The sequence below is a fragment of the Salvia hispanica genome, chromosome 3 (genome assembly GCF_023119035.1).
Source record: "Salvia hispanica cultivar TCC Black 2014 chromosome 3, UniMelb_Shisp_WGS_1.0, whole genome shotgun sequence".
In the NCBI taxonomy this organism is placed as follows: Eukaryota; Viridiplantae; Streptophyta; class Magnoliopsida; order Lamiales; family Lamiaceae; genus Salvia; species Salvia hispanica.
Window position 1 is genome coordinate 54,186,071 of NC_062967.1, and position 72,089 is coordinate 54,258,159.

Genomic DNA, 72,089 nt, shown 5'->3' on the forward strand with positions numbered 1-72,089 from the left:
AAATCTAAAATGGATGGGGTTTCCAAGGGTCCCCCATGCCCCTTGGTAGGTCCGCCTCTGTGTGATGGGTATTTCTAGAAGTGACCAGATTGCGGCGGGACTCTCAACGATGAAGAAGTGTACAATGACGAGTCATCAATTCACAATTCGAAGAGTATTTGCACATCGTAGACAAAATGGGTTGGGAGCGTCTTAAACAATATTGTCGAAAGGCTCATCGAGTATTCTGTGATACACATTTGAGAAGGCATGTCGAACACCATTGATTGATGAATATGAATGAGAGACATCACAACCATTTCGGGATGTCAATTAACATCGACTGTATGTACTGGCTATTAAAAAATTATCTTTCGGCGTGGAGAGACGCCTTCACCAACAGTCAACAGATAGAAGGTCATACATTCAATGATCATCCTTGAAGTAGTTGTTGACCAACGCTTATGAATCTGACATGTATATTTTGGTGTTACAGGATTGAACAATGACATCAACTTTCCAAACCAATCATCTATCATCAATAAAAACATGCAATGGCATGGCACCGACTATCGAATTCAAGGTTGTTCGCCAATTTTATTGTACAAGGTACTATCCTATGACATCTATTTGAAGTGGTCAGTGTTCGTAAATTTATTGTATGTTTGACTGAACGAAATTAATCACTGTTAATATCTATCCGGTGGCCAGTGCATCAATTATGAGAATTTCAAAGTCGATGAGCTTCTCTTCGTGAAGAACAAATGCACGGCCAAAAATTTGACTGTTTTTTTAAATTTAAATAATGTAAATTTAACTTTTCACTATGTGATTTTTTATATTTTAATTATGTGAAATCCTGAATTTTATCATTTAGTTTCTATTTAAATATTTATCAATTTAAATACATGTATAGAACTAAATATTAATAAAACTAATAAATTAAAAAGTATCGTTATGACTGCCACTTTATGGTTTAACTAGTGTCACACCCGTGCGTTGCACGACTTAGTTTATTTCTAACATTGTAATTCTATGTTGTGAATTAATCTATTGATAAAATGACAAAAATCACAAACACATTTACTATTAGACAATTAAAAGTAAATAAATTTTGAATTAAATCAAATTTGATTAAATACGTTTACATTTCTATTATAAATGACCACACACACAGTAACACATTATTAAAAGTTAAAACCATATACAATAAAATACTAAAATACTACTACTATTAATGTTAAAACCACACACAATAACACATTTAATTTTAAATTAATTCAAATTTTGAGTCTCTTTATTCGTATACTTGTAGCATATGAATATGATGTACTAACAAAGTCTTTCTCAACAAATCTTCAATAAAAATGTGAAAACCATAACCATTACATAATAATTCTTGTACTCTATGAAATAAGATAGTGAAAAATTATTATCAGATCCAAAAAAAAATACTACTGTATCAACAATCTTTAATCTTGTGGTAGTACATAGAAAATAGCTATATTCGGCCGAAAAGAAACTATCACATATATTTAAATTTTATTTCCAAAAAAAGAAAAGAAAATAGACTATAATCTAGCCTTAAAAACGGCCTCCTAGATTACACCTGTGACGCCCCAACTTTTTCTATTCCTTTAAGTTAATTTTTTTAAGATGACCATCGAACTAGTAGTCAAAAATCGTTTCATTTTATTTTGAGAGTTTGAGAGTTTGTGGAATTTTTTTTTAGAGCTCGTGTTTCCTTACGCCTTACTTACTTGATTCGAAGAAAAGAGTATTCAAAATGCCATAGAGTTAAAATTTACGAGTGCTTGAATCTAAGCATAAAAAGAATAGCGAATAAATAAATTTTTGGGCCTAGCTTCTATTAGGAGGATTTCTTTTTCTATTTCCTAGCCCAATTCTTTTCTACGTTACTTAGGAGAAGCCAATATGAGACCAACCGAGATCTGCTCAAATCTTTTGTCAAATCTCTTCCCTGAGCATTAGGATACAATCAGATCAGTTTTCAACCATTATATATACACCTTCTACCACCATCACACGTTTTCCACCTTTCATAAATCTGAGATAGAAATAGAGAAAGAACTGAGTTAGAGAAGAGAGTTTTTGGCGTCTAAGAAGGTAATCACCGATAGATGCTCTGCGTTTAATTCCTTGCATTCATTTAGGATAATTTTGAATCATCATGCCTCAGTACACAGTTTCAATCTTTAAGTTGAGCCCTTTGCCTCTTTTGAAAATTCAATCTCGAAATCGATTAAAAGAAATAGAAGTAGAATTAGAATGAATTGGGGGGAATTACTTACCTGCCCGGAGAAAAGAGTAGAGGCGGAGGAAGGACAGCGGCCGCTCGGCCGGAGGCGGCGGCAGCGCCTGGAGTTCCGTGGTGACGACAGCGGGCTGCAGCGGCTGGATCGAGATCAATGGCGACACGTGAGAGCAACGGCGGACGCAGGATTTTGACGTTGAGGGTCCAATATATTGATAACAATTGTGGGTTTTTTTTTTCCCGAAAATTACGATAAAGATGCGCATGAGATGAGTAATGAAATAGAAATAACTAAATGATAGTATAAAAATTTGAGATAGGTATATGTTAATTTTTTAAATTTATGAGTAAATTTTAAAATAAGTTAAGTAATAAAGTATACAATATGACTTTTTTTTTTACAGTTAGTTGTAGAAAAATAGAAAAAACATCACAAAAAATAGCAGAAAAATAAATAAATAATCAATTATGAATAAATTTTGAAATAAGTTAACTAATGAATTACTCCCTATCAATAATAGTTGTAAGAACATAAAAAAATTGGTAAAAATAGTAGTTTAAAAACAAAGGAATAGATTATGATTTCATGGGAATCAAACACAGGTTGTTAACTTGGCAGGCCTTGAGGGTTTCCACTTGGGCTACTAAGTCAATACACGAAAGGAATGAATACAAAATATATAGAGGTATTTTAAATTGTTGGGGGTTCCATTGATCCCCTAAGACCCTTAATAGGTCCGCCACTGCGTGAGAGGGGGAGGAAGAAGATGGAGTTGCTGATTTGGGTTTCTAATTTCTGTTTTAGAGAGTGCAGGAGAGAGGAAAAGAGACCGTATGGGGGGAGAGAAAGAAGAGAGTTTTGGGCTGATTTTGTTAAGTACTTGGGCCCCTCTAGTTCTTTTAGTTAGTTTGATGAATTATAGTTGGACTTTTAATTACTTTGTCTTGGATGCGATTGTATAGGATGAGTGGCCGAGAGTTTTAATAAATGTTTTGGGTTGATTAGTTTAAATGATGGAACTGACTTTTAAGTGCTTCGACCGATTTAAGCAGACTAGATTTTTATAGAACCATGGGAAAGAAACGGCTAAGTCAGAAATTTGATTAAGGAAAAGATGAAGAACAAAATGAGCTTTCACGTAGGACGGATGCATTCTTTTAATTAGATATTTTCTCGATTTTTGACGAGTTTATTATTTTATTTTCAAAAGGATTTTCTTTCGCAAGCGAGTTAAGGTAGAGTGAGAAATTTTCAAGTTAAGAATTGTAAGAGAACGAGGTGGGCTTTCGATCCTACATCTTTGTGTAGGCTACTTTTAAATTTTTATGAGCTTAAATTCCAAATATGTTGTGTCATGCCGTATTTTATTTTTATGGATGTGCCTATCTGATCGCCCTAGTGGGGAGTGAGTCCCTACTAGAAGTTATGAGTTTAATCGAATTCGGGTTTGTCTAGGGAGTGAGTCCCTATTCAAGCTAGTGTACACAGAGGGGATCGTGCGCTATCTCTTCGAGTTGGCCGGTCCAGTTAGCGAGAATGTGGCCACGTTCTCGTTTCACATTTGAGGTTCAGATACGGTGCGAAAAGAGAGAAAAATGGCCATACTTTTGAGTGAGAAAATGTTTTGGTGACTTGGTCTTTTGTAAAACCCCGAGTTCACTTTTAAATGTTGACACAATATTTTATGAAAATTATTTTGGCACGTGTTCACTGGGTACATCAAGTACTCAGCCCTGCATATGTTTTAAAAATGTGCAGGTTTAGCTGTGACTAGTGCGGTGGGTGTTGAGCAAGACCGTTGAAGAAATTTAAGTGTTCAAAATGTGTCATGTCTTCACACGTGGCATATTCCTCCTCTCGAATGCTTCCGCTGAGTAGTTGTCTTTCTTTTGAGTTCTTGTATTGTTGAGATAATATTCTTTTCAAGTTGTTGATTGTTGAGCCACTCTGATTTTATTCGAGCTATTCCCATTTATTTTGAGCTATTGTCGAGTATTCGTTGTTGTTCCCCTTTCTTCCCCGCTTCTTTAATCCTCCCCTAGTCGCGATCAACCGTGTTTTCTATCCTTAGAAAATTCGGGCGTGACAACACATAAATAAAGTTTTACTATTTCCAAAAAGAAAAATAATCCTATAATCAGCCCATACACAACTATACTCATTTATAACAGTAACTCATTTTTGCATATTTGGATATTTGAGAAATTTATATGCCAAATATACACACAATTAAACACTACATGTTAGCCTAGCTAAAAAATTGTTCGATCTCATCTTCTTCTCCAAATATTTATGTGCTATCTTCTTTTTTCACGATGACAAACTTATTCCTACCCAAGTTCTGCTGGTTAACCAGTTCAATCAGGCACATGGATAGTTAGAGCATCCACAATGGCGGCTAGCGCACCGGCTAGCTGAACCATTGGAATCGGCCAACGCCTTTTCGGCGAGAAAATAGGCGAGCGCACGCCGATTTGCGAGCGCTGGCCGCCATTGCAGGCTCGCGATTGGAGAGCGATCGGCCAACGCAAATTTTAATTTTTATTTTTTGGAAAATTTTTGAAACACTATATATACGCGATTTTAGTTTCATTTTCATTTGCACCACTTGTTTTAACGAGTTTCTCTCTCTCTAAATTTCTGCACAAGAGCAACATCGAGCGATGAGTAACGCGGGTGGTAGCAGTGGTGGTAGTGGTGGGAATGCTGAGGAGTACGAACGGCGGATGAACGAGGCCATGGAGGCCTACATGAACCGCGAGATAAAGCGGTACATGCAAAAGGTCGAACAACAAGCGTACCTTGCCCTCGACCCGTTGTCCACCACCGAACAGTGATTGATCGGATCACGTAGCTGCACATCGGCGGCTATATGACGACTACTTCGCACTGCACCCGCGGTTTAACGCAAACATGTTCAGGCGGCGTTTTAGAATGCGTTGTGGAGTTGTTTATGCGTATCGTTGACGCTTTGTAGCTGGCGATATCCGTATTTCCGCTTCGTGCACGATGCGGCCGGTGCACCCGGCCACACCCCGCTCAAAAGTGCACGACGGCAATCGGGCAGCTTGGCCTACAGAGGCGCGGCGTACATGTGGGATGAGTACCTCCACATCGTTGAGACGACATCTGCTCTGGAATGTCTGAAGTTTTTCTGTCAGGGCGTGATTCAAATTTTCGGTGATCAGCACCTTCGAAGCCCTACCCCCCAAGATTGTCAGGATCTGATGCAGATGCACGGGGAGCAGCATGGGTTTCCCGGGATGTTAGGCATCATAGATTGTATGCATTGGGAGTGGAAGAACTGTCCAACCTGCCTGGAAGGGGGCCTACACGACCGGCTACAAGGGAAAGAATCCCACGAAGATCCTCGAGGTCGTAGGCTGATTACCGGTTGTGGATCTGGAATGCGTATTTTGGGGTAGCCGGGTTGAACAACGACCTCAACGTCCTCAACTCGTCGTCCCTCTTCAACGAGAAGTGTCGGGAATCGGTCCGGTCGCCTCATTTGTGGCCAACTGCAACCGACATGATATGGGCTACTATTTGGCGGATGGGATATACCCTAGGTGGCCTGTCTTTGTGAAGACGATCAGGCACGCAAATGATGACAGGAAGACCTACTTTGCGGAACGGCAGGAGTCGCGCGCAAGGATGTGGAGCGCGCATTTGGTGTGCTCCAGTCTCGATGGGCGGCAATTAAGGGTCCAACGCGTTTGTGGGATGTCAAATGCATTGCTGATATAATGTACGCCTGCATTATCATGTACAACATGATCGTCGAAGACGAAGGCGTACAACTGACTAATTGGGCCAATGACGATACGATGCAGTCGGTCCAAGCCACGGCGTGGCCACCCCCAACGTACGAAGGGGGTACCTCACCATGAAGCCGGCCGTCTCCAGTGCACATGCCGACATGCGCCAAGTTGATGCTCAAATTAATGAATTTTCCCGAATACGTCTCGTAAATTTAATTTCGTAATTTATCGTAAATTTAATTCCGTAAATGTAGTTGTTTTTGAATTATTTTTATTGCGGCTAGCCTGTGGCTGGCCTTAGGCTAGCCTATTTGATTAAAATAATGATGTGGCAGGTGGATTTTTAGTGCCGATGACGTGGCAGGGAGAGAGAGTGGCTAGCCTATTGCCATTGTGGATGCTCTTAGTCATAGCTAACCCCTTATGACTAAAATAATCTCACAACTCAATCTTAAACTGTATCTTGGTATTATTTTATCTTGGAAACCGAACGACACCTAAATGTCAAAAAAAACTAAACACGGACATGCAAATTGGACATGAATTGTTTCTCCTAAAATTTCAACATGTGAGAAGTATTTATAGAGATTTTGCTTTGTTGCATTATATATTTTAACTTCCCTCAATCATCTTTCAAAACATTATTTTAATTGCAATACAGTGATCCTAAACACTAAAAACCCAAACCTTAAAACCTAAATCCTATACCCTTAACTTTAAAATATACTCATCATGATCAACAAATGAGCCAAATATCAATAAAATTCTCCCTCCGTCCCAGTTTAATTATACTTTGCTGATCACTTATTCTATTTTGGGGTTTTAGATCTGTATTCGATATCTTACACTGGGTGAGCCTACTTGATAATCGTTGGACTATAACTAATGTTGTGATTGGGATCTCTGTCAGTGAAAGGGCTTTTTAAATGTCAGGTTTTTTAAAAATTAGAAGAAAAAATATACAAGTAGTATTGATCCGTGTAGTTAGTCACTTAAAAGTCTTAATGAGAAAAAAGAATCTAGACACCAAATATGTTGACTTCTCAAAGGAATGTAACGACTAAAACTTCAGTAAAATTGAGCAAACACCCATGCGATGCTCGGAAATTAATTTATTTTATATTAATTTAAATTTTAAAAATTAAGTAATATCTATATATTATAAAATAATATAAATAAATATATGTGCAATAACAATTTAGCCTTATACATAATAATGATAAAATAAATATATTCACAGATAATATGACACACTATAAAAGTGAATTTATCAATATAATAATTGGTCACACGCCATTATTCCCACATTTAATTGCTTTCTTAATTTCTTTGCATACTTGGTTAGATGTATTTTGACGTGGAAAATTGATCTATATAAATTATAATTGTAACGTAATATTACTATATTAGTGATGGATACGGAATATTATTATAGTGTCGGCTTGTATTTTCATTTATTTGTATAAATGAAAACTTTTGGGAAATTGATCTATATAATTGTAACGTAATATTAGTGATGGATACTAATATTTATTATAGTGTCGGCTTGTATTTTCATTTATTTGTATAAATGAAAACTTTTGGTCTCTCTAATTATACATAAATAAACAAAAACCTTTTCATTTTTCTAATTTTATTAAAAAAAATTTATAATGGCAATTTTGTTATTTTCTCCAAAACTCCCCAAAACTCCCCTTTCATATATGTATAGATTTTAGTGTCTTAGTTCAAAATTTTAAAATATTAATGCGAGGAACAATAGAATTTCCCAAAAAATGGGCTTCGTTTTGGAGTTATTAATATGAATAAGGAGTAGGGTCTTCAGAAAGACATGACGAGTGAAGTAGGACAATTTTATGGTAGTAATAATAACTACGTCTATGAAATATATTTTATCAAATCTCTTTTTTATTTATTCAATTTTATGTTAAAACTCATTTTACTTACTACTATGAGATTTTTTTTGTTGATGCACTACTAGTACTACTATATCCTTTTCAAATTCCAAGTACATGGTGTTACCATGTGCGGAAACATAAAGGTGAATATATGTTTTCTTTTTAGTTAGTAGTACTCCTATTACTTTTGGAACTGTAAATTGCACACAGCCTCGAGTAGTTGCCACAAAAGTAAATTTTTGCAGTTACAATCAATACCAAAACCTTGAAACCTCCGTATTTATTTGTAGGTATATAACTTATACCGTGCCCTATGTTTATGAGGAGTTGGATGCAGCTGCGTCCAACCCATTTTATCATTTATTTATTCATTAAATTCTAGTAATAATATCTCTCCATATACCTTCTAAGTTTCAAAACGTTTAAAAAAATCTTTAGATTAGGACCGTGAAATGATATGCTTAATCAAAGTTGGAAAATATCACAATTTCCAAATTAGTGTGGGGTGTTATTTTAAAATCAAACAATAAACCATAAATAATTAGTCATGGTCATAACATTAAACAAGATAAGTATAGATGTGAGAGCAAAGTTTTGTGTCCCCACTCAACTTTGACTACATGTTGCTGATAATATATTTATAATCTTAAAATTATTAAAATTAATACAAATATCAAATAGTAATAACTGGTTCATTGGATGCATGTTAAATCAGACGCAACACTGGACAAAATAGTTGTATAATTGTCCCCATAATTAAATAAGAGTAGTACTCCATATTGGTCGAAATCAACTTTATAAAAAGATAGATCAAAACATCATTTCAACGCTATTATTTTTAAAAACTACAGCATCATCATATTTAAAAATCTCATTTCCTTTTCCAAAATCTTTTCGCAATATACCTAAAGTTACTATTATAGGAGTATTATCATTTCTATAAATAAAAGCTGTAGCTTTCAGCAAAATCCAAATACATAAAACAAAGAGTATAAATGACGAAAGCAGAGAAACTTGACACCAAATCAAATCAGACATACTTCCATTATTTATAGCCATAAATATTTATACCAACGCTCTTTAAAAACTCAACAGAAATAGTACAAATTAAAAAAGCAACAAAACATCAAATCAGCATATAAATGCAGCAGCAGTAATAATCAAATTAAGAATAAAATTGGTCAAAAAAAAATAAAGAAGTGATTATGATGAAGCAGAAGTAGAAAAAGCCATTCCCAGCAAGAATCCAAACTTTTGCAGCAGCCAATAAACCAACTCTCTTCTACCTAGTACACTTATATTCTCTCTCTTTCTCTCTCCTTCCAACAATTTTTTTTTTTTTTTTAAAAAGAAAAAAAAGCAGTAGCTGCAGTAGTTGCAGTGAGAAAAGAAGATGTATTCATATCTTGGTGATGGATTCCAAAGGAGTGATCAACAAAAGAGGAAAAGGGCCCTCCAGTGAAAAATCCATTCTACTCATATCAAGAGACATTATAGAAAATTAATTAATATTAGTACTGAGTTCCCACCAGTTTTCTTGAACCAAAAAAAAAAAAAAAAAAAAAAAAAAAAAAAAAAAAAAAAAAAAAAAAAGTTAAAAATTCAAAATGGAGCAGTGGATGTTCTATGGAGAGGCTTCCTTTTCTGGTGCTCAGCAGCTGCTTCTCTATAAAACTGACATGAAATGGAAACAAACAAATGAATAAATGATTGAATTGAATCATCTGTCTTTCCCTCTATGGAAGGACAGTTGAAAGTGTAAAAATAGCAAAGACTCCTTCAATTTCTTGTTTAAATGGTGTCATAAAACAAGAGTGTACCAAAACAGGGCAGTAGGATTTTGTGGCAAAACATGCCATTTTGAGAAGAAAATATCTAACCTTTTCATGTACACACATCTAAATCACCAATAATTTTAGAGTAAAAAACATCCCTTCTTTCATAATTTTGGCAAAAGAGAAGAAAGAAACACAGAGGGGTGGGGCTTGGTTGCATTGCATTGTAAGTATAAAACTAAATTACTACTCCTACTACTAATATGTAGAAATTCACACACCTTTTCTTGCTGTTTTCTGAGTTTGGCATTCTCTTCAAGCAAATGGGCAACTTCCAACTCTAACTCATTTGTATAAGCCTGCAAATTTTTCCTTGCAAGATTCAATTTTTTGTTCATGAAAGGGTGCAAGATTCAATTTTTAGTTGATGAAAGGGTGCAAGATTCAATTTTTAAGATAAAAAGAAGAGAAAGAGAGAGAGGGGTTTCCTGCTTTCTAGCTCTGGAGCGAGCAGCAGACTCGCGGTTCTTGATCATACGCTTATGGCGGCGGTCGCCGGAGCTCCTGTCGAAATCAGGGAACCTCTTCTTTCCGGCGGCGGCGGTGTCATCGGGGACGACGGCGTCGAAGGCGGCGGGGTGGCGGTGGTGGGGCTGGAAGAGGAGGGTGCCGAAGTGATCGGAGCTGAGAGTGAGCATTGTGGGAGGAGGAGGCGGAGGAGAGGCGTGGGAAGGGGCGGAGGAGGGCGGAGGAGCTTTGGAGAAGAAGTCTTGGAGGATGACGCCGCGAGGGGAGGAGGGGTTGAGGTGGAGATCGGAGGCAGCGAAGGTTATGTCTTTCCAAACTTCCTCCATGGTTTTGGGATGGCGAAGATAGGGAGAGGAAGAGGAGGAGGCAGAGGTGGAAGTGGAGGCGGAGGCGGAGGAAGAAGCTGTCCACATTTGAAGAAGCACTTCACTCAGACATGGAAGAGTATGTCTGGATATTTGGGGTTACCAAACTATGTCTTGGAGTGGGGTACTATTTTTTTCTTATCCCTTTTTCTCAATTTATAATTGTACATCTATTTTGACTCTTTTACTCAGACATCATTTTCTTTGCTTAAAATTTTAGTAGTACATCGGAAATGTTAAAATGAAATAGGTAATGTATTTGATGTTAAAATGAATGGATGAGAATAAATATCATGAATTTTAATCAATAAAAGATAAAATATAATAAAAATGTAAGGAGACTAATAATGAACATCATCGTAAGCCATGCGTACATTGGAAAAGAGAAGTTGTTGGTGCGTACCAATAGGTAATGCCAGATTATTTCTTTGAAAAACCTGCATAAGGCATGATTTATTCTTCCGCATGGCAAATGTGGTGGCAACGAGGGAAAAATGCTTCCAACAAAGACACGACAACACTGGTCACCCAAGTCTCTCAATGCTGTAAAAATGCACGTCAACAATCAAATAACTCGCAACTCGTGGAGTCGAAGCTACTTACCCTAGGATCGACGATGGCTCCAAAAATTGAATTCCGGCACTCATGGGCTAACAATGAGGTCGACCTATCCGACGCAACTCCAACTACATCTGTCAATGATCAAAATGGAAGTTGCACTCTAGCTTAAGACAATGATTTAATGTGTCGAAGATAGGTATCCAAATAACTAAAGGAGAAAGAGTTAAATATGATGAGATCACCAGCCTATACTACTTCCTCCATTCGCCGTTACTTGTCACTAATTTTCTTCTTGGTTCGTCCGCTAATACTTGTCACATCTATTTTTAGTAATGGACCCTACATTTCCTTAACTTTAGATCACTCATATTTTATTATTTCCTCCGTCCCTGAAAAATATGAATATTTGATTCGGCATTAGTTTTAATGTATAAATGGTACAGTAGGTAGTGTTAATGGAGACTGAGCTTCTTATCATTAATAGTTTATTGTAATGGTATAAGTTGTAAATAAAATAATGTGTAGGGGTAATGTGGAGTTTTTAATTATTCCAAAATTAAAAAGTTCATAGTACTACTTTTCAGGGACGGACTAATAAGGAAATTGCTCATACTTTTCAGGGAGGGAGAGAATACTATAAAAGTAATACTCCCTCCGTCCCACATTTATAGTCACAATTAGTTAGAGCACGAGTTTTAAGGAATTGGTGGAGTGTGTAATAAATGAAGTGAGATGGAAGAGTGAGATGGTGGAGTGTGTAATAAATGAAGTGAGATGAAGGAGTGTGTAATAAATTAAGTGAGTTGGTTGAAGGTGGGTCCCTTGTTGACTTTTTGGTTTTTTATTTTTGTTTTGATTTATTTTTGTGTTGATAATGACATTTGGGTGTAATTTTAGTGAATAATGGGGTAAGATTTTATGTCCAAATATGGAAAATTCTAAATGTGACTATAAATGTGGGACGGACTTTTATGGCAAAATGTGACTATAAAACTGGGACGGAGGGAGTACTATTTTTACTCCAATAAAAATGAAATGTGTTCCTTTTTGAGTTGTCACATTAAAAATGAAACATTTCCTAAAATATAAATAACATCATCTCTATTTTTTCGCATCTTTTACTATATTCGCTCTTTATTAGCTCATTAAATAATACTTATTATATAAAATCATATGCTAAAAAACAAATGGGACGGAAGAAGTATACAAAAATATGACTCGCATTTCACTTAAAAAAAAATTAACTTTTTTTTATATTTCTTAAAATTTGCTCCTTAGACGACTTAATGATATTTTATGGGAAACAGAAGGAATAATAAGTATAACGTTATGTTACCGTGTGCAGTATTTAGTTTGGGAAATTTAAACCCACAGTTTAGCACAATTTATAGATGCCCTGCTCCCTATGCAAATTTTATGTGATTATATATTTTGATGTGACCACAAAATCCATACAACTGTCATCTAGCCATTTTGCTGATTTTGACAATAGTTTTTTCACCAAATTCATTTAGTTGAAAATTAATACTCCCTCCGTTCTAATAAATATGAAACGTTTGCTTTTCGGCACATGATTTTATATAGTGTTGTTTTGTGAGATAAAGATGAGAGAGTAAAGTAAGAGAAAGGGAAAAGTAGAGATAAAGTTATTTTTATTTTAAGAAACGTTTCATTTTTAATGGGACAATCCGAAAATGAAAACGTTTCATTTCTAGTGGGACAGAGGGAGTACTTCCATCTTATAAAAATAATATTAATATTTTTCTTTTTCGCCCGTTCCATAAAATTATCTCACTTTCATTTATAAAAAATTCCTCCAACCTTATTATCAATATACATTAATTTATTTACAACTTATACTACTATAATCTATCATTAAACACTAACAATAATATGGGTCACACTATGCACTAACATTATTTTAATTACTATTCTCCTCATCTCTCTTACTTCACCAATTATGCATTAATTCAAGTGTCGTCCCAAATGTCCTTATTTTTTTGGGACGGATGGAGTACTACTCTCAAATTATCACTAATTTCATAAATAATACTCCCTCCGTCCCATTTTAGCAGTCCTGATTTTTCATTTTAGTTTATTCCACAATAGGGGGGTCCCGTTAAAATCTTCCATAAATGATAATAGACCCCTATTCTACTCACCCTATTCTACTCAAATTTCACTATCTTTATATACCAACTTTCCTTTCTACTTGTATTTCTTAAAAATTCGTGATCAAACTTTACCAATTTTATCTTAATTCTCGTATCATATCCATTACCCATATTTATGGGATGGAGGGAGTATTTAATTTAAAATTATACAATATCTAAATAAATATGTTAAAAAATAAAATTACAGTATAATAACATTACCTTTTCTCATGCATATACTTTTTCTTGCCCGACACATTATATTTTCTTTCAAAATGTGTAAAATATCAAATATTATGCAACAAAAAAATGAAATAAAAAATAATTTATTGAAATTAACTCATAGATATTGATTAAAACCTTTTAACTAAAAATAAGTAAGATCGAACACAAAAATTGTAAACGCTTATACAGAACAAATAAATTCAACGTTGATACTATTCAACTCTTGATATTCCGATCCCTTTAGTTAAACTCTTTCCCAAATAATTGACAACTATTCAACTTATTCAGTTTTGGTCATCAGTAAAAGCCTCCGTGGAATCAGTTCTAGGAACTAATTTATCATTCATTATTATTGCCTTGAAAATTTGTAGTTTACTAAATTGGAGATGTAGAAGAACCAAGGACTATGAGCGGAAGAAATTGAAAAAAAAAAAAGTATTTTGACCACTCAAATTATTTTATTTTGCTTTGAACTTTAATACGTACTTACCCTTTGTCACTAATATGATGCTAGAATAAAATTGTAGAATGACAGAATTTGTCTGTCTTTACAAAAAAAATACATAAATTGGAGTTTGAAATTAAAATTTTACAAAATAAGAATATTAATTGGCTCTTAATTTCACCAATCCTCCTCCAACAATCAATACAATCCAATGAAATAATACACTCTTATTCCAGGGCTAGAACTTAGAATATAGAGAGATCAACGCCTCTATTTCATCCACACATTTCTCTAGACCTTAACAAAGCTTTTGTAAAACACGAATAAACAAATATTACTTACTTTGTATACTTTGTTTGTCGTTGATATTCACATGTCACCCCGGTTTCAGTCAATTTCCTCTCTGCAAAGTCACAAAATAATATTTTTGGCTCCTTGCTCGTGTTTTCATCGTTGCCGAAAAGCAAAAAGAGCCGGCTAAAGGAAAATGAGAAGATTACAGTAGATGCGAGAGATATTCATAGGAGAAGGATGAAAGTTTATTCAATGTACTTTCTTTTTTTTCCGTGTCTCAACATTACATGAAAGGAAATACTTATAGGAAGATTTCATGTGCTCCACTATTCCACTAAACCAACTACATAGCAGTTACATATAATTGCTACTCTCTCGTCCCACTTTAGGAGTCCCGATTTACCACTTTTGGTTGTCCCACTTTAGGAGTCCCGGTTGAAATATTCCATAAATGGTAATAGGCCTCACATTCCCCTAACTTTTTTCCACTCACATTTTATTATAAAACTGGGTAGTGATAAAATGCAAACTTATATATTGTACAAACTCAAAACTTCTCAACATAGCTTCAACACTGTTTCAATACAATATCAACACAGTGTAAAATTTCAAGATTTTAATGTCAACATAGTATCAACACAATATCAACACAGTGTAAAATTTCAAGATTTTAATGTCAACACAGTATCAACACAGCATCAATCATTGACTACCGTTGGAATTCTATTGACATTTTCCTGTTGATGCTTTTTTGTGATCTGTTGACATTTTTCAATGGTCCTGATCATAGTTTTGAGTTTGTACAATATTAAGAGTTTTCATTTGATCACATTCCTTATAAAACTAATATATAAAAGTAGGGCTCACATTCCACTATTTTTTTCACCAACTTTCCTTTATATTTCTTAAAACTCATGCCGAACTCAAATGGGACTCCTAAAGTGGGACAAAGGGAGTATAATTTCTGATTTCTGATTATGAAGTCTTTATTTTATTATAATATTCATAACGACGGTTTTGTAAATATCTCCAAAACTCTCCTGTTATACATGTATAGACATAGATCTCTTAAAAATTCGTGATCAACTCAACTAAGACTACTAAAATGAAACTGGGAGAGTATTACTCCCTCCGTCTCGCTTTAGCAGTCCCATTAACTTTTCTACGCTCGTTTTGTAAAAATGATAATAAATAGTAAAAGTGGAGAAATAATAAAGTAAAAAAGAGAATAATGTAGAGAAGAGTAATCTTCTCTACATTATTCTCTTTTTTACTATCTTCTCTACATTATTCTCTTTTTTACTTTATTATTTCTCCACTTTTACTATTTATTATCATTTTTATAAAACGAGTGCAGAAAAGTCAATGGGACTGCTAAAGCGGGATGGAGGGAGTATAAAATATGTGACTTATCTACTGCTCCCCATAAGTTCAAAACAATGAATAAAACATTTAATTAAGCTTTGTTCTTTTATGTTATTTTATCAAATTAATTAAACCATTTTAAGATATTAGTATAAAATTAAATAAATAAAACAAAAATATTATTATAAGGAAATATTATTATAGTCAAAACAAGAACAATACTATGTATATCACTCATAAATAAATGATCTCATTTTTATTATAAGGAAATTTAGACACAAAGAGAATTAAGTGGAGTACTATATAATGCCAGAATAAATAAAGTAAAAATATTACATTATCCTTACAATTAAAAGTAAATAAATTAAAGATGTTAGGAGTACAATAAAATTTGTAAGAATCAATACACATTTTTAGTGATGATAAACAACCAAATTTTGTACAACCAAAGTAAGGTAATATTAATAATTTGATGTATTAATTATATATTAAAATTTTAAATATAGTAGGTGGATAAGTTAAAAAGACTTATTAGCCTTTAACTTCATTTTTATTTTTATATTTGAATTTTCTTTCTATTATTTTTAAATTTTGAATTAGAGTATGCACTAAATAAAATTAATGGTTCCAAAAAATAAAAAAATATATACATAAATCATAAATATATGACCATAATATTATATACTTTCCATGTACTATATATGCATCCATATATTTTAATAAAATGCATAAATAAACCTATTTTTGTACAAATAAATTAGTTTTTGGTTGTATAAAATTTGGTCACATAAATTTGTTGTTTCAAATAATAGTAGTAATAAATTGTTTTGAACATGGCTAACCCTGTGCTCAATTTTAGAGACTTTGAGCCCGACGCGCTTACACGTGCATGAGCACGACACATGTCTGTTTGATAATCTCATCGTGATGTGTACAATTTTGATTTTTTTTTTTAATTCAAATTTTAATTAAATATAAAAGTAAAATTTCTAATGGTAAATTTTTAAAAACTAAAAGTCAGAATTTGATATTTTTACTATAGTTCTTGCTCCTTCTGTCCTATAATATGAGTCACATTTTGTCATTTCGGTCCGTTTCACGATGAGAGTCACATTTCACTTCTCATAAATGATAGTAGACATTCCACTAACTTACATTTTATTATAAATAAAATCAATATAAAAAAATAGATCATATTTAACTAACTTTTCTACCTCACTATTCTTTACAATTTTTTTAAAACTCATACTCACACCACAAAAGGAGTATTTTTCTTCTATAAGAGATTTCACAATGGTCTCTGCATAGAGTCATCTCTTAACTACTCCCTCCGTCCCCGATTAAGAGTCACACTTGTCCATTTCGGTTCGTCCCCAATTAAGAGTCACACTTCATTTTTACCATAAATGGTAGTAGGTCCCACATTCCACTAACTCACTTCACTCACATTTTATTATAAAACCAATATAAAAAAGTGGGCCCCACATTCCACTAACTTTTTCAACCAACTTTTCTTTACATTTCTTAAAACCCGTGCCCGGTCAAACTGTGACCGCTAATGGGGGACAGAGGGAGTATTATTCATGAGCTCAATGACAGATCTAGAAATTATCCATGACGGGTCGAAAAATTAACAATAAATATAATATTTAAATAATTATTTTGAAAAAATAAATTGCAACTTAGGTTATATTGCTTTCTATTGTGCTATCATGGGGTCCTATATATGAGTATTCATGTGTTGAAAACGAATCAAAAAAATTCAAAATTTTTCCAGATATATAAAAAAAACAATTAGTGAAACGGTGATATTCGCAATTTCACAATGCTAATTATTCATAAAAGATCTAAGTTACAAACAAAACAACAATTCACTTTGACTGATTGACAGCATAAAGCCTTGAGAGCCTTGGAAATTTGGACCGTATGAAAAGCACAAGCCTGTGGAGACAAATCACAAACTTCGAAGGCTTTAGCAGGGAGGTACAAGAAGTTGCAAATAAAGGAATTCGGGTGAAAGTGGGAAATGGGGCACTAACGAGGTTTTGGGATGATATCTGGATCGGAGATTATAGCCTCAAGTCTTTATTCCCCAGAACTTTTGGTCTATCTACCCAGAAAAATGACTTTATTATAAATATGGGAGTTTGATACCAAAGAAAATGGAGTTGGCTACTTAAGTGGAGAAGGAACCTCTTTGCTTGGGAAGAAGATTTAGTTGGAGATCTTATGCTTGCCGTGAATCAATATATTTTGAGGGAAAACTCAAGGGACGTGATAGTGTGGTCTGGTGACAAATCTTCTTCCTTCCTTGTCTCTAATTTTGTCTTGCAGGTCTACCGACAGATGGCGATAGGGAGCCACTCGTCCGATATTGGGCGTCTAGCTTGGAAGAATATCGCTCCACCACGAGCACAATTGCATTTGTGGTTCCTACTTCATGGAAGAATAAACACCAAAGATCGTCTCTTTAGACATGGAATACAAGGAGTTGAGGATGATAGATGTGCGCTTTGCAAGGAGGAACGGGAGACTATTGAGCATCTTTTTTTAGCTGCAAGTTCTCCTCCAGCTTGTGGTATTTTTGTTGCTCTCAATGGGGTATCTCGTACTGCATCCCAAACCATACATTGACAAATCTACTCTCTTGGCGTGGCACACCGTTCACAAAGTTTGATATGAAATCTTGGTTGTCACTGTTCTACTTTATTACTTGGACTGTTTGGGATATCAGGAATAAGGTTGTTTTCCAAGGCCTCAACTCGAATTGGGAGCTTGAGAAAAAAATGTTGTTTTGGTGCCTCGGCATGTGGACTCGGGGTTGGTGTCATGATTTTCCCTTCTCGCCCGGACAAATTCTTGATAATTTGGAGGAAGTCAGGAAGTGGGAAGGTTCTTGTCAATCTGAGGCTAGGTGGTAAGCTTTTTTGTGGCCTTCTTGATAGTGGTGGTTAGTGCTTTTTGCTTGTCGTAGTTTTCTTTTCTAACTCTGTTTGGGGAGGAGTTTGTTGCTCATTTTCCTGCTGTTTGCCGTTGTTTTGTTTCTGTTTGTACTCCACAGCTCGTTGGCTCGAGCATTTTGATTAATCAAAAAAAAATTGACAGCATAAAGCCATAAACCAACAAATAATATATCCAATATTTAAACTAGTTTCAAATTTCAATATAAATATAATTAAAAAAATAGTTCCAAGCATTGTGTGAAGTCACACTACAAATGCTAGTAGTTATGAAAAAAAAAGGTTAGAGATTAAAGAGTTATTGATTTGTTGAGTTTTTCCAAGATTACAACTTTATTTGGGTTTTCTTACATTTCGACTGCAATCCAAGTTTATTCCATACTTCAATGGTAGTTGTCTTCTCCAATTTTCCTTCTCTACTTCTCTCTTGCTTACCGGAGTTGGAATCGCGCAAAGTGACGCTTCCACTCGCGTGGGGTTGATGGCAGCTCAGAACTCCGAATGTAATAGACTACTCCAGTATTCATGGAGCGACGATGGGGTCGGCCGACCCAGCGCTACTCCACCTTGGTCCGTCATTGCATGGGCTCCACACCCCGTTTAACCATTTTGTTATTTCATCTCTTAACTAAAAGACAACACCTATAACAATACATCTCATCTCTTAACTATTCATGAGTCCCACTATTCCACTCTTCAATTTAAAAAATACAATTAATAAAAAAAATTCATTAATAAAACCCAAAAATGACATTACAAATTCCCAAAAAACTTAAAAGTTAGTACATAATTTAAATCCTAAAAATTAAAAACTATTGCGGCGACAGGACTGATATACCCAATTGACGTTGGAGGGCTTCAATCATCTACGCCATGCAAAACTTGTTGTTGGAGATTCATTGGCCTTTATAGATCCTTGAATACCCGGTGTCAGGTAATCTTGGCCCAAGTAATCCAGTGTCTGCGTGCTTCCACCAGCTCCAGCTTGATGGTTGTTTGTCAAACATATTTAGCACAATTGGGTATGAAAATATGTAGAGAAAAATTAGAGAGATAGACAAAGTTTGGTGTGAATTTGATTTGTGTGACGAATGAGGTATTTATAGATGATTTTTGTATGAATTCGGGGATTAAAAAAATTGAAAAAATGAGAAAAAAATAGAAAATAAAAACGGTAATAAACGACGCCCACTCGCGGGAGTTGCATGTGGGTGTCACCGTCTACACCAGGGTCGCCACGTGGCGGGGGCGCGTGGTCTCGCTAGAAGGAGATGTGGTCTCCGAGCGAGCAGCTCTCCACAGCAAGACGATCGCAATGGTGTCTTGATGCGTCTCATCCACATGAGCACCGTTGCGGATGCTCTAAATGCTCTTATATATCATCTTTTCTTTGCAAATTCTCTACAATGGATTCAAACGCAAATATCTCTTACGAATGTCGTGCCATTAGGGCATTTACAACGGAATGCCTCTCCTCAGATCAATACTTTTGCCACATCATCATCCTTTATTTTTTTTGTCTAAGGCCACAACTCCCGCAATGGATGCTCTCTCCCCATGCTATATTTAACTTACATTATTCATTGTTTTACTTTTAAAACTGAAATATGAGATAATATATAACACAAAACCACTTCATTAAAACATTAAAAATACTAAGAAAGAAAAATGAAAAATTGCGTCAATGCTTGGAAACGTTGATTGATACTCTTGATATTTTTAAACTGCGTGCACAATAAGGAATATCAAGCTTCCTAGGTCCAGAGAATCCACTAGATCACAAGATCTAGGAACTCACAGAACGCTAAAAGATCTCGGTCGTCAGACACACAGAATATCTCTTCAAAACCCTCAACCACGTATACTAAAATTAGTATAGGGAAGTAGGGATCGATCCCACGAGGACAGATGCGAAAGTATGCATTTAAAGGGGTTTTGGGTGGTATGGCTGCTGCCACGCAACTTGGGGTTGAGGAATTTATACTAGACTTGGTAATTAAAATCTACTACTCTAACAACTAGATCTAGGCAGAAACAGGAAACATGCATATAAACCGGAACAAGCGAGACAATTACTAGATCTAAAGAAACTATTCCCTAAATTACCTAGACCTGGGAAAACAACTGAAAATGGGTCTGAAAAAAAATAGAGTACGGTTAAAAAGCTGCAAAATAACTAACTAAAGGACTAACTAACAACGACATCATCTTCTCCAACCTTTGGCATGAAACAATCAGTAAAAACAGAGAGAGAACGTAACTCGAAACGAAGCAGACGGAATTAAAGGCAATAAAAACGACGAACAGTTAAAACTAAGGCAGATCTACGGCTACTAGACGAAGCAACATGAAAACGAAAGCAAAAAAAATCAAAATCCATGCACAACTTAGTTCCCCTGTTCAGATCCACACTTCGAATGCTAAATCTACTCCGGATCCAAGCATCTGAAATAAACTCCGATAAAAACCATCTCCATAACTACAGATTTGCCGATTCACCACAGATTATCAACTACAACCACAGATCAACAGCGTATTTCCCAGATCAAGTACACAAACATCTAAAAACAGAGATTAACAATCAACCTTCGAAATAAGACTCTTCAGAACATAAAATCAACGTAAATCAACACCAATCAACACCATCATGACATAAAATAAACTTCATAGAATAACGATAAGTAGCAACGAGCAGTCGACTTCGAAAACGGTGAAGTTCGACGGAAATCAAAACGCAAAAAAAACTGAAAGGTAAACAATTGTATCTTCGCCCTCCTTGAGGACGGTGCTGCAACATAATTTCTCAGAGATGAACCTCTAAATTACCCCAGAATCCCCATTTTCCCAAGTGTGTGAGTGTGTGTGTGAGCTGAGAGCTAAGTCATGCATATTTCGTGTGTTGCATGCTTCTCTTTATATAGGCGTGGAAGTGGGTCCAGCAGGGGCTCTCTTGTGTGAATAGTCTTCTTTGCCCTCAGCTTTGGACTCCCTTCGTCTAGCCATTTTCTTCTTAATTCTGCTCACTTTCCGCATTTTTTCCTTCGCTGGTCCACTGCCTTCAGTTCTTCCTGGACCTGGCGAATTCCTTCACACACCTGGCTTAAAATTTGTGTTAGACCCAGTAAATGGTGACTTTTCATCACATAACTGATGCATGAAATTAGCCTTATCATTGATGCGCGTCCAAATTTCTTCGATCAATTCATCTTGGAGGTTGGCGTGGATTTGTTCTTTGCACATAGAAGCACGGCGGGAGCCAACCTCGCAAAATTGTGGAGGCGCATCTTAAGCAGGGGGCACTTACCACAGTCGAGCTGGAGGCACCCGATTCATCTTGCCAATTCATGACGTTTGCACCTTCATCTTCAATTATCATGATATGCATTACGATAAATGCTGACATGATACCAGAGATTATATTTCAGTACCACACACGTGCCAGCCCGTTCACTATAGCCCACCTGTGATTGACGGACTCTGTGTGCATGTTCCACGTCTTTTCGTGCCGCCACATACTTCGGAGAAAATAACGCCCTATTTGGAGTTTTCGGCACACAATCGTCACGAACAAATGATACTGTGGGTAGATCCTATCGCCAAATAGTAGCCCATATAGCACGGGTAGCTGTTGGTGGTGAAATGTACGTTCAGTGAGTGTCGAGAAATCGTTGAAGAGAGGGGACTTGTTGAACACGTTGATGATGTTATTCGACCAGGGACTCTTTCAACACATTGATGTTGTTCATATTATTTAAATAACTAAATTTATAATTTTTAATATTAATAAAAATTGAATCACAATCAAAATTAAATTTAGCTACAGGTTATTTTGATAATTAAATTTACAATTTCAATTGTTATAATTAATATATTTAAGAATTTCATAATATATTTTTATTTTTATTTTAATATTGTACATTCTAAACATTTAAGTGAAAGAGAGAGAAAGATGATTTGACATAAAGTGATTGAAAAAGTGAAGCGAAAAATATTATTCCAGTATTAAAAAGATAAAAAAAATATCATACCCAGTACCCAAGTTTCATTTTTATGAAAGTCCAAAATCTCCTTCATGCTTTTGGGGTCATTTTCGTTAGAAATTTGGGATGAATAGTGAAAAAGTACCACATATGTGATTACATCTTTGTCGAGAGATCTACCAGAATATTTTTAATGTCCATGAACTGGCGTGCAACATGAACCGGCATGCAAACTTCAAAGTTTAGGGATTATTTGTGTTGTTCATCTTAATTAAATTGGTCTATATAAAAAAGATATTGAAAAGGATAAAATATGTGAGATTTGTGAATAGTTAACTGAATAAATGATGGTTTGTGGTGTTGTTTATCGAGTAAAGAAAATTGTAAAGTGTTATGAGACTTCTCCATAGTGTAATGAAGGAATGAATTTAAGATAAGTTGTGGATGATTTAAAAGATGACTAAAATATGTAAATAGTAGAAGTGATGAGATGACAAAGTGATATTCCACCCGTCTCTAAAAACTTAGAGAATTTGGGAACGTTGCAAATTTTAATATGGAATTGGAATAGTAAGAGAGAGAAAGATAGAAAGAAATAGTTATTGGCGTTATGTTAATAGAGAATGCGACACAACTAATAATTAGAAAGAAAAACTTAGTAAAAATGAAACTAAACTAATTTGGAGAATCACATAAAATGATAAGAGTGAACTATTTTCTAGAACGGATAATGCATAAATAATTGATAGGATTTCAGAGCATCCACAGTGTACGCCTTCCACCACACCATAACTCCCCACTACGTCATCATTTTAATCAGTTTATGCGCCAGACCATAAGTACCACAGTAGTGCACACCCCTCCACACTCCTCCCCATGCTTCTCACATTAATGAATATAATGTTATATTCATTCATTAAGTAATAAATACTACAAAATTAAAACACCAAAATATTTAAATTTGAAAATCATAAAAAATCAAAAATTTGAAAGTCCTAAACTTCTTCGATCCGGTTAGCTTGGAGGCGACCATGCACTTGTTCTTCGCGCATAGTAGTACGACAAACTATGACATCTCGAAATAACAGTTTCCACATTTGAAACCACCGGCGGAATGTTTGCTCCGGCCATCGCGGGACTCGAGAAATAATCATTAAATATCCTTAAAGCAGTGTCCTTTCGGTCTTTGTGAATATACCTTCGAGTCCGTGGTATATGCGGATCAGCGATAGCAACAACGAGATCCATGTATCGAGCAACCTCATTATCTATTTCGTCTTAGATTGCAGTCATGACCCACGAAAACATTGTGATAACTTGATCGTGGAGGGTTTTCACTTCAAGTCTCAGATTCATTTTTTAGAGAGACGATTTTGTGAGAGATTGTTGATGAATGAATTAGAATTGGAAACGTACTTATAGATTATGAAATTATATATAAAAAAATACAATATTCAACACCCCATCCCCCGAAAACCACCCCCATTTGTCACGTCCTGGAGTAACCGTGCCTTGGTTGGCGACGCTCAATGAACTCAACCCAAAAGACTAGCCTATTCAGAGAGAAAACTCATTTAATTTATGTATGTCACACCAGTTGTTCTCACAACCGATGTAGGACATTGAATCCACAACACTCAAGTTGCCCTGACCCTATCATCACCCAACCGCAACTCGGTGGCCGTCGCTCCACAACCATCCCTGGCCGGGGCATCTCCCGCCATCCATCCCTAGTCGGCAGGGATAGATCTAGTAGGGGAGGATAAGGGGCATTTTCCCATCCTCAATATATTTCATGTACTCCCTCCGTTCCTTCATAGTTGAGTCATTTTTCCATTTCGGGAAGTTCCCTCATAGTTGAGTCATTTCCATTTATAGTAATTTTTTCCTCTCTCTTACTTTACTCTCTCTTACTTTATTCTCTCTACTTTATTCACTTTTTACTTTATTCTCTCTACCTTTTTCTCTTTCTTACTTTTTTATCTATTTATTTAACACACTCAACATTCATTTCTTAAACTCCGTGCCGAAAAGTTCCACCTCAACTATGAGGGAACGGAGGGAGTAGTAATTTTTAAAAAAAATTGATTTCCTTTATAATTGTCCGACCTCAAAGTTTTAAAATAAATTTTTAGATTTATTTTTGCCCCTGTCGTATCGAATTAAAATTCGGGCTCCGCCCCTGCTGGTCGGGGCATCTCCCTCCATTCCACATCGTGAGTGCTCTAGATGCTTTTGAAATTCATGCGTGCCTAAACGACAAATTACCAAAAAGACTCGACATGGGTATTAAAGAAAAAATTGAAAAAAGTTTTAAGGTAGAAAAAGAGTAAAATTAATGAGTAGTGGTAAGATTATGTTGTTACTTTTTCTGGAGTTTAAAGAAAGGCAGTAAGAGGTTGTACGGCTCAAAGTTATGTCAATTGTGTGCATTGTCTTGTCGGTGTGATGCCATCGCAGTACCACACCATTTTATTTCCTTTCACCTAATAAATTACCCACTCCCGATTTTTTCTTCTGCACCATTTATTAAATTTATTGTTAACGTAAGTAGTATTACAACTATTACTGCCTTAGCACAAGATTTTATGGGGAGTTATTAGATATAATAAATAGAAAAAGAAAGATAATTAAATATTTTAATGAGAAAACATGAGAGAAAAATTTATTTTTAAATAGAAAAAGGGGACATCTTACGTGAGACAGACTAAAGAGGGATATCTTTAATGAGATGGATGAAGTATTGTTTTTGAGAAAATTTTCGATTGGCTAAATTGTGGACAATGACACATAAATTATAATAAAAACCTTTATATAGGGTAATAAAAGCATCTAAATACTAACAAATATTCCGTCCGTCCACGAATATGAGTCTCATTTCTTTCTGGCACGCTAAGAAAAGTAGGTGGAAGAAAGTTAGCAGAATATGAGTCTCACTTATATATATATTGGTTTTAAATGATATGTGAGTGAAATGAGTTAGTGGAATGTAGAGTCTCTTTACCATTTATAGTAATTATGAACCGGGACTCCTATTCGCGGACGAACCAAAATGGAAAAACGGGACTCCTGTTCGCGGACTAAGTGAGTAAATAGAATAACATCTTCAATATAGAGAGAAATTTTGGATTAAGGGCATTGGAACACATTCAAATCTCGTCTCCTAAAAGTAGAATTTTTTTAAACAGCACAGTTTTTAACGTAAAATTAAAAAATAAAAGAGATAAAAAGAAAAAGTGTGTTAATGAAAAATGAGTCCTACCTCATTGGAGAGAGAAATTTTGATAAATATAAAGTTTTTATTTTCTGGAGACGATCCAAAAAAAAGTTCTAGTTTTAGGGACAGAGTATTTAATTGTTAAGTTGAAGCCCTCCAATAAATTCAAAAAATAAGTAAAAAAGTACACTTGGATTTAGAATAATACACCTATCAACACAGGCACAGTTGTGAAATGAAGAGCGTGATATAGAGAATAAAAGTACTCTTTCCATATACTGAAATCTACAACGAATGCAATGCAAAGTTTCTTCTTAGTCCCTCAAATTAGTTAGAATCTCATTTCATTGCCGCATAAACAAACAACCAGAACTTACAATCACAATCTTCAGCCTCTTTACATATATATTGAGACAAGATACAAATTACAATACATTTATTCACAAACCCTAGTTGATTACAACGTCCAAAATCACATACACATTTGTTACACATTACGTCGTCAAGATATCCGGTATGGTGGGAGAATGGGCTCCGAGAACTCTGCCTCATCAGGGAAGTTCTCGTGTCCTGGAAGCGGATTTACATTGCCGTCTGCATCAATTTCCACCGGATACTTGAGAAGATGACCTTGCAACTCTTTAAATTCATCGCACGTGTATCTCTTCCAATTATCTTCAGCAATTTCATTCACTCTCTTCACGCACTCCACATCCTCTGGCGTGTTGTAACTATTTTCAACCATCCCAAGATGCTCTGCCCATAGCGACATTCTATATCCATATATCTGCATATTTGAGTGTAACAATTTAGAGGTCATGGCGCACTAATTATAATTCAAGAATACCAATTTAAAAATATTCGGATTGCATTCATCTCATGGTGCATATAACTATCAAACCAGATGCAGCTATATGGCTAAAATCATCGCAATAGTATCAATAAAATACTCCCACATGAAAACATGGAGCGTATGTATAAAAATCTGGCTTAACCAATGCATGCATGATATCAAGCTGTAGAATACAAATACGTATACGATAATAATTCTTCTACAAGTGCTGATGATCAGACAGTGATAGGAAAGTAACTAATCTGACAAGTGACAACCATATATAGATGCTAAGAGCAGAAGAAACCTCTCAAAATCAAACAAACCTGGCCATGTGGATGTCTTTGCTTCTTTCCCCATGTATGATGAGGTTGATATCCACCCATTGCTATCTCTGTGTCTTTTGTACCAGCCATTGATCTCTGATTTATATTGGCTGATCCAATTATTACATACTCGTCATCCACTACCATTCCTTTGGCGTGCACATAAATCATGAACCGCTGAAACTTTTGTGCCTCTGAAATCTGAGTGAAATAGCACATTTAGAGGGAATCTCATGTAAAGGCACAATTTCAGGGGAAATATACAAATCCACTATATATATGTGTCGCTTTATTGATGATCATTTTCTCAGTAATTCAGAGTTCCCCATTTCCTATTTCAGGTAGTGAATGAGTGAATAAATCCTTACACTATGGCAAACCAATTATTTATGACTTGTTCAAGGCCTATTTTACACTGATGTACCACCAACGATTAATAATTTATTCATCATCATGGTCCAAGATTAATACTCCCTCCGTCCTTGAAAAGTATGAATTATTTCCTTTTTAGCCCGTCACTCCCTGAAAAGTATGAACTTTCTAATTTTGGAAACTCATTTCTCTCTAATGAGATGGGATCCATTCTCCACTAACAATACTTTAAAAACTTTTTCTTTCTCTCTCTCTCTTACTTTTCCATTTATGCATTAAAACCCGTGCCTAACCAAATGTTCATACTCTTTGGGGATGGAGGAGTAATATATCCAATACACAAGGCCGCCACAATAGACTGCAAACAAGAGATGGCACATGGAAATGGAAATAAATTAGAAGGTTGGAAATAGTAACAGTTGACAGTCGGTCAGCAAATCCGCACCTATTAGTGTCCGTTCGGTACATGGGAACTGGAAGTGGAATTCGAATTGAATTTGAATGAATTGAATTATAATTCAATTCCAAATCCTTTGTTCGGTAAATATGATGTAATTGATATGGAATTAAATTTGAAGAAATTATATAATGTGTGTGCATGAGTAGCGTGTGGGCAAGTGTGTGTGCGGTGTGTTGTGTGTGTGTGTAGTGTGCATGCGTGCGTGCGCAGTATGAGTGTGTGTATGTAGAGTGTGTGTGTGTGTGTGTTGTGTGTTAAAGTGCCCAATTTTATAACTATTCAGTCTATCTACTTTTGATATGAAATTCAAATTATGGAATTGGGAGGAATAGAATCTGTAATTCAATTCCAAATCCAAATATTTTGCAATACCGAACACTTGATTTGGAATTGAAGGCTCCAATTCCAATTCCAATTCCACAAGGCCAATTCCATGATACCGAACGGAGCCTTATCGAGTTTTAGATTCTCAGATAATCGACCAGATATAAGAAAACAACATAGATAAAGACTCTGAAACTACATTGACATGTAGGTACAAGTTGGCGCAAAAAAACTGTAATCGAATTAAGAAGCATAAACCTAGTCAAGGTGAAGAGATTAGCTAGTCAGCAAAGATACAAAGAATCATCATTCGTTATATCATGATAATGTCGATTCATGCATCTCATTATATTCTAAACACAAGAAAGGATAGATTACGTTCTAACCTTAGCAGGATCCCCAGAGACCTGAGCACCAGGACCTGTAATCTGTTCCCGCTTTCCAATGCAGTAGAAATTCAAGTACTCTAGTGGATGTGACTGGAGTTTCATTGATTTGATCTCTTTTGCAATAACTTGATACATCATCTGCATTGTTTGGCCCTGTTTTATAAACAGGCATTTAACCAGCACAGTGTTATTATCTTAAAATTTCAAAGACTCACATAATAACACCATAGCACATCACCAATAACCACAAATGAGTTTGGAGCCTAGGCAGAAAAATCTGTCCTCTATTAACATCAAAATTTTCCGTATGTAAAAAAGTAATGCATAAGTGCATGCTGATCCACATAGTATAACATTCCTATTAATAGAGATAGTTTTGAACCTAGTATACTGATCAAGACGCAATACGTCAAAAATAAATAAATTGCAAAGTACCTGCCAAAATAAAATTTCTTGCACAACATTGTCATTGGGATTTCCTTCGGGCCACATTGGTATAATAATGTACACGGCAAATCTCTCATTAGCTCTTATTTTACTAGTAATTTTCATTGCCAACTCCATAGGTATTAAATGATCAGCCCCTGCCATTCGGTCACAAGAGAGAAAATGTCAGTGATATAATGAAGACTAGCATGTGGAAAGACTGGTCATAAGAAAGAGAAAGAAAATAAGTATTATTCTACATTCTGTTGAAAAAGTGGATTTTTTTTCGCACCTACAGAGCATCTCTAAGTCTCAAACTCACACAAGATCCACAAACTAAACTGAACTGTTCATACATGAACTAAAATAAAGTTTACAATTAAGTTCAAAATTTAAATATAAATTTTTTAGGTTAAGTTTAAATGTCTGCTAAGTGAAAATTCAACCGAAAAAGTACATAAAACTAGAGAGAAAAATAATTTAAAGAAAATCAGGAAATCGTTTTTTACCTGCATCTTTGTATGAAGGCCAAGCATATGAAGAACCAAGAAAGTATTGATTTTCAATATAAATAAAATGCTTAGCAGATCTTATTGCCTGAATATATGCTGTTTGAATACTTTTGTCTATCACCAGATTCTTGGAGCAAACAAGGTTCTGCAAACAAACTAACATTATATATTAATTTTAAAAAAAAAAAGAAAAAGAGCAAAACCATTGTGTGATGTGTGAAATAAAAAGTTTCTGTAAAAAATTGCATTTATTCCAGACTTTTGGCAGTTTTATATAGAAAAGATGCCAAAGGAAAAAGGCATGAGGATGTTTTAACCTGGGCATCAGCTTCATCATAGAACTTGGGGAAGCCTCTGAGTGACCCTGAATCAATGGACCTGAATATCTAAAGAAGAAAAACAAGATTAAATACAATCAGCTCAACATTATCAAAAATAATTTGCACTGCTCCAATCTAGGGGATTCTAACCTGAACGTGCCAATTTTCAGGGTGTTCTTCTCCAGACACATATAGCTTAGGATCATCCTCGCGAGAATACCTGTAAGTTCCATCCTTGGTTACAGAAAGGGCAGGACTTAAAATCCATGATATTCGCTCAATTTTTATCATTGCATCATCATTCCAGTTGGACACCTTTTTCTTTAGTAGACTAAATTCTCTCCACTTGGTTGATTTCCGCCAACGTTGGGCAAAATTTTATAAGCACGTCATAAGCAGCAGGTCCTTCAATTCTGCAGTGCAAATCATGCCATGGCTCCCTTGGAGCTTGCATTCCTGCCTACGGACGTAAAATGAAAAAAGTAATGAATATATAGTCACTTAACAGTAACACTCACCATTCACCAGCATAGAGTTGCAGATTAAAAGACGTGTCAACAAAAAGTGAACTAAAAGGACTGCTGTTTAAGGAATCTCAATAATTAACCAGATAATATATGTGGCTCAAAGTCTGACAAGACTATATTCTTTAATTGAACTCTATTTCCTGCTTTCGAATTTCATTTCTTACCATACAGAGTGTTAATATCTTTCAGGGTCCCCAATATTTCCATGAGCTCAACTACCAATTGATTTTCATCAATCCTAAGCTACAATCCGAAGGCAGGACAAAGTAGGTACTTGAAGGAAAGGCTGGAGGTCCCTTCCCTTTGGTGGTAGTAGCGAGAACCAACTACCTCGTTTATGGTCCCTCCTAAAAGCAATCATGTCATTTATCAAGTATAGTGACACTTGCTAACATGATTGAGAATATCATAGTAACTAAAATTTCAGTAACCATCCAAAGCTTGACAATTTTCAAGCTTGACTTGAATGGAATTATTATTATTATACTATCATCATTGGTTCATTTACCATGATCCCAGTAAGTTTTGGTGATCATGAAGAGTTTCTCCTTTCATTATTTTGACTATGTTGATTCAGTGATAAGATAAGGTCAGTCGGTACAAACATTTTACTTCAATTTTGTCCTACTATGTAAACCAAACAAAAAAATGGGGTTTAATTCTTCTCTTCTCAACACCAATGGCCCGACTCAAACTAATTATCCTGGAAACAGTTTAGTAAGCAGGAAAACTAGCAAAGGCCAATTAGATACACTGGATGTTAAATATTGGTTCTATTTTATCAGTTTGAGTTTATTTTATTATCAAGTCTGTCGGGCTTTTAGATAATTAGACCTTAGCATGGACCAGAGTAGGACTATTTATATGCTTTAGTTGAGCTAGTACTCGGGAGGGTTAGGATTTGATCAAATCCTAATTCCTTGGCGGTGTTCACTTGGTGAGGGTTCTCTGGCAAGTTCTTTTTCTTTTCTTTCAGTTCATTCCTCTCTGTGAATAGTTTGGTTTTATTTATCTTACATATTGATAGAAACTTCACACTATCGCAGTTCAAATTGTAGACCATTTGGGATTGATTAAGAAAGTTGATTCTTACAAACAAATGACAGGTCCACAACTGTCGCACAGAGTTTAAACTGCAATACAGAAAGACAGACAAACATGTCGACCAAAAACTAAAGCATAAACTACTCACCGCAAACGTAGGCTGATGAAAATCATCCTTAAAACAAGTGTCAAGATCACGGAACAGTCGATGGTCAGGTGTATCATAACGGCCATCACAAAGATCAAGACCTCCTATAAAGGCAGTGATTTTTCGATTATTTCCAGGTGCTTGAGTATCGACAAGAACACATTTCTGGTGGTGTGTAAACACGTTTCCAACTACCTGGAGCAAGATTACAAAAGTAACTCAGCAGAAATTTGAAGCTAGAAAGCTTCTGGAGACAGGGTTCAGAAAAATTAGCAGGATCTGAATCCCACAAGATGAGCAGTATCAAAGATAAAATTATGCCACAGCTTCAGAGGACAATGAAAAATTGGTTAGCTTGTGAACGATCGAGCATAATGATGTGTTTCTAATTTCTACATATATCATATACGGCTTCCTCATCAACAGCCTTTTCATGTTTAAAGCGATGGTCCTGTCCTTTTCCAGGTCTGAACATGCTAAGAAAATGCTTCCTTGGGTTGCATTTCCAAATAATGGGACAAGGTCCAAAAATGCATCATAAACTTTACCTACATATATGAACTTATAACATAAGACAGTAATAAGACAGCTACAATAGAAACAGCAGCTATATAAAACTCTACCTGCTGTTTAATATAGCTAAGTTTACTGCTCCCATAACGTGGTGATAGAACACAAATTACAGATGAATGCTTGAAAAACTTCTTTGTCTCTTCATCATGAGTTTGCATCACACCCGTCTGCATTCAAAGACACAAAACTATTAATCATTAAATCTATGGAAGTGAGGTTTACCTGTTCATTACCTCTAATAGAAAATTTCAGACAGAACGGAGATACGGAGCCCTTTTATTTAAAGAATCAAAGCATACAGATATCAATGAAGCACTCCATATATTGCAAAATAAGAATGTATCAAAGTACCAGTTTCTTTAACATTGTATCAACGATCTACTATTTGACCCAAATTTTACGACAAAACTCCTTAAAGAGTGTAGTGTAAACAGGCAGTGTATTGTTTAAAGCATATATGTGATGCTGAAGCAAATATGCTTTAGGTTTCTGTTCAGGATCATATGTGCTTAAAGAGAAGATATGGTAATAGAATGCAAAGTTCACTATTTTGATAAGAAACAAACATTTATTTATCTATTCCTCCATAAAAATAACCAAATACTGTACACACAGGGCAGAAGTGTCCACAGTCCACTTATCACAAAGAAGTAAAAAACTCAATCTTAAAACTTTAAGCTTCATTCTCACTCATAACACATCCCAGCATAAGTTTCTCAGAAATATATTAATCACCAGTTATACAAGCAATTTTTTCTAATGACAGTTTCAGTCTTCCAACTCTCATGTAAGGTTGGCAAGGTTTATGAGATTAACTGCCAATTATAGAATAATACTCCCTTCGTCCCACAAGAATATGCACTGTTTTCCTTTTTAGTCCATCCCAAATGAATATGCACTTTCTAAATTTGGAAACTCTTTTCTCTCTAATGAGGTGGGTCCCATTCTCCATTAATAATACTTCAATTACTTTTTCTTTCTACTTCTCTCTTACTTTACCAATTTTGCATTAAAACTCGTGCCAAACCGAAAGTGTATATTCTTGTGGGACGGAGGGAGTAGTTAGATTGTAGCTTCCTTCCCCAAAAAAGCACATTTGCCTGGTTGTTGAGTTGACTCAAGTCACTCAACACATACTAAACATACTAGCTGTTGTTCAAGCTATCATGTACAATAAACAACGGCTTTAGTGAAATCAAAATCTTAGTACTACACCAAACGTTCTTTCGTACCTGAGAGCAGTTTCATGAGCTTATGCTATGTTTTTCGAAGAACATTTTATTAAAGCTCGTCCATTAAAAACAAAGCAGAATATACTCTGTCTCTAACTTTATAATAGGAGTCATCAATAGTTACAAGTAGAGAGAGCATAATTAGCCCCAGTCCCCACAACAAATTAATTTCAAGGTGAGCTTTATCAACAGTACAAGAATAAAATAACTGAATCACTTTATAGAAGTGGACATATTTTATGATATGCAGGGTAATAGTATAAAAGGAGCTCCTCGGGCCCTCAGTCTCCAAAAAAAGGTAAAGATAATACCAACCTTGAACAGCGACAGAAAGTATATAATACTAAAATAAGATTAACGATATGATACCGTGTTGATGAGGAATTTGTCATGCGAAGTTTTATCATCCCAAAGCAAGAGCAGAACTCGAACCCCTTCCTGAGACTTATACTTCAGTAAGTCCCCAAGCATGAGGTCTCCTCCTCGAGGCAAGGGTTTGGTTGGCTCTCTAATCAGCTTAATCTTATGAAAAACAGACCATCCAGTAATGTATATCAAATGGTGAGCCTCTGCAACCGCATAACATATATCCTCCCAACACGGGGCGTGGGAGCGAGTCAAGCCATCGTCTAGGTCGATTTTGGGGAAGTTGTCCGCAATCACATGCGCATCCTGGTAAAGAGTGACGGCGCTCCCCTTCCGAAGAGGAAAATAAGTGTTCCTAACCCCTCTGTGGTTCGGATCGCCGGCGACACCGTGCTTGTACAGAGGATTTTTATCACACGGAGTGAAGCGCATCTTAATCCGCAGCGCGGTGTCAGGTTTGGGCGGTTTCCCCGAGGCGGCGATGATCGGGAACCAATCGGAGATCTGGTCGCCGGCGGCGATCTTCTCGGCGGGGATGAGGATCTTCCCGATCGTGTCGGCGCCGAAGACGTCGTTGTCCTTGACGTGGATATCGTGATTGGGGACGGGGTGCGCTAAGGGAATGTGGAAGCGCTCGTTCCACTTAGGGTTTTGCGAATTGGAGATGACGCGGGTACGGGCTAGGGTGGACTGGGGGACGCTGACGGTGACGTAGGGATCGCTGGTGATGATCTTCCAGCTTCCTATCGGTCTCGTCTTCGGCGGCGGAGGCGCGAGGAGAAGAGGTCCATGTTTGGGAGGGAGCGCGCCTCGATGATGTGGAGCTCTAAATCTCCATGCAAGTAGAGCACCGCCGCCATGATTTTCGGTGAATTGAGTTAGGGTTTCGCCGCAGGATGTAATTGCTGCGGTAGAGCGAGGATTGGGGCGCGCATGAAATATAGGAAAATGGCGTCGCGGGAAAAAGCTGCAGTAGACTGTAGAGTAGAGAGAGATAGATGAAGAGAGCTGAAACGGATATAATAGTAAATACGAGTAATAAACTTGATGAAAAATAAAATATAGGTAAAATTTATTACTACTATTTCCTTCCTTCTATTTTAACAGTCTCAGTAATAAAATTAATTACTTCCTTCCTTCTATTTAGGTCGTCTCACCTTAGTTCTACTTATTAGAAAATTATAATATAAAAATATAATTCACGTTCAAATATTTTATTCACCAAATTTAACATTTTTACAAAATTCACCCACAACTTAACTAGATAAAAAATGAAGGAAGTAATAAATATAATAAATATTGATAAACGGATAAAAAGTGAAACTAATAGTATTGTATAAAACAGAAAAAAGAAATTGAAACTAATAGTAATGTGTAATGGACGAAGTATTACAAATTAAATTGATACAGAGAAATTGATTACAAATTGCCAACAAACCATTTTACATATGCCTATTAATTTAATGGGATATTAGTTCTTAATATTATTAAACTTTTGAAAAATTAGGTTTTTTCCATAAATTTTTAATTTGGCGAAAAGTATCACGAACTTTATCTAAGTTTCTTATTTTCTACCGGCGAAAAAATTTCAGTTATATTAATAGATCGAAGAACAATTTATGTGCTTCAAGAAAAACTATCTCCAAAGATTGAAGAACTTGATGCTCTTGGAACTATTGTCGAAAAATTATGAAAAAAATCCGTATCATGATATTATTTACCGGAATTTTTTTGCCAGTGAACAATAAATAAACTCGAGTAAAGAACAATAAATAAACTCGAGTAAAGTTCGTGGTATTATTTGCAAGTTGAAAATTCACTGCATAAACCAATTTTGTCTCATTATTTAAAAAATGTGACCTGTCAAATCTCTGATTCCTATGCTAACGAAATACTAGTAATAAAATTAAGCATGATCATTATTTTTAAAATGTACTCCGTATTAAAAAATCTCTCATTAGCATTCATCGTTTCATTTTATTAATGAAAAATTCTGTAAAACACTTAGGTATACGCAGTTAAAAAACACACGTCGCTTAACTATATGTGCAAATATGGTAACAAATTGAAAAAAATTAATATATTATCCCCTATCTCCCTATTCATAAAAATAATCTTAAATGTTATGAGTATATTTTAATACAAAATTAATAAAATAAAATAAAAGAAAAATAAAAAATAGTTCATCTATACTAAAATGACATTAAATTGGTGTGTCCAATCAATAAATTTTTGGCAAATAGAAGTATAAAGGGACCACATTCAACTAGATATACAAACTAATAGAATTATTTGGGAAATATTCAGTTAACAACTTTTATGAAAAATTGCATAAACTTCAAATATGAAAATATACACATTATACTAGGGGGCAAACAATAATGGTAATTTTCATATTTAAGATCATGCAATTTTTTAGTATAAGAATGGTTTGGTGAATATTATCTAAATAATTATGTTAGTTTGTATGTCTAATTGGACATGAGCTTATGTATATTTGTATTTGTCAAATAATCATTGTTGGTCACGCCAACTTATAGTACAACTTAGTATGTAAGGACTAAATATTTTTCTCAAGTAAAAAAGATAGGACGGAAAAATGGAGTAATGGAAAATATGACTTATCTCGTTAGAAAAAAATTATTATTAATAGATATAAATTATTTGTGGTTAACAGCCCTAAGAAGATAAACAAGAAAATTTTATAATGGACGGAGGTAATATATTTTTTGCTACCATAACCATTGACTATAGAAAATTTTTCAATACATATTTTATCTGGCGCAGGACGTAGAAAAAAATATGATAGGGATTGCACTATATATACATACTTCCTTCGTCTGTGCGAAGAACTGTAGTGTCTTATTTCCTTTTCCCTTCAATCGCAAATAATGATCTCATTTTACTCTTCTATTTTAGTAAGTGACTTCACATTCCACTAACTCGTCAGAGCCACAATTTAATTTATAAAAGTATAATTCATATTTCACTAATTTTTTTCATTCACTTTTTATCATGCATTCTTAAAATCCGGATTGAGTCAAAGTAAGATGATTAATCACAGATGAAGAATATTTTAGTAATATACATGAAAAAATATACTCCCTCACCGTCCACAATAAGTGAGGCATATTTCTTTTAGGGCCGTCCCACTATAATTGAGACATTTCCTTTTATTGAAAAAAACTCGCGTCGAAAAGAAAAGTATCACATAATGAAAGGAAGGGAGTACTATTAATCAAAATAATAATCCAATAAAATAATTCGAAATGTTGTCTTAAGTAGTTATAAAAAGGGTAAATATTACCCAATGTTTTAAAAACCGGACCAGATTGCTATCCGGTTCGTGGTTGGACCGGCCGGTCCGGTCCCGTTTTTAAAACATTGGGTAATATTCATTTTAATTATATATTCTATAAAAAATTTTATACATACATTAAATTTTATACACCCAATTACCCATACTAATAAAATAATTCATTTTAATTATATATTCTATAAAAAATTTGTAATTATAGTATATAGTCAATTATAATTATTATATCTTAAATTTTAATCATACTTACTAATAACTAAATTTTATCGTTACTTTCATTCATATTTTTTTACATGTTACTTATTAGTTATAGTTCATTTTATTAAATATTATTTTTTAGAGTATATTTTTTTTAAACTATCTAATATTCTTTTTAAATAATTTTATAATATTACTTTGTCACATACACATTTTGAAATAACATGAACTTTATCTACTTTTATACATATAATATATATTTTTATCAACACTAATTAATAATTTATGTATTTAATTATATTTACTAATAAAAAAAATATTCAATTTTAATATTTGAGTACTCCCTCCGTCAATTGAAGATGACCCACTTTCCTTTTTGGTTTGTCCCAATCAAGATGACCCATTACTTAAAATGGAAATACCTTTATCTCTACTTTATTCCCTCTCTCTTACTTTACTCTCTCCTTTTAACACACAAAACTTAACTGCATAAAATCCCGTGCCGCCCAAGGAAGGGGTCATCTTCCTTGGGACGGAGGGAGTACTATTTTTTTATTTATATTATATCTATAACTAATTATTTATATGGTTTAATTTTTTTTACATGTTATGAGTTATATTTATTATTTATTATACTTTTGTGCATTATACATTTAATTTAATAAATTTATAATAGTATAACGGTTCGACCAGTAGTTAAACTGTAACACCCCACTTTTTCGAACCCTAATTTTCAAGACATAAAATTTTTTACATTAAATGCTTTTAATGCTATGAAGTATGTAGATTAAATGATGAGTGATTTATTGCATGATTCATTGTGACCTAGTTGCGATATGGAGTTGAGTTTGAGTTGAATAGTCAAACTTGTTGATTATATGACATGGTTATTGAATAGTCAATAGTGTGGAAAAGATGACGTGGCCGTTGAAAGGTCAATGTGTTGTGAAGATGGAGTGGAATTAAAAATGGTGGATTTTGTGGTGCGATTATGTGAATATTTTGATGCGGGGCGAAGTAAAAATTGTGGTGAATTATTCCTAAGGGATGAGTGAGATTAAATAGGAGTATCATTATTTAATTGGAATTTTCGACCACTTCTATTTATTGGAGATGAATTCTATTTTTCTTGGATTTAATTATTGCTTGGGATAATTATCCAAATTAAATCCAAAGTCCGATCATTCCTTATTTTCTCCATGAAAATTTCAACCCCTATGTTTATTCTAAGGAGATTTTCGAAAATCTCCTATTTATGGGAGAAGGGATTATTTTATTATATTATTATTCTCTTCCATGAATAAATTCAAATATCCTATCATATCTTACCATATCTAAGGAGATCTTGCCATATCTTATTTTAATTAATATTTAAGAAATTGATTCCTTATGGAGAATCAATATTAACGCCTATTTCATATTATTTGGGGAGGATTATTATTTTTATTCTGCTCCGTGATATTTTATTCTACTCCGTGAAATATCTAAATTAAATCATAGGCTAATTAAATAGCCTAAAATTCGAAACCCCTTTATTTCTCACCCATATTAACGCCAATCTCTCTCACCACATCTCTCCAAATCTTTATTTATTTAATTGTGGGATTATATTCTTAAACTCTATAAATAAGAGACAAAACCTAAACCTAGAACACCAAAAAACCGCCCCCCACTCCCCCAAAATCACGTATCCCCTCTCTCCCACTCTCTCTCAAATTTTCTTCTACTATTCCCCAAGATTTCTTCATCTTTTGAGAAGAATTGAAGTTGAAACTCAAGAATCATTGAAGAATCAAGGCTATTACTTTGTTTCTACCGTTCGTTCTATCAAGAAAATGTATTTTTATATTAATCTTTCTTCATCTAACCGATTAATCGGTGTTCTTGAACCCTCATGCATATAGATTGAGTGAAAGGGGAAACAATTGATGAATATGGGATGCATGTGTGTGTGCGGATCGTGTGTGTATGTGTGTGTGTGCGTGCCTCGGTGTGCATGCATGCGTGTTGTGTGTGTGCGTGTGATGTGTGTTGTAAAACACTCATGCGTGACATGTTTGATGATGAATCTGGAGTTGTGGTTCGAATAAAAATTGATATGATGAGCATGTCTTGATTTAAGAATGATGATATAAAACTAATCGACGGGAGAAAGGGAAACGTTGGGAACATGCATGATTTTGAATCAATGATTGAGACTTACTTGTGATACACATAAATTAAAGGTGTTAACTCGCGCTCTCGGTGTGATCTAAGGAATCGAGGTGGGCTTTATTCACTAAACTCTTTTATTACCAAAATATTGATTGTGGTGTTATAAGGGTGGATTAAAATGTTATGTCATGTCTGTGATTGTTTTGATCATGTTGTGTGCCTGATGCCTAGTTTGTGAGTCCGCTCCATTAGGCTATAGGGCTATATAAACGAATTCGGGTCTGAGTAGGGCCGCAAACCCTATCAGGCTAGTGTACACAGTTGAGATCGGGAGCCGTCCTTGCTAGTCGGCCGGTCTCATGGGCGAATAGTGTGGCCACACTTTCGTCGCACTATGGAATTGTTGATTGATGAGAAAATGGGAGGTATTGTTTGACTGGCTAGTCTATGAAATTATTTTGTGATACTCGATGATATTCTTTTATAAATGCAAACTCGAGTTCACTATGGTAAGGATGACATATCTATTAAAATGTTTTGGCATAAGTTCACTGTGTATGTTTAAAATACTCAGCCCTGCATGTGTTTTCCCTATGTGTAGGTTGAGTAGCGACGAGCGGTTGGCGGTGTTGAGCAAATAAATTTAATGATAATATGATCGTCTTGAAACATTGAGTGGGGTTGTGTCTTCATACATGACTTCACTTTTCTCTTGGTTGCTTCCGCTAAACACGAAACTTAGTATCGTTTGTTTTTGAACTTATTCCTTTTGGTTTCGAAAATTGAGACATAATGCGTTTTTGGAATTATATTTAGCCCTTGTCTTTTGAGCATAATTTACGATATCGATTCATTTAATTTTCTTGATTAGGCCGTTGACTTATTACTCTGATAGTTCATTAAATACTCTGGTCAAAACCCTTTTAAATGAAACCCTGGCCTATGTTTTTGTTGCTTTTAAGTCCGCCTAGGTGGCGATCACCGTATTTATTATACCCTAAAATGTCGGGCTGTTACATAAATCGGTCGGACCGGTTGAACGATGAACTAGTAGCTTCGCCGGTTCGCCGGCCGGTCCGATTTTTAAAACATTGATATTACCACTTGAGACCGCTCCAAATTTCAATATGAGTACCTCAAACTCTAATTCTAGGATAAAAACTCTAAACCAACACTTTAAACTTAAAATAAATAAAATCAATTACTCATTCCGTCCATAGAAAAATAGTTTCATTTGGACAACACGAGTTTTAATGACAAATTAGTAAAGTAAGAGAGAAAATGAGAAAAAATGGTAAAGTAACAAAGAGATAAAAAATGGGTAAAGTAAAGTACGAGAGAAAAGACTTTCTATTTTCAAAAATAAGAATATATTTTTATAACATCCCAGAATAACAAAATGAAATTACTTTTGTGGACGAAGAGATTTTTTATATATGAAGTACTACTTATAATTTAAACTACACGTCCAATCCATGACATGTTTTACCTATTTTCATTCTTAATATTCAGAGTAAAGTAAATATTAAAAGTTATAAAATATAAATATTTGCATAACTGAATTGTACAGAAAAATAAAAGAAGAAAAAAAGAAATTAAAAAGAGTGAAATTTTGAATTTACGCGTAGAAACCTTTTATTCACTTATTAAATTAAAAAATAAATGCAGTTTTAAGACGTAGTAGTATTAATCATTTTTCAATATTTATATTCCATAAGTCAACTCTATTTTCAAGAATTATAACTAACGCTATTTCCTCCATGCTACTTTCTTCGTCCTCAAAGAATGTGTAGTACAATTTTAGGTTCAGCATAAGTTTTAATGTAAAATTGATAAAATAAGAGAGAGGTAGAGAAAAACTAATTAAAGTATTGTTAGTGGAGAATGAATCTCACCTCATTAGAAAGAAAAGACCTTCCAAAATTAGAAAGTAAATATTCTTGTAGGACGAACTAAAAAGGAAAGAATGCATATTCTTGTGGGACAGATTGAGTATTAAAAATGATTCAATTTTTTTTTGGTTGTCTCAATCAAGACTTAAAATGGAAACACTTTTATTATACTTTATTCTATCTCTTATTTTTCTCTTCATTTAATACACAAAATAAAACTGCATAAAATTTTGTGGCGTCCAAGGAAGGGAGAAAAAATTTTCTAGTCAAGGAATACTAAGGTGGCAATCCTATTTGGTGGAGTATTTCACACCCTTAAAATTTTGACAACTAGATATATAAAATATGGAAACAATCTAAATATAAATATACACCCATTTATTATTTGGAAAATTTAGGCATATTCTATCATATATAATAGACACACTATATATAAACACTAATATATATACCCACGTAATATATAGTAGTAATTGAAATGACGAGCGATTTTTTTTAATAGTAGTTTTAGTTTATAAAATTTTTATTTAATTGCTTTAAATTGCAACAATCATTTTGTCTTATTATTTTTATGAAAATTTTTCATTATATATTGAAAATGATTAATGTAATTAAATTGGTTTTTCAGATCATCTTATAACTATTATTAATAATAAAATTATATGATCTTATTATTACTAACTATTTTTATAATTTAGCATAATGTATAATATTCATACAGTTAATATATACACTACATAATTACCTATATGATTATTTAATTTATACACTACATAATCATTTGTATGTATGAATTTAATTGATATAGTATTTAATGCCATCAAATTTGAAGTTATAATTGCACTTTTTATCAGTCTACATTTTTTTATGTATAAAGAAGAGAAAAAGTAATCTCCTAAAGATCTTAAAATGAGTGATGCGATCATTTTTTTATATTAATTTACATCTAAGATGTCTGAGTGAATAAATTATTTAATAATTTTAAATTCATGAAATGATGAACCTATATGTATATACTACTAGTATGTGTGTATATATAGTGTAGTACTCCATAGAATGTGAAATCTTTCCGTATAATAAATTGTGTGCATTTATATTTAGATTGTTTTCATATTTTATATATCTAGTTGGAATTGAGGTTTTATATATTTTCATTTGTCAAAAGTTTAAGGTGTGACATGTCAAATAGGATTGCCACCATAGAATTTTTTTTTTCAAGAAATAAGTCATCTTCCTTGTGACAAAAAGAGTACATATTTTTGAAATTTTGGTCATCTTCTTCCCCAAAATAGCAATTTATTCCTCAATTAGCATGTGCAGATTTCGAATTCTCATACTCCAGTTCAACAGCTTCAGCCCCTTTTTATCATTAATCTCAGACAATTTAGTTTTCAATACCACTGATTTAGGAAGGGCTGTAGACTGTTATTTGAAAATTTCATAAGATTATAGCAGTAGAGTAAAAGAAAAAAAAAGTTTTGGAAAGAGCTCAAGGCTTAAGCCCCTCCATGGCTCTGACTATGTCCGCGTACGAGTTGTTTTCGTGTCATTGACACCGAAAACATTCAAAAAAATTTAATAATAATTTGTGCATCAAATTGTATCGATCATTTCTATTACTCGTTCTCTAATTATTTATCTTATTATCTTCCACGTCGTTAACACTAGAAATACTCAACAATTTTCAACAGTAATATAAGCACTCCATAATTAAAATCCTGATTTTGCCATTGACTAAGACCATGCAACAACTAAACATACATTGAGCATTTACCATCAATCTCCGAATAAAGTTGGTACTATACTTTTTAAATTTTTAATTTTAATTGTTAATAATGTAGTAATATGATTCAAAATTAAGCAATTTTTAAACTTAATGCAAATTTAGGAATTTAGTATTACTTCCGTAAAAAAAAAGACTAATTTTATAATTTAGACCAAAAAAAATTAGATCAATTCTAAATATGGAATGTTTTAAACAAATAACCATTCACATAATTCTAAATATGGACCCCACAATCCACAACACTACTTCCGCAACCTTTTTCATCCATCTCTATTATTTTACCAACTACGCATTAAAACCCGTGTCATTTATAATTTTATCTATTTTTTATAAACGGATGTAAGGATTTAATTTTAAAATTTAATGAATTTCTTTTTTTACTTTAATTAGATATTATATGCTCCCTCCATACCCTAAAAATAGAAATTCTTTTCTTTTTATATGTCTCTAAAAATAGAAACTTTGCTTTTTAAGAAATTACTTTTCTCTAATGAAATGAGATTCTTTTTTCACTAACACACTTTTCTTTCTATCTCTCTCCTATTTTATTTAATTTTTATTAAAATGTGTCGTTTCAAAAATAATTATTTTTAAAAGATAAAGGGAGTATAGTATGATATATTATACAAAATAAAAAATGAATAAAAATAAAAGACGAGATCCATAGTCCAAGCGGAAAGAAATACTCCCTTCGTCCCATAATAGATGTCACATTTTCCTTTTAGTTACTCACACAAAAGATGTCACACTTTATTTTTTTAAAAAAAACTCTCTAACATTAATGTAAATATATTATTTTTTCTCTCCACCTAACACACAAAATAACTTCACCTAAAATCTCGTACCAATTTTCAAGTGTGTTATCTATTATGAAATGGATGGAGTAGAAAATTGACGTCGTTGAGACTAAATGGAAGAGACAAAAATTGAGTGAGATCCAATAAAAGGGACGGTTGACTACTATATTTGGCTTTGAAAATATATTTAGTTAAGTGGGGAGCTTTAGAATCGATCACGATTCACGAGTCTCTTCCAAGCAAATAGCACGTGCTTGCTGTGAAGTGACTCCATCTGTATGTCATTAAATATTCTATTTTTTCTTCTTTTATCCGTTCATCTCATTTTATTTTTATTATATTTGGTATGTGAACCCTATATTCCATTAACTCATTTCATTCATATTTTATTGTAAAATTAATATATAAAAGTAGATCCCACATTCCATTCACTTTCTACCCACTTTACTACGTAAAGTCAAATAACTTCTAAAACCCGTGCCGTTCAAATATGAGATATTTAATCATGGATTGAGGGAGTATTGTTTAACTAGACTAAAATCTATCAATATATAAAGGGCAGTTTTTCTAATGCTACCGTGACACATTTTTGGCGGGAAACTAGCATTAAACCTTACAATCGCACAGTAGCTATCTCTCTGGCATTCTAGAGCAATAATAGCTATTAGTCTATCCCTGCAACAATAATAGTGGTCATTTTGAGCAATGCAACAACAGTATTCTAGAGAATTGTAAATGACAGATTCATCAGTCTAACTGTGTCCTTTAGAGTATCAAGTACTCCATCTTAAAATTCTTCTATAAATACTAGAGAGTGAATATGTGAAAGATATATATGAACTGGACGGCGACACGGCAGCGAATGGTGGAAGATATTGTCCGCTTTGGAAGAAGTGGAGGGAGAGCAAGGAAGAAATTGAGCAAATCAGTGACAGCTTCAGGGCACCGACTTCGGCAGTCGACTGATGGGGAAACAAGGAAGCTGATGGAGGGTACTTTGTTGTGAGGAGAAGCGGGGAGTGGCGATCCAATGAGGGTGCGGTAGCCCCCTCTCCCCGACTGATTTTCCCTTACTTTGCCGGAGAAGAAGAAGATGTTGATCAATTTTCTCTTTACAAAATGAGAGAGGCAAGTAGGCGAGGAGGGAGCGAAATATTTGTTCTATTCATTTTGGTTTATGAACTTTCTCAAATGTAAGTATTCTTTTGGAGAATTCCATTCAGCCCTACATATCTAAGGTGTCGAAAATGGGTTGTAATGGTGATGAGGTTGCGCTGAGATTTCAAGATAATATATCGATAATGATGTTGTAATGGTTTTGCCCTTTTTTAGTCTACTATGGTGTCTCCCCAATTTTAATTTCTATAGATGCAGGGGAAGGGATTGACGGTGATAAAGGAGTTGTGCGTTGGAGAAGGAGTCGGTGTGTGATGTGTGTTGTGTGGTGTGTGGGAGGTGTGTTATTTTATTTTAAACAATTTTAGTTAGCTATCAATTTTTTTTGCTTTAAACGTGTTTTCGGTTAATAACTAATATTATCTGTCCATTTTATTTAATTAAATATGGAATTATTTATGTATACTCTCAAATATTTTTCGTATATTTTCACTATGATATATAGTCTAAAATATTTATTACTACTATATTTTTGTTATGAATTTATTTTATTATAAATTCTATTTTTTTTGGTAGGTGGTATTGTTGTAAGTTCAAGTTTACCCTATTATTATTGATGATACTAATATAGCCTTTCCTATTTTCCTTTTATCATAAAAGCATAGCTTCTCATAATTTAATAAATGCCAATTTATTCACTCAATTCAATTGGATTTAGTTCTGCACACGTTAACGGAATTTTGTAGTTAAATTTTATAATCAAATGAGTTTCTACAAAATTTATCATAAAATTTAAATAGCTTTTGCAAATTTAGTTTTGAAAAATTGGTCTTTGCAGATAAACATTGATAGTCAACACATTTGAACTCATTTTGAAATCCTTTTCATTTTATGCAATAACCAATTTCAAAACTTACACCTGTGCTATGCACAAGACAAATAATTTTTTAATAATGAAGATATATTAACTTAAAATAAAACATATATAGTAAATAAGTATAAAATATATTTACAAATAAGAACTAATTAAAATAAGTATTTGTAACATTATAAACAACAACAAAATATTTGTACAATTGTACTTCTCTCAACCCATTCTCAATGAAACATTTCTTATTTTAGCACATGATTGTATGCTATTTCAATATTTGATATGAGTGTAGTATAAAATAAAAGAAATAACAAAAGTGGAGATGTGTGGATGAAATAGACTAAGACATACAAATAAAGAAAAATATAATACTACTATTTACAAAAGAATAAAAAAAAGCAAACTATTTGAACGAATAAATAGTTCACCTGTTTCGATTAACAAAATCAACTAAATTATAACTATGTGCACTTCTAGTAATTTAAATATAAATATATTTATAAATTATATATCTTGAATATAAATATATATATTTATAAGTAATTTCAACATATTTAATTAAACTAATGTATTAATTTACTACTCCCTCCGTTCCGGATAATTCATTCCAGTTTTTCATTTCGGTTCGTCCCACATAATTTGTCCCATTTCACTTTTAGCTTTTTTGGTAGTGGACCCCATATTCCACTAACTCATTCCTACTCACATTTTATTATAAAACTAATATATAAAGGTATGACTCACATTCCACTAACTTTTTCAACCCACTTTTCATTACAAATTTTAAAACTCGTGTCCGGTTAAAATGACTCGAATTATCCGGAACGGAGGGAGTATGTATTCGTTCCTTCCAATAAATGTTTATCATGTAGTATATAGTTGGATTGCGTGACGTTGGAGAAGCACAATTTTATATCAAGTGTGAATTGTAATCCATCATCTTCTTTCTTTCTTTATTAGTATTTTTTAATCAGATTTTGTATCTTGTGCATAGCACAGATATTGTACTCCTATTAAATCAGTATCACATACTCCTATTAAGTCATGAAAAATATACAACTAAAAGATATATGGATCATTTTAATACATATGGATCATTTTAATACATATTGTTCGGAGTAATACTCCATATTAATTAAAATTTAAGACTTCTTATTTTGTTTCTATTAAGAAATGTCATATAATATACTTCTATTTTGTCTCTATTCTATTACTTTATTACTTTATCATTATAATTTAAAAACAAAATATTTTAAAATATATTAATAATAGGAACACTGAACACACATCTAACAATTAAATCATACTCTTTGTTCCATAAAAAAATATCATATTTTTCTTTTATGTTTATTCCATAAAAATACGTACTATTCCCATAGAAAAATCTCATATTTTCTTTTATGTATGTTCTATAAAAATACTTATTATGGCAATATTTTTATTCATTCTCTTTTACTTTAAAGTTGCTTTGTAAAAGAAGTAGGGAATGGAAGAATTTATAACTATACAACCTTTTGTGTGTGAGGTTGTTTTGCTTGTGGTCGGAGATTTTGACGAAGCCTTAAGTGATAGATATATTATTACTGAATCTAAGTCAGAAGAATTAAAGCGCATTAGTAAACTACATCATTCCTTTATTTGTACTACACCTTATTCTTTTTCATTCACGCATCTCCCGTGTTGTTATTTCTTTTACTCTCTCTGTCCCACATAATTTGACCCAGTATTCTATTTTGGGTCGTCCCACATAATTTGTCTCATTTCACTTTTATCATTTTGATAGTGGACCTCATATTCCACTAACTTATTCATACTCACATTTTATTATAAAACTAATACTTTAAAAGTAGAACCCATATCCCACCAACTTTTTCAACTCACTTTCCATTAGATTTCTTAAAATCTGTGTCGAGTCAAAGTGTCCCAAATTATGTGGGACGGAGGGAGTATTTTATATTACTACACTCATATTACATATTAAAATTGTATAATATCGTATGTTGAATATGAAATATTTTATTTAAAGTGGGCTGAGAAGAGTACAAACGTCTATTTGTTGTTGTTTATAATATTTTTAATTGTTTATAACGTGTTAATTATTTATAATGTGTTGAATACTTATTTTAATTAGTTTATAATCTTTAGCTGTAAATATTATTTACTACTATGTATTCCTTATTTTAATCTATTTAGTTGTTAATATATCTTCACTATCTCAAATTTTATTATCCCGTGCATAGCACGGGTGATAACACTAGTTTTAAGTAATATAGTGAAAATTGAATGGACTATAGTGAAACACGTCTCTATTTTACAATAAAATGTGGGTGGAATGAATTAGTGGAACGTGGAATCCATTCATGTACTTATAAACCTTTTAACAACTGTTACGTCTATACATATATGAGTATAAAGGTTTATATGAAAACCATTATAATTAATTTAAATTTATATAATAATAACTTAAGATATAAATATTTAACTTTAATTTAAATGGTTTGAATCCGATCTAATTTAGTCTCATGCAATTCAATTTTTCAGATTTATTTAATCTCATATGATCAAATGTCCATTTTAATTAGTCTTAAAGTGATCAAAAAGGTTAAAAAAATAAGTAAATCTTCAGTTGTATCTCCGTCCCATAATAGGAGTTACATTAGTGTGGGCATGAGTTTTAAGATATGTAAAGAATAATGAGTTAAAATAGTTAGTGGAATATGAGTTTCACTTTTATATATTGGTTTTATAATAAAATGTGAGTAAAGTGGGTTAATGGAATGTGAGACCTATTTACCATTTATGATAAAAGCAAAATGTGACACTTATTATGGGACAAACCGAATTGATAAAATGTGACTCTTATTTTGGGACGGATGGAGTACTTAATAGCTAAATAAATGAGTCCTTGAGTAATGTAGAACATAACATAAATCTCACGTGGATTGGTTAATACGAATAAGAGCTTCGGGAACTCCTATAGAAAATTGAGTACCAATTCAAACACAGCCTAGGATAGTTGCAACACATTTTAATTAAGGTAAATCGAGCTATAGATTATTTTTTTCTTGTGCTTTTTGTAAGCCCGAGCGTAAGAGAAACAAACTCCGATGGCGGAAAAATGCTTAAAATTTTTTTGGGAAACACTATTAGGTGGAATTCTTTCAAATTAAATGAAATATGTTTCAACCATGATCGCAACTACTTAAATATGGAAATATTTCTATGTTTTATCTTGCCAATAATTTTTATTTTGAGAAATACCTATCTACCTAGGCTAGTAGGATTGTATACCATACTATACCGAGCTAGAATGACAGTACCTTACCATGTGAGTTTATATTGATCGAACTCGGGTCCCAAAAAAGACATTATACCACACTCGAACTAGTTTAGTGTTAACATCTCATGCACACTCAACTATGGCTTTGACAAAACTTGTTTACTATAAAATTATTTGGCAGGTGTGATGGTGCTGGCAGCGGAAGCGGACGCATAAATAACAATCACATAATAATCAGATCTATTTAGCAGATTATTTAGACAAAACCTATTCGCGTAATTACCACATGTATCATGCTCATAACTTGAATTAATCATGCTTTAAGAATATTGAAATCTAAAACATTCTTTTCTACGGAGCAGAAAAATACCTAAATAATTCTCCAAAGAATTGAAGATGGCTAGCTTCTTCTCCACGTGATGCTTTGAGTACTAGACCACAAATCTTCTCTCTGGTTCCCGAACTGTATCCCAATATCAGTGTGGGCTGATCTTACTTGAATACTAGGACTTAAATAAAGAAGACAGAAGAAATCCTTTTTGGAATAGGAGAGGAATTCGAAAATTCCTACAGCTTGTGAGAGCTATAATTTTCGAAAATTTCAACAAATAAAAACTTGTGTTTTCTGTCTCCTTTATTCTCCTATTTATATTAAGTTCTTTTTGGGCCCAGACAGTAGGATCTATGGAAGGTTTTGGATATGGGCTCATCCAATTTACTTTTTACTAATTAAATTGAACCCACAATTTAATATAAGTTATAATTGGAATATTACGAGCAGCCACTACAGAAGTAATATTGAACTCTCCCCATCCAAATCCGAAATTACAAGTAATCCGGGTTTCCGTTTAACTTTCATTTCCCGTGCTTAAGATTAAAATGTCCATTAATTAATTAATGTCTGCTATTGACTTAATTAATTAACTTCTTATTAATTCCAAGAGTGGACTTAGCATGAAACACTTATTTATTATTCATAAAGTAATCAAACTCCAATTAGCTAGGTTCCGAATAATAAAACTTTGTTTCGCGTTCCTCTTGAGGACATTATCGAGACTCTTCTCGTGCACGATTCAATATAATAGCAATCCTAGCACCGCTAGATATTGATCACCACTACCCAATATATCAGGATAATTGGGTTACGAAAAACCCGCACCATTTGATAAGTCAAAGTAGTGCATAATCAATACCGTATGCTCAATGCTAACCTACATTGATTAAGAAACAAATATTATCAAGACCTCGCCTTTCAGTAGATAGCCCAAGGCAAGTCTTGCTGTTAGATCCGTTCAGTGCTATACCACACCAATGTCATCTTATTTCAGTAAGGCTTAGAAATATGCGGACTGACATTGCAACCTTTCTCGATGGATAGTCAAATTCCATCTAGGTTGTGAAATTCATCTTTTTCTTTGTTTAGAACTGACCGTGTTACCTTAAAGTGGACGACGCCCACAACCGGTCTACTAAAACAAAGACTTAGACTTTGTTAGGTTAACTTATACATTTAAACATGCATTAACATCCATTAAATGTAAAACATAACAACATTATGACAAAAATAATCTGTTTTATTCATTGGAAAATAAAATAAGAGTTTTACAGTATTCAATCACTCGAAACGTGATTTCTAGTATACAAACTCTAACAAGGTGTCCATTGAGTACCAAGTACCCAACCATGTAGTTCCTCCCTTTCATTGAAGATGACTCACTTTCCTCATTGGTTTGTCCCAATGAAGATGACTCATTACTAAAAATGAAAAACCTCTCTCTACTTTATTCCCTTTCTCTTACTTTACTCTCTCCACTCAACACACAAAATAAAGTTGCATAAATTTTTATGCCGTCCAAGGAAGAAGTCATCTTTCTTGAGACGTAAGGAGATATTTTTTCAAAATGTGCAGATTGGACATGAAGATTGAGATAGTGTTGAGCAGAGTAGTTGGCATATTTAAATAATAATAATAATAATAATAATAATAATAATAATAATAATAATAATAATATAAAAGGAGAGTTTTGGAACTATTTACAAAAATATCATTATGGAGGGAAACATGACTATTGGCCAAATATTAAAAGACACAAATTGTTGGTCATCACCACTAGAGGTGGGTAGGTACGATATATTTTACCGAAACCACCATACCGTATACCTTATCGTAAATTCGGTATACGAAAAAAATCATATCGTTACCTTACCAAAATTTTTCGTATACCGAACTTCGGTACACCTTATTTTCGATATGGGGAATTTTCATAACGATACCGTACGTTATTTTCGGTATGCCGTACCGAAATTCGGTATACCGTATTTTTACGATATACCTGACTTTCAACATCAATAAAAATAGAATATTTGAGTTTTTATAATATTATTTATATTTTATAATTTTAAAAATATAATAAATATATTTTATTCATAATTATATTTATATTTCATTATAGATATAATTTAAAAATATATAATATACTATATTTTATGTATAGTTATATTTATATTTCAAGGTATATACATTAATTTGCGGTATATACCGAATTTCGGTATGTCGCGGCATACCGCGATATATGAAAATTCATACCTTTACCTTGCCGAAATTTTTTGGTAAGGTATCGATAATCACGGTATACCGAAAATTCGGCATTTTCGGTATTTTTCCGGTATGATAAGGACGGTATTTCGGTATTTTTCCCAAGCCCTAATCACCACTATTTAAAACTCTCGCCTTCTCATAATAGATGTTACACTTTCCTTTTTAATTTGTCCCAATAAAAAATATCGCATTTCCATTTTGGAAAAAGTCATCGCTCACATTAATATAAATATATTATTTTCTTTTTCCACTTAACATACAAAATAATATCTTATAAAATCTTGTTTCATTACCCAAGTGTGCCATCTATTATGAGACAGATGGAGTAGCTCCGTTTGACAGAGTCATTTCATTTTTTCACTTGTTTTGAAAAATTAGTAGTAATAAATAGTTAAAATGAATAAATAGTAAAGTAAGAGAGAATAATGTAGAGAAAACTCACTACTGTGAAACAGAGGGAGTAGCGAATTTTGGTTCTAAAAAAATAAATTCTATGATCTAATTTGTTCAAATATTTAAAGTTAAAAAGTAATAACAATAATATTTATAAAATAAAAAATGATTATGGTATATTAAAAGGATTTACAAAGCTTAATCAAAACAATAATAATGATAAACAAGTGCAGTATATATATTTGATGTGTGAATCCCTTATATTACAACTTAATTGCTAGAATACTATTGAAATTGTAACACTTAGTAGTCAACTACAAGTAGGCGAATGATTGCTAAACTCGACATACAAAAGAAAACATGTAAATTTGTTTTTGGTTTTAATCAAGATTATATTTAAACTACCACACCGAAACAATTGAAAGTGATTCAAGACAAGGATTAAACAAGTACTAGTACTAAAGTTTGTTGCCCCTAACAATCGTTAAACTTAATGAATGAAAGCATTGATCAATCAAAAGATTCAAGAGCTTTGAGACGAGTAAAAAATAACTTACATATATTGAACGTGGCTAATTATTGAATAAATAAATACATACATACCAATAGTGTAATTTTTGACATTGCGTGGATAAATTATAAATTACCCTACTGAAATATCATACGAATGTGTGGGGAACTAGAACCATCAACTTATTTGTATTATTTTTTTAAAAAATTTATTTAATCAAATTTTCTTGTGTTACACAAACTCTTATTATTGATGACGTGGTGTTAAATTAACTTTTCTAAAATTATTTGAGCCGTACATCACAAGAGAATATAAATTACTAGTATGTACTAAAATAAAATCTCGACGATTCAAATATATCATCATACATGACATCATGTACCTTTATATATTTTCTTCCACTTTTAAGACTTCAATGTATATGTATTGAATTATCTGCTGAGAATTCAGTTATGTAATTGCTTGATGATTGATCTCCATACCCGCCTTATTCATGGTTTGAATTGGTTTCATTTGTAAGCTACCCAAGTTTTGAAATTGATGTTATCTTGTTAAATCATTGGGTACTTAAATTATTATTATCAAATATGATAATTAGGAATTCTAACAAAAAACTTGTTAGTATTTTTCATTATGATTAGTCAAACCTCATGGGTTATATTCAACTAACCCAACGATCTAGTGTTTGCTTTTTAATCTTGTATTACATACATAACTAATTAGCCGTCCTACGCTACACATAGTAGTGAGATAACATATCTACTAGTAGTAGTTTATTAATTAAGTTGATTACAACAAGTTACAACCATACAAATATTGCGCATCATTTCGCTGACATTTAATTTACTTCAATTTTTTCTAAAATATTTTCATTCTAATGCAACATATCTGAAATTTAATGGAGTCATTAAATTAATTTACACATATATACATACACCTATATTAAAGTGAAAGCATGATTTACTTATTGTCTACAGATAAAGAAACATGTCATACTATAATATTATAATGTCTTCATAATTTAATTGAAAAAAATTACACCTGAAAGAAACCTAATTCTTTTGGTCTACGGTCATTGGTCCAATGGTCCTAACCCTAAAATGTCACAACCCATTTCTATACTGGGACTACTAAAGATTAGTTATAAATATCCATATTTAATTTGGGGCACAAATGTTAAATATAAAATATGATAATTTTCCAACATAAACACAAAAAGAATAGTAGAAAAGAAAAACATAAAAAACATCAAGTAGCTAGCATGCATGGATTCCAACTCTCCACTATATAAGCACATCAAACCCCATATCTATTCCATCACAAAAATAAAAACAGCTTCCCTTCAAACATCTTCAAAAAATGGGTAGAATCATGTATGTGCTATGCATCATTCTTGCGGTGGTCGTCCTCGATGCCGGAAATTGTGAAGCGGTTCGTCATCTCCAACAGTTCCCGCTGTTTCCGCCAACTCCGACCATCCCCGGCTTCCCAAAAATCATCTTCCCGCCGTTGCCATCAGTTAGCTTCCCGTTCCCACGATTTCCGGCGCCGCCACCTGCCCACTAAAACTTGTCATCGTCGAGAGGGATACTCAATTATTTTTCTTTCAAAAATAACTTGTGTTATGTTTTATTGTATCATCTTGTTTTGTTGTTCTAATAATATATCTGTTGTAAACTTGCAATGTTTTCGAATCTAATCCATGATTTCGTATTATTATATTTTTATGTGTTATTAAATGTTATCTATAGATTGGTGAAGATATATATAGAGGTTGTTGCTTATTAAATTTGGGTTATGTTGTCCTTTGGTTGTGTTGCTTTTCTCCTCTGTTCTTGGTTTGTCGAGGTGCCCCGGTCTAGGTAGCTCATAGTTGGTTGTGGGTGTTGTGTTGTCTCTTGTGTTTTTTTTGGTATTTGTAGCATAGCCTTGTTAGTTGATTTATTGAACCTTTGCTCACTATCCTCGATATTTTATGCATTTTGCTTGTATAAAATTTTTTTGCAACAAATTGCATTAAATACAAATTGTTTATATTTGTCATTTTTACGATTGCAAATTTGAAAAAGCACTTACATATTATATTATTTTGACATTATATACATTAACTTTAAGTCATTAAATAGATTATACTTGTGTTAGCATAACAAATGAACTACATCATATCACGTCAGCGTTATACATGAATGAAACTATAGCAAGTGGATATAATTTAAATAATTCATTTTGCTATTTCATGATTCTACGATTAAATGACTTGTTTACTTTTTATTTACTAATAGCTATGAATTAATTAGAATAAGATATACAAATAAAGAAAATATGTGTGAGTAAAGATGTTAATTGAAAGTGCTATACAAGTCATTAATACAAATAAAAGGTAAATTAATATATAAATTCAATAGCTTAATTTATAAAAAATTAATTTGAAAAAAATATATGGAATGTTAAACATATTCACATTAAATATATGAATAATTTAAATCATAAAAATTTAAAACTTCTTTGAGAAGTCAAGTTAGAAAATTTGTATTATCCAATAATCACATTTTAGTTGATTATTTATTTATTTCTTTTAATTTCAGACCCTAGCATAACTTGATATACATTGCCAAAGACTAAATTAATTTTTTATATTGGAGAGAATAAATTTCGTATTTCCCGCCACATATACGTATAAAAAGTAAATTACTACTATCACTTAAAATAACGATAATATTTTATGCATCTTGTTTGTTTTGAATAATGTGACATTTTACACTACTTTATATATAATTTTAAAGGGTCATATTATAATGCTTATAGCACCCTAATCCAAAATCAAGACCAAATCTCCACCCTTAGATTTTAAAATGAGTGGATGAGATTAAATCTTACGAATCTTAATAAATAGTTGACAAAATATCAACAAAAGGGTAATATTGTCATTATGTTATCATATGATAATTTTCGTAAATGCTTTTTTATATCAACATAGTGTATTACAAATATCAACAATATGACATAAGAATATCAACACTAGTACAAGAAAATATCAACACATATTTATTGAGATTTTTACATAGTTTTATTGAGATTTTTTGATGTATTTGTCTAGTTATCAACATTTACGAAAACTAAAATAAAAAATATCAAATTTCATCATCCGAACGTCGTCGGAACATATGCAATTGAGATATCGTTGGAATCCTTATAAAATTATCTTTAAATTGATATATTTTTTGCGAAAAAATAATTTAAATCGAGAGAGTTACGTAAATTTAAAGTTTTAAGATGATTTTAATGAGAGGAAATTGACATTAATACCATCTAATTTTATTTATTAATTTTCTTAATTAAAAATATAATCCATGTGACATTATTTCAACCACTAGATATTCTAATTTAATGGCTAAGATTTAGTCTTAGTTTGAGATTGCTAATTAGTTAGCAATTGACCACTTCCCAAATTTTAACTATATATAATTTCATCTTATTCGTTAGTTTAATCTTAAATATATATATAATTTCATCTTATTCCTTAGTTTAATCATTAAACTTTAATTAGAGATGAATTAAAAATATAAGAATTGAAAACTTTAAATGAGTAAATATAAGATGAAAATTGTAAACATTACATATATGTGTTTTTGTTTAGCTTGTGAATTAATTCGGAGAAAAAGTATTGTAATAAACGATTAAATCTCAATTTTAACCTAAATAAATGGAAGGCAAACTAAACTCTCTAGTACAATTCCAATTTAACTCAAATATAAGGCTAATTAATATAAATTTAAAAATTTAATTATAAAAAAAATTAATGGTAGTGCACAATTTAAATTTGTTTTAAAACTTGTTCAAGAAGTTAGCATTTTATTGGGTTATTATTTGTCTAATTATTTTTGCCTTAAATTATTTTTAGATAGACGACACATCAACTTTCTATTTTCCCTCCGGTATTAAAATCTTTTCACCAAACTTGAAGTTTGGATTAGGATAAATAAATAAATAATTCTCAACGATTAATTGGGCCGAAGAACTTATTTACTTAGCCCACCTTATTTCGCCCAAAAAGAAAAACAATCAAGAGGCCCACTTTAAATTTTAAAAGAATACTCCACAACGGTCATTTTCCACAACGGTCATCCTCATTCTCTCTCAACTCACTTCATCCCTAAAAAAAAGAGAATCCGATTGTCACCACCACCACCACCGGACACCGCCTCTCCTCCCTCTCTCGGCCTTACTGCCTCCCAATTGAAAGATCCCAAAATCAGCAAAACCCTCAAATCGGAACCCTAAATCTCCCGTCGCCCTCCTCTCGGCTCTCACCGCCAAATCGACTACTAGTGCCATCTCCCCTTCGCACACATGCACCGCTGCTGCTGTTCGCCGACGGGGTCAGGGACACCACCACCCGTTCCCTGTCGGGTCCGGCAGTTCACCCCGAAACAACCTCGATTCCACCCGAACCAGCCCCGAGGTGGATGGGAGAATTAACAACAGGTTCTTGGAAGATATCCTCCTTTCAAAATTGCAGGACCAGATGGAGAATTAACAGCAGGTTCTTGCAAAATAATTTTGAAGAAGTTGTACTTCTTTTTGCATATGTCATTTCGTCTATTGGCATAGGTTATTTGTAGAATTAGTTGCCCTCGATATCTGATTGCTTTAGTATCTAGGTGAGCTTGGTTGTAAGGAACCCACGAGACCTGTCAAACCTTTTTTCCTTTTGAACGATCACAATTCTAAAGTCAAAACTACTGTCTTTGGTTTCCTTACCATGGAAGCTTTTCTTTCTCGATGGTCCAGGATTGGTTGAAGAAAAAAATGGGTCATTTGCAGTGAATACATATTAAGTAAATTGAAACTTGAGCTTCATGTGCTCCCTATACATTTTAAATGCAGTTAGTGAACTTATATATGCATTCTTTACATGCCAGCTACAAAGTTGGACCTTTGGAGTAAATGAAACTGAAAAAGAAAAACTGACTATCTATTTATTGTCTGTGTGTTCTGTTGAAGTTCTTGCCATATCATTTTATACATTTAGAATGTTCTTACATAAGACCTCTTCCATTCTCTTTACTTTGTCATTTCAATGTTTAGCAAGCTTTGGCATTGAAAGGTCAATCCAAATTACTGATAATTTGAAATATCATATCATTTGGATTGCCATATCATTTTATACGTTTGAGATTTGAATGTTTAGCAAGCTTTGGCATTTGTTTTGCCATTTTTGAATGTATGTAGATTTTGCTTTATATGTGTTTTCTTGTACGGAGAAATGATGTGGTAAGGAAACCAAACAGTGTAGTTTTGACTTTTGAATTGTGATCGTTTAATCCTGCATGTTAAAAGTTGAAGAGAAACTACTCATCTTTCAAATGTTTAGCTTTATGTCAGTTAAAAGTAATTATCATTTCTTGTTTAGTTTTCTGTCTCTGTGTTTTCTAATTATCAAAGTTGGATTGACCTTTCAAATGATATGATATTATCATATCATTTGGATTGCCATATCATTTTATACGTTTGGGATTTCAATGTTTAGCAAGCTTTGGCATTTGTTTTGCCATTTTTGAATGTTTGTAGATTTAGCTGTATGTGTGTTTTCTTGTACGAAGAAATGTGTGAATTGAGAATTTCCATAACTAATCCCGAGAAGTAGCTGTTGAACATTGCCTGTGCTTTCTTGTTTGATGAGTTGTATGTATGCTTTCCTTATGTTTGTTAACTCCATTCCATCTTGTTATATGCAGCGTCGCTGGTGTCTCGTTGATATTGCTTGCTATAAACCCAACAATGATTACGAGGTATCTATATATATTGAGTTAAAGTTAATTCATGTAGATTCTGTTTGGCAATTTTAATTAGAAATATAATAGGAATACTACTATCCCATATCGGACTATATAATTTCCATGGGCCTTTCTTCTATCACCAATTGATTTTTTAGATGAAACCTTATTAATTTCTATCATGATATATATTCAAACTGAAACCAGGCATTATATAAGTCTCATAATATCTACTCGTATCTTGGTTTTTGTTTTGGTACTTTTTGGATGGGACAAAATGAAGACAAAAGTGAAATAGCAATGTGGTATTATTGTGTCACTTTATGCGGTATATATATGTGATTATCCAAATAAGATGTGCTGTATTTAATAGAACATGAATATATGCTTTTGATAAATCAAAATGATTGTTATTTCAAAATCAGAAATAGTGATTAGTAACGTTCATAAGTCATTTAAAATCATATGGTCTATTGTCATATTTCATTTCATTTCGTCTATTGTGTGATTAGTAACGTTCATAAATCATTTAAAATCATATGGTCTATTGGCATATTTCATTTCATTTCGTCTATTGGCATATTTCATTTCATTTCAGACCAGCGACCCGGCTACAGACCAGCATCAGATTATCAGTCATTTTGCATATTTCATTTCGTCTATTGGCATAGGTTATTTGTGGAATGAATTAGAATTAGTTGCCCTCGATATCTGATTGCTTTAGTATCTAGGTGAGCTTGGTTGTAAGGAACCCACAAGACTGTCAAACCTTTTTCCTTTTAAACGATCACAATTCATTAGTCAAAGTAACTGTCTTTGGTTTCCTTACCATGGAAGCTTTTCTTTCTCGATGGTCCTGGATTGGTTAAAGAAAAATATGAGTCATTTGTATGGTTAAGTAAATTGAAACTTGAGCTTCATGTGTTCCCTATACATTTGAAATGCAGTTAGTGAACTTATATATGCAATCTTTACATTCCAGCTACAAAGTTTGACCGTTGAGGTTGGACCGTTGGAGTAAATGAAACTGAAAAAGAAAAACTGACTATCTATTTATTGTCTGTGTTCTATTGAAGTTCTTGCCATACCATTTTATACGTTTATATGTTCTCACAGAAGACCTCTTCCATTCTCTTTACTTTGTCATGCTTATTGCTTCTTTAATAAGTTGAAAATGTAAGGTTGAGAATTTGTACCCACTGAAGAGAGTGAAGCTGGTGGTATGTGTACTATGAAGTCTTTGTTTGGCATTTGAACAATATTTCTGGCGAATGTTGTCAATTCCCCTCGTAGCACAGGATCGGGCCAATTCAAGCACTGGGCAGCCTTGCTAGGGATCCGAGAGCCCATTTTTCAGCCAGTTGTCGCTTTTTATTGCCTGTACTACCGGTTAGTCCAGAACTGTGATATATTATTTTTTAAATTACAATGCCCATAAAAATGATAATAGATGTATTTTTGAGTAGTTATTAGACTTTTTCATTCCAGGGACTGATCGTTGATGTAAAAATTGTACAAATGTCATCTTTATGTTTTGCGATTATGTCCTTTTCTAATTGGGATTGAAATAGATCCGACACCCTTTTTCAGAGTTTGCTGTGTATATATGTTTTTTGATTTTAGTTTGACATAGTGAAAGATGCTGATAGGCTAGTTTCACGTGTAGCGAATAAGACAATTGTTATACTATTTTTGACATACCTCTTACGCATTATTTCCATGAGATCCTCACAATTGTTATCATTTATAGCAGGTTTATGATACTATCCCACATCGGTTTCACACAAAAGTGTGGAATAGCATATAATAGGGAGTCAACCCTTTAACTTTGACCATGGTTTTGGGTTAAGTTAGGGCTTCCTATCTTATATGCTTATCAATTTGGTGCGGTGAACGTGGATCCGGATGTCCTACTGAAAGGGGCTACCCGTAGGTGTGACCAAAGGGGTGCCACCGAAAAATGTGGGCCGGAAGGAAAAGGGCAGCAAATGGATGGTGGGCCCGTGGCTTTGGGTTTGCCGCCCGGCGTGTGCCGTCCGTGGACGTCCGGCTTAAAAGAGGGATGGATTGATACGATCCCACATGTGGGCCCGATGTGGGATCGTATCAATCCATCCCTCTTTTAAACCGGGTGGCAAACCCAAAGCCACGGGCCCACCATCCCTTTGCTGCCTTTTTCCTTCCGGCCCACATTTTTCGGTGGCACCCCTTTGGTCACACCTACGGGTAGCCCCTTTCGGTAGCCAAAGATTCTGGTAACTATCACTGTAAACTTATGTGGCAAGTATAGCTTGTATTTTCTCCTCTCTTCTTGTAATATAATTACTGTTGTTGGCCGCATTGCACGTGCAGGATAACCCAGGACGGCGTCATCATTTCCTGTGCTTATAAATCTGTTAAGACCTCTGGATCCATCAAGATGTCCATCTCCAGCATCAAATGATTCTCTTGCGATCAGAAACCTGAAGTTCTCTTATTTGGTTGTTAAATGTTTAATAAAGCTCCTAAAGGTATTAATATCTTGATCTGTTTTAACTTGTTGGTTTTAATTTTTATTTTAATTATGTAGTTTTTTTTATCATATTGATGTTGTGGATCTTCCTTTTGTAAGAATATTATGTTGCATAGTTTGATAATCACTCTGACGGAAGTGTTTGACAGCATTTTCATGGTCTTACATAGTCGATTTGTTAGTTATTGTTTTAACTATTGGAGATCTCTGCAGGTGCTTCAGTCTCAGTTCTTAGTCAGATTCTACACGACACTATGTTCTTTTGGTCAGGTGTCTCAATATTTTAGGCTTATTATGAAACTGGTGTAAGCTGATCTTATCTCCTGTGCTCGTTATTTGACATATGCAGCTCTCACTGTCTATCTAAAATGCAACCTGTATAAATTGAATTTTCTTTTGATCGAGTTCTCCATTTGTCAGGTCTGAGCAGGTCAAGGAGCCCGAACCAGAAGCTGTTCCTAAGGCTGTGGGTTCTGTACCCACTGAAGAGAGTGTAGCTGATGGTATGTGTACTATGAAGTCTTTGTTTGGCATTTGAACAATGTTTCTGGCGAATGTTGTCAATTCCCCCACGTAGCACAGGATCGGGCCAATTCAATGCTATCACTTACTTTTGCAGAGTCTGTCCACCCACTAGCCTAGCCTTATACTCGATTAGGTTCTATGTTTTGCATGATTGAACCAAAATTTTATGTGCAGCACAGCTTCTGGCCCGACCATCTTAAGCTTTAATAATTCGAAGCTGACTTTGTAAATGATACTGCTATTATACCTTCGTGTTGTTTACCTTAGAGGCTTAGATTTATGGCTGTCTTTTACGAGTCTTAGATATCTTCCCTATCAGCACCTCACCTCAGGAGATAGATAAGTATGACCTTATCGATCCAGTTGATATATTAAAGACATTGGAGAAGTCTGGATTTTGGGAAGCAGTGGTAAGTGGCCTATCTTTGTCATTTGCCTATAATAAATATTCAAAAAATAATTTAATGTAGCCTTTTATACATATTTTTTGCTTTTATTTTCAGAACGCTTCAAAATCGTGTGAGAGGAAAGTTGCTGAACTAACCGAACATGCATCCACCAAAAAATTGCTCCATGAGATTTTTTCAGAAGTTTGTCGAACATACTGGTACGTTCAATGGAGAATTTTAAATAACTATCAAATTTTGTATATGGAGTATATAATTATCTACATGATGTGCCCTCTTATCTTGTTTTAGGAGATCTATTTGGAGCTCTAAAAGGGTGTCTACATGGAAATAGTATTTAAGTACTCCTAGTAGATTAATCCTCATATCATGCCTTTTTATTTTTGATTTTTGTGATATTCTCTTTGCTTTATCAGGTGAATATAAATATATACTCCTTTATTTATTGGTCTTTTCTAAAAATGCTAGATAGTACTATTATATACATGTTGTCTTTGGTTCTTTGATGTTATTAGAGTATTGCGCTTACTGAGATTATTTTGTATGAATTGCTTTGACAAATGAGGGAGGCTGCTTATTCAAAATTTTATCTTGCTACTGAGTTTTTTGTTTCAGCTATTGTGTCTTTTAAAAAGCAGGTTGAATAACAAACAAATTTTGATCCATCTGTTGAGATTTTGATCCGTTTACTTTGTGTTATTCCTGGCTGGAATGAGAAAAATGTTCAGGTGCTGCATCCAGAAACTTAAAATTTTTACATTAACTTCTTTGTTTTTACCGACTACTTGGACTACTGAACTTAACCTAAGCATGGTCCAGGTCCAGCAACAAGTTATTGATATTGTCACTCACATTGCTGCGACGGCATCAAAGTTTCCTAAAGATGTGTGTTGTGCTTTGCCTTTCAGGTCAGAAACTTCTATAGTTTGGTGCAATCATTACCATGAAAATGTATTAGCATTTCTTTGATTGGCTATGTAGTCATTTCTCACAGTTGTAACTCTTACATGTAGTTTTGAGATGCAAATGCTCATATTTTTCTCTGATGTTTGTTGAGTTAAAATTAATAAGCTTTTGGTTATTTCTTACATATGCTAGTTTTTACTTGATAGGTATCACTCATAGAGTAGCTGACATAAAGACTCGTGTTCAGGCCATGAAGTGTCTTTCCACTTATTGTGAAGATGTGGGTCTTGGTGGAAATAGTATTTAAGTACTCCCAGTAGATTAATCCTCATATCATGCCTTTTTATTTTTGATTTTTGTGATATTCTCTTTGCTTTATCAGGTGAATATAAATATATACTCCTTTATTTATTGGTCTTTTCTAAAAATGCTAGATAGTACTATTATATACATGTTGTCTTTGGTTCTTTGATGTTATTAGAGTATTGCGCTTACTGAGATTATTTTGTATGAATTGCTTTGACAAATGAGGGAGGCTGCTTATTCAAAATTTTATCTTGCTACTGAGTTTTTTGTTTCAGCTATTGTGTCTTTTAAAAAGCAGGTTGAATAACAAACAAATTTTGATCCATCTGTTGAGATTTTGATCCGTTTACTTTGTGTTATTCCTGGCTGGAATGAGAAAAATGTTCAGGTGCTGCATCCAGAAACTTAAAATTTTTACATTAACTTCTTTGTTTTTACCGACTACTTGGACTACTGAACTTAACCTAAGCATGGTCCAGGTCCAGCAACAAGTTATTGATATTGTCACTCACATTGCTGCGACGTTGTGCTTTGCCTTTCAGGTCAGAAACTTCTATAGTTTGGTGCAATCATTACCATGAAAATGTATTAGCATTTCTTTGATTGGCTATGTAGTCATTTCTCACAGTTGTAACTCTTACATGTAGTTTTGAGATGCAAATGCTCATATTTTTCTCTGATGTTTGTTGAGTTAAAATTAATAAGCTTTTGGTTATTTCTTACATATGCTAGTTTTTACTTGATAGGTATCACTCATAGAGTAGCTGACATAAAGACTCGTGTTCAGGCCATGAAGTGTCTTTCCACTTATTGTGAAGATGTGGGTCTTGGTTTTATTTTTGAGAGGGTAATTCCTTTTCCATCTGCATTTATTTGTGCATGGATCCGTGCTACTGGCCTTTTTAAAGTAGTTTATGAGGCGAGTAACCCATTTCTGTAGATTCAGTTTTTTTGATATTTTTCCTTTTCCATTAATCTTCTTGATTATGGTTAATTTTACTTTTACATCCCCACTCCAAAGTCATGCTTAAACATGAAATCTAATGAGGCTAGCCTTGGTATGCGGCCTTGGTGTAACCTCAGATGAGATTTCCGCGTGCCCTACGCAGAGGCGCGCCATAGTAAACCATGATATTGGTATTTGGTTGCATTGGGGTGGCTCAAAAGAGGTATTTCTGTCTGATGTTAAACCTGCTTTACTACGAGGTAAATTCTTTTTGGTGTAAAACTGTCATTTTTCCCAATATAAGTTTGTTTGTTCCACAGTTCAAATTTACAAATATTACTCTTTGCAGGCATCTGCAATTCCAAAGAAGGTTGTTAAAGTAACTTATTCTACATCATCTGCGGTGACTGGCATGGATCGTCTTCCACGTGAAGATATAGTGAAAAGATCACTCCCACTTTGTTTTAGAGAGTTCTGATTGGAAGGTTTGTTATATGGAGTATATGTTTGTTAATCATCAAATGTGTGAATGATTTAAGAGGGCATGCCATCAATCTGACTTTATCTTCTTCTAGGTCCGCTTCGAATCTATTGGAAGTGTAACCAAAATTCTAGAAGAGGTGAACAAACTTATTCTGCTCGCTGGAACTGGTACGCTAGTCGAAATTTTGAAATAACTAAGGCTCAAATTTTGTATATGGAGTATACATGATGTGCCCTCTTATCTTTCTAGTTTTAGGAGATCTATTTGGAGCTCTAAAAGGGCATCTACACGACAGTAACAAAACTTGATTATTGCTACTTTGTCCACAATTGGTGCTCTCGTATACTATTAGTTATATAGGCTTATTAAGAGTCTCTTGCGCTAACTAACTGAGATTTACAATCCCAATATTATAAATACTTGGGATCATTTAGCAAATCCCGAATTCCTCAAAGCCAATAGTTGTACCTTTAAATCCCAATATTGAAACTCTTTTTGTCATTTACATAGCTCCAGTGAAGGCTTGATCATTTACATGAATGGTGGCTATTGCAGGGCATTCTTTCAGATGTCTTGAAATGCCTTGGCGATAACAAAAAGCATATGCGTGAGTGTTCGTTGAGTAACTTAGATACTTGGCTCTGCCCATCCCAGTAAAATGGACTGTAGTGGATTTGGAAAATAGTGCTTTTCTAACTCGTGTTTTGAGTATCGTTGACCTCATCATTTGTTGCTGTCTTCAACTACAATGTATTTCAGCTGTTCGTAAAGCGGCTGAAGCATGCTTTAATGTATTGAGGGTTCGTGGACAAGAAACGGTACGAACATCCAAAAATTTTAGCTGCTAGATGGCGCTGGATCTATCTTATATTTCTCCCCTTGTAGGTATCAAAAAATTTGAGAGATATACAAGGTTCTGCTACTTATTAGCAAACGACTGAAGCCATATTGAGCTTTTCAAGGTATTATGCTACTTTCCATTAACTCACTCATCTCCTAATAATATATTATGTTTTTCACTTTTCCATATCATTTTATTGATTTTTCTCGGGTCACATATCATTGCAGATAATTATGAATCTGGTGGATCTGTTTTGTCAAGTATCACGTCCGAAAGCATCCTAAAGACAGCAAAACCAAATGGTCATGGCGACTGCGAATCTTGGCATTGAAGTAGAAATGCGTCTTCAGTATGTTTTCTGTGGTTAATATCTTTCTTCTGAACCATAATGTATTTGTCCATTGATGTCGTGTTTATTTAGAGAGCTGTACCTAACAAGGGATCCATGCAAGAAACCATCTTGTCTGTTCAAGACATCAACATTCGGTCACAAGTTTTGTTCAGCAAGGTTGGTACAGATTTATTTTTTAGGACAATAAGGTGCAAATATTTTGGTAGCTGCAGGCTGCAAACAGTGCCCGTATCTTTTGAACATCGTATTTCCTGATAATTCTGCAAATTATGTAGGTGATAATTTTTGGAGATATGCTGGGAAGCTTACTGAGGAACAAAGAAGTATGTTGGATGATAGAAATAAATTGAAGGTTAGTGAGTTGAGGTTCACAACAATTTTTCAACCGGTTCTTCCACTAAAATAGTTCTTATGCGTTTTTGATTGTTAAGACCTCTGGATCCATCAAGATGTCCATCTCCAGCATCAAATGATTCTCTTGCGATCAGAAACCTGAAGTTCTCTTATTTGGTTGTTAAATGTTTAATAAAGCTCCTAAAGGTATTAATATCTTGATCTGTTTTAACTTGTTGGTTTTAATTTTTATTTTAATTATGTAGTTTTTTTTTATCATATTGATGTTGTTGTGGATCTTCCTTTTGTAAGAATATTATGTTGCATAGTTTGATAATCACTCTGACGGAAGTGTTTGAGAGCATTTTCATGGTCTTACATAGTCGATTTGTTAGTTATTGTTTTAACTATTGGAGATCTCTGCAGGTGCTTCAGTCTTTTAGTTCTTAGTCAGATTCTACACGACACTATGTTCTTTTGGTCAGGTGTCTCAATATTTTAGGCTTATTATGAAACTGGTGTAAGCTGATCTTATCTCCTGTGCTCGTTATTTGACATATGCAGCTCTCAGTGTCTATCTAAAATGCAACCTGTATAAATTGAATTTTCTTATGATCGAGTTCTCCATTTGTCAGGTCTGAGCGGAAGTGTTTGAGAGCAGGTCAAGGAGCCCGAACCAGAAGCTGTTCCTAAGGCTGTGGGTTCTGTACCCACTGAAGAGAGTGTAGCTGATGGTATGTGTACTGTTGAAGTCTTTGTTTGGCATTTTAACAATGTTTCTGGCGAATGTTGTGAGTTCCCCCACGTAGCACAGGATCGGGCCAATTCAATGCTATCACTTACTTTTGCAGAGTCTGTCCACCCACTAGCCTAGCCTTATACTCGATTAGGTTCTAGGTTTTGCCTGATTGAACCAAAATTTTATGTGCAGCACAGTTTCTGGCCCGACCATCTTAAGCTTTAATAATTCGAAGCTGACTTTGTAAATGATACTGCTATTATACCTTCATATGGTCTATTGGCATATTTCATTTCATTTCGTCTATTGTGTGATTAGTAACGTTCATAAATCATTTAAAATCATATGGTCTATTGGCATATTTCATTTCATTTCGTCTATTGGCATATTTCATTTCATTTCAGACCAGCGACCCGGCTACAGACCAGCATCAGATTATCAGTCATTTTGCATATTTCATTTCGTCTATTGGCATAGGTTATTTGTGGAATGAATTAGAATTAGTTGTCCTCGATATCTGATTGCTTTAGTATCTAGGTGAGCTTGGTTGTAAGGAACCCACAAGACTGTCAAACCTTTTTCCTTTTAAACGATCACAATTCATTAGTCAAAGTAACTGTCTTTGGTTTCCTTACCATGGAAGCTTTTCTTTCTCGATGGTCCTGGATTGGTTAAAGAAAAATATGAGTCATTTGTATGGTTAAGTAAATTGAAACTTGAGCTTCATGTGTTCCCTATACATTTGAAATGCAGTTAGTGAACTTATATATGCAATCTTTACATTCCAGCTACAAAGTTTGACCTTTGAGGTTGGACCGTTGGAGTAAATGAAACTGAAAAAGAAAAACTGACTATCTATTTATTGTCTGTGTTCTATTGAAGTTCTTGCCATACCATTTTATACGTTTATATGTTCTCACAGAAGACCTCTTCCATTCTCTTTACTTTGTCATGCATATTGCTTCTTTAATAAGTTGAAAATGTAAGGTTGAGAATTTGTACCCACTGAAGAGAGTGAAGCTGATGGTATGTGTACTATGAAGTCTTTGTTTGGCATTTGAACAATATTTCTGGCGAATGTTGTCAATTCCCCACGTAGCACAGGATCGGGCCAATTCAATGCTATCACTTACTTTTGCAGAGTCTGTCCACCCACTAGCCTAGCCTTATACTCGATTAGGTTCTAGGTTTTGCCTGATTGAACCAAAATTTTATGTGCAGCACAGTTTCTGGCCCGACCATCTTAAGCTTTAATAATTCGAAGCTGACTTTGTAAATGATACTGCTATTATAGCTTCGTGTTGTTTTACCTTAGGGGCTTTGATTTATGGCTGTCTTTTACGAGTCTTAGATATCTTCCCTATCAGCACCTCACCTCAGGAGATAGATAAGTATGACCTTATCGATCCAGTTGATATATTAAAGACATTGGAGAAGTCTGGATTTTGGGAAGCAGTGGTAAGTGGCCTATCTTTGTCATTTGCCTATAATAAATATTCTAAAAATTATTTAATGTAGCCTTTTATACATATTTTTTGCTTTTATTTTCAGAACGCTTCAAAATCGTGTGAGAGGAAAGTTGCTGAACTAACCGAACATGCATCCACCAAAAAATTGCTCCATGAGATTTTTTCAGAAGTTTGTCGAACATACTGGTACGTTCAATGGAGAATTTTAAATAACTATCAAATTTTGTATATGGAGTATATAATTATCTACATGATGTGCCCTCTTATCTTGTTTTAGGAGATCTATTTGGAGCTCTAAAAGGGTGTCTACGCGACGGTAACAAAAATTTGATAATTGCCACTTTGTCCACAATTGGTGCTCTTTGGACTACAATGGGACAGCCAGTTGAAAAGTCAAGCTAGGTACTCTCTTATACTATTAGTTATAGGTTTATTATGAGTCTCTTGTGCTAACTTATTGAGAATATTATAAATACTTGGGATCATTTATTAAATCCCGAATTCCTCAAAGCCAATAGTTGTACCTTTAAATCCCAATATTGAAACTCTTTTGTCATTTACATGGCTCCAGTGAAGGCTTTTGATCATTTACATGAATGTGGCTCATGCAGGGCATTTTGGACCATAGCTCCAGTGACGGCTTTGGACACAATATCAGGTATCATATAAATTTGTTACAATCGGAAACAATTTTATCTAGCCCTGACGCTAATGTCTGCTTAGAAAAATAACTCTTGATGTGTGCATATGTTTTATAAGTCAGTTGATGTCTTTTGATCATTTCGTAGATGATCATTTTTCAATATAATTTTATCTTTCTGTTTTTCTTGAGTTAATATTTTCTGGTTAGTTAATATGCTCCCGTTTAAGAAATTGTTTGTTTTTCTATGTGTGGTTTCCTTGTCTACCTAAATATTTTATAGATTTAACAACTTAAGTATATGGTATGGTTCTATCTTAGTTATTCTTTTTCCAATATTTACAAGGTTATGGAGTCAATAACTCTGTTTGTTTTGAATATTTCTTTTGCTTTTAAGAAAAACCTTTATCCATTCCTTTGCCCATTGTTAAACTTGGATAAATATATCATGGATATCATGGAAATAGTATTTAAGTACTCCTAGTAGATTAATCCTCATATCATGCCTTTTTATTTTTGATTTTTGTGATATTCTCTTTGCTTTATCAGGTGAATATAAATATATACTCCTTTATTTATTGGTCTTTTCTAAAAATGCTAGATAGTACTATTATATACATGTTGTCTTTGGTTCTTTGATGTTATTAGAGTATTGCGCTTACTGAGATTATTTTGTATGAATTGCTTTGACAAATGAGGGAGGCTGCTTATTCAAAATTTTATCTTGCTACTGAGTTTTTTGTTTCAGCTATTGTGTCTTTTAAAAAGCAGGTTGAATAACAAACAAATTTTGATCCATCTGTTGAGATTTTGATCCGTTTACTTTGTGTTATTCCTGGCTGGAATGAGAAAAATGTTCAGGTGCTGCATCCAGGAACTTAAAATTTTTACATTAACTTCTTTGTTTTTACCGACTACTTGGACTACTGAACTTAACCTAAGCATGGTCCAGGTCCAGCAACAAGTTATTGATATTGTCACTCACATTGCTGCGACGTTGTGCTTTGCCTTTCAGGTCAGAAACTTCTATAGTTTGGTGCAATCATTACCATGAAAATGTATTAGCATTTCTTTGATTGGCTATGTAGTCATTTCTCACAGTTGTAACTCTTACATGTAGTTTTGAGATGCAAATGCTCATATTTTTCTCTGATGTTTGTTGAGTTAAAATTAATAAGCTTTTGGTTATTTCTTACATATGCTAGTTTTTACTTGATAGGTATCACTCATAGAGTAGCTGACATAAAGACTCGTGTTCAGGCCATGAAGTGTCTTTCCACTTATTGTGAAGATGTGGGTCTTGGTTTTATTTTTGAGAGGGTAATTCCTTTTCCATCTGCATTTATTTGTGCATGGATCCGTGCTACTGGCCTTTTTAAAGTAGTTTATGAGGCGAGTAACCCATTTCTGTAGATTCAGTTTTTTTGATATTTTTCCTTTTCCATTAATCTTCTTGATTATGGTTAATTTTACTTTTACATCCCCACTCCAAAGTCATGCTTAAACATGAAATCTAATGAGGCTAGCCTTGGTATGCGGCCTTGGTGTAACCTCAGATGAGATTTCCGCGTGCCCTACGCAGAGGCGTGCCTTAGTAAACCATGATATTGGTATTTGGTTGCATTGGGGTGGCTCAAAAGAGGTATTTCTGTCTGATGTTAAACCTGCTTTACTACGAGGTAAATTCTTTTTGGTGTAAAACTGTCATTTTTCCCAATATAAGTTTGTTTGTTCCACAGTTCAAATTTACAAATATTACTCTTTGCAGGCATCTGCAATTCCAAAGAAGGTTGTTAAAGTAACTTATTCTACATCATCTGCGGTGACTGGCATGGATCGTCTTCCACGTGAAGATATAGTGAAAAGATCACTCCCACTTTGTTTTAGAGAGTTCTGATTGGAAGGTTTGTTATATGGAGTATATGTTTGTTAATCATCAAATCTGTGAGTGATTTAAGAGGGCATGCCATCAATCTGACTCTATCGTCTTCTAGGTCCGCTTGGAATCTATTGGAAGTGTAACCAAAATTCTAGAAGAGGTGAACAAACTTATTCTGCTCGCTGGAACTGGTACGCTAGTCGAAATTTTGAAATAACTAAGGCTCAAATTTTGTATATGGAGTATATAATTATCTACATGATTTGCCCTCTTATCTTTCTAGTTTTAGGAGATCTATTTGGAGCTCTAAAAGGGCATCTACACGACAGTAACAAAACTTGATTATTGCTACTTTGTCCACAATTGGTGCTCTCGTATACTATTAGTTATATAGGCTTACTAAGAGTCTCTTGCGCTAACTAACTGAGATTTACAATCCCAATATTATAAATACTTGGGATCATTTAGCAAATCCCGAATTCCTCAAAGCCAATAGTTGTACCTTTAAATCCCAATATTGAAACTCTTTTGTCATTTACATAGCTCCAGTGAAGGCTTGATCATTTACATGAATGGTGGCTATTGCAGGGCATTCTTTCAGATGTCTTGAAATGCCTTGGCGATAACAAAAAGCATATGCGTGAGTGTTCGTTGAGTAACTTAGATACTTGGCTCTGCCCATCCCAATAAAATGGACTGTACTGGATTTGGAAAATAGTGTTTTTCTAACTCGTGTTTTGAGTATCGTTGACCTCATCATTTGTTGCTGTCTTCAACTACAATGTATTTCAGCTGTTCGTAAAGCGGCTGAAGCATGCTTTAATGTATTGAGGGTTCGTGGACAAGAAACGGTACGAACATCCAAAAATTTTAGCTGCTAGATGGCGCTGGATCTATCTTATATTTCTCCCCTTGTAGGTATCAAAAAATTTGAGAGATATACAAGGTTCTGCTACTTATTAGCAAACGACTGAAGCCATATTATGCTTTTCAAGGTATTATGCTACTTTCCATTAACTCACTCATCTCCTAATAATATATTATGTTTTTCACTTTTCCATATCATTTTATTGATTTTTCTCGGGTCACGTATCATTGCAGATAATTATGAATCTGGTGGATCTGTTTTGTCAAGTATCACATCCGAAAACATCCTAAAGACAGCAAAACCAAATGGTCATGGCGACTGCGAATCTTGGCATTGAAGTAGAAATGCATCTTCAGTCTGTGGTTAATATCTTTCTTCTGAACCATAATGTATTTGTCCATTGATGTCGTGTTTATTTAGAGAGCTGTACCTCACAAGGGATCCATGCAAGAAACCATCTTGTCTGTTCAAGACATCAACATTCTGGCACAAGTTTTGTTCAGCAAGGTTGGTACAGATTTATTTTTTAGGACAATAAGGTGCAAATATTTTGGTAGCT

General features: G+C 33.7%; 4 protein-coding genes and 1 long non-coding RNA gene across 46 annotated transcripts in view; 3 read left to right on the forward strand and 2 right to left on the reverse strand.

Moving 5' to 3' along the window:
* Positions 1 to 9,039: 9,039 nt before the first annotated feature.
* On the reverse strand, positions 9,040 to 10,696 carry LOC125216747 (protein FD-like). Its single transcript, XM_048118513.1, has 3 exons — positions 10,178 to 10,696; positions 9,971 to 10,048; positions 9,040 to 9,588 (listed from the first exon to the last, which is right to left on the reverse strand). The coding sequence occupies exons 1-3, from the start codon at positions 10,628 to 10,630 to the stop codon at positions 9,517 to 9,519; spliced, it is 603 nt and encodes a 200-aa protein (XP_047974470.1). The 5' UTR covers positions 10,631 to 10,696; the 3' UTR covers positions 9,040 to 9,516.
* A 15,413-nt stretch (positions 10,697 to 26,109) lies between these two features.
* LOC125215100 (phospholipase D delta-like) lies at positions 26,110 to 34,638 on the reverse strand. The gene is given in 13 exon segments (XM_048116410.1): positions 26,110 to 26,332; positions 26,335 to 26,569; positions 26,941 to 27,141; positions 28,483 to 28,638; positions 28,921 to 29,069; positions 29,421 to 29,568; positions 29,741 to 29,809; positions 29,894 to 30,121; positions 30,123 to 30,203; positions 31,463 to 31,657; positions 32,086 to 32,202; positions 33,637 to 34,367; positions 34,370 to 34,638. Coding segments are annotated over 13 exon segments (2,490 nt in total). The 5' UTR covers positions 34,494 to 34,638; the 3' UTR covers positions 26,110 to 26,276.
* A 22,038-nt stretch (positions 34,639 to 56,676) lies between these two features.
* LOC125212494 lies at positions 56,677 to 60,299 on the forward strand. 4 transcript variants are annotated; one of them, XR_007174686.1, is made up of 4 exons: positions 56,677 to 57,089; positions 58,285 to 58,338; positions 59,492 to 59,712; positions 60,074 to 60,299. XR_007174686.1 is itself a non-coding variant. In XM_048112686.1 (4 exons), the coding sequence occupies exons 1-4, from the start codon at positions 57,013 to 57,015 to the stop codon at positions 60,147 to 60,149; spliced, it is 303 nt and encodes a 100-aa protein (XP_047968643.1). In that variant the 5' UTR covers positions 56,677 to 57,012; the 3' UTR covers positions 60,150 to 60,299. The 4 variants fall into 4 exon arrangements, 2 of the variants coding, with proteins under 2 accessions (XP_047968643.1, XP_047968644.1); XR_007174685.1 differs by having other exon boundaries at positions 60,077 to 60,296; XM_048112686.1 differs by having other exon boundaries at positions 59,617 to 59,712.
* Positions 60,300 to 60,551: 252 nt separating this feature from the next.
* LOC125212493 (protein MOR1-like) lies at positions 60,552 to 62,964 on the forward strand. The gene is made up of 9 exons (XM_048112685.1): positions 60,552 to 60,578; positions 60,676 to 60,833; positions 61,049 to 61,140; positions 61,256 to 61,338; positions 61,664 to 61,770; positions 61,864 to 61,967; positions 62,059 to 62,495; positions 62,587 to 62,675; positions 62,880 to 62,964. Exons 3-7 carry the CDS (start codon positions 61,130 to 61,132, stop codon positions 62,099 to 62,101), a joined length of 348 nt encoding a protein of 115 aa, XP_047968642.1. The 5' UTR covers positions 60,552 to 60,578; positions 60,676 to 60,833; positions 61,049 to 61,129; the 3' UTR covers positions 62,102 to 62,495; positions 62,587 to 62,675; positions 62,880 to 62,964.
* A 34-nt stretch (positions 62,965 to 62,998) lies between these two features.
* LOC125212495 overlaps positions 62,999 to 72,089 on the forward strand; it is a 13,419-nt gene continuing 4,328 nt past the window's right edge. For 11 of the 39 annotated variants that reach the window (XR_007174687.1, XR_007174720.1, XR_007174724.1 and 8 more), the window contains exons 1-29: positions 63,000 to 63,367; positions 63,459 to 63,521; positions 63,726 to 63,826; positions 64,063 to 64,185; positions 64,275 to 64,410; positions 64,501 to 64,576; positions 64,965 to 65,016; positions 65,169 to 65,227; positions 65,295 to 65,371; positions 65,478 to 65,599; positions 65,672 to 65,758; positions 65,878 to 65,954; positions 66,034 to 66,142; positions 66,362 to 66,455; positions 66,571 to 66,669; positions 68,042 to 68,132; positions 68,226 to 68,329; positions 68,421 to 68,545; positions 68,755 to 68,801; positions 69,532 to 69,644; positions 69,736 to 69,798; positions 70,003 to 70,103; positions 70,340 to 70,462; positions 70,552 to 70,687; positions 70,778 to 70,853; positions 71,251 to 71,302; positions 71,455 to 71,513; positions 71,581 to 71,657; positions 71,764 to 72,037. This is a non-coding gene — a long non-coding RNA (uncharacterized LOC125212495). Of the gene's footprint in view, positions 63,368 to 63,458; positions 63,522 to 63,725; positions 63,827 to 64,000; positions 64,186 to 64,274; positions 64,411 to 64,500; positions 64,577 to 64,964; positions 65,017 to 65,168; positions 65,228 to 65,294; positions 65,372 to 65,477; positions 65,600 to 65,671; positions 65,759 to 65,877; positions 65,955 to 66,033; positions 66,143 to 66,361; positions 66,456 to 66,570; positions 66,670 to 67,989; positions 68,133 to 68,225; positions 68,330 to 68,420; positions 68,546 to 68,754; positions 68,802 to 69,531; positions 69,645 to 69,735; positions 69,799 to 70,002; positions 70,104 to 70,277; positions 70,463 to 70,551; positions 70,688 to 70,777; positions 70,854 to 71,250; positions 71,303 to 71,454; positions 71,514 to 71,580; positions 71,658 to 71,763; positions 72,038 to 72,089 lie in introns of all 39 variants that reach the window. The other 28 variants (XR_007174699.1, XR_007174714.1, XR_007174707.1 and 25 more) reach the window with 25 other exon arrangements.

Coding starts and splice junctions, on each gene's coding strand:
- LOC125216747 (XM_048118513.1), bottom strand. CDS start 10,630: ATGTGGACAGCTTCTTCCTCCGCCTCCGCCTCCACTTCCACCTCTGCC. Junction 10,049..10,177: donor GCTCCAGAGCTAGAAAGCAG/GAAACCCCTCTC, acceptor AAAAATTTGCAG/GCTTATACAAATGAGTTAGA. Junction 9,589..9,970: donor TCAGAAAACAGCAAGAAAAG/GTGTGTGAATTT, acceptor ATTTCATGTCAG/TTTTATAGAGAAGCAGCTGC.
- LOC125212494 (XM_048112686.1), top strand. CDS start 57,013: ATGGGAGAATTAACAACAGGTTCTTGGAAGATATCCTCCTTTCAAAAT. Junction 57,090..58,284: donor AGATGGAGAATTAACAGCAG/GTTCTTGCAAAA, acceptor TGTTATATGCAG/CGTCGCTGGTGTCTCGTTGA. Junction 59,713..60,073: donor TTTTATTGCCTGTACTACCG/GTTAGTCCAGAA, acceptor TATCATTTATAG/CAGGTTTATGATACTATCCC.
- LOC125212493 (XM_048112685.1), top strand. Junction 61,339..61,663: donor TGAAGAGAGTGTAGCTGATG/GTATGTGTACTA, acceptor TACGAGTCTTAG/ATATCTTCCCTATCAGCACC. Junction 61,771..61,863: donor CTGGATTTTGGGAAGCAGTG/GTAAGTGGCCTA, acceptor TTTTATTTTCAG/AACGCTTCAAAATCGTGTGA.